Raw genomic sequence first — 72,089 nt, 5'->3', positions numbered from 1 at the left:
CACCTGAAAGTCTTCATATCAGCTAAAACCACCAATCTGTTTCACTGGATTCAGAATAAAACCAAATTCTGTTCAACCCAACAATGTTAGTATTTGAATATTGTTACTTGAAGACTGATTCCTGGTTACAATTATACTGTTAAGAAAGTATTGTCTTATACTTTGCCTAAAATGAGAATGCATCATAATCAGTGGCGGCTGGTGAATTTTGTTTTAGGTGGGGCTGAAAGTTTGTAAACCAAACCCCTGTAGGGCGTCATCCTCCCCCAGAAGATTTCTTTGTGATTTTCACATACAAATATTGTTGTGGAGAGTTATAAAGGACTGTATGGTTCTATAAAAGTAGTCTCATTCGCCCCCGGGGTGTCGGTCAGGACACAATGGACAGGACAGTTCGTTTGGCATAGGGCAGTTTACTTGTTTAGTAGGCAGGTTGACAGGTATAGCAGGTTACATTGGATTGGCTGAATGGTACAACACTGGCGAGTATTGGTGGTTCTGCAGTAAACAGATTAGAACATCATAACCAATTAGTATAGAATACCATAGCCTACGTAGTAATAGTACATATGACCTTAATGCAATAATATATCATGGATACACAATATAGCATATATCGGTAATAATTGGCATTTAGTACACATTAGCTTCACCAGTAAATAACAGTAAGCCCTGCCATACACGCTACATGATAGCATCAAACCAAACACTCAAATAACATCATCCCAACATTTAACTGAACTTAAATGTCTTAACTAGACCACAAGGTGTCACTGCACGCTACAGAAGGCACATACACGTGGTGCTTGTGACCTGCCGTGCAGGATAAGGTGCTTGTTTACATGTACAAAGGCATAAGTGTCCGCAAATGCTCTCTTTAAAGAGATAAAGAACTGGTACATGAAATACATTGTCTAGACGCTGTAAACAAGGCACGCTGCGCGCCAAACAACTTCGACGTAAGTAATAGATTACTTTCAACTAGCGTCGGAAACAAACAAATGTAGAGAAGTCAAACAGGCAATTAAACGTGTACATTAGAATGCTTAACTATATAATGAACTTACATTCGTCAGTGACGCACCGCAGTGCTGTACAATATTACACGTTTTATATATACTGTATATATACAAGCAGCAAATGTAAATGACGTGCATTCACCGCTCTGTGCTCTGTTGTGGGTAGAATGAATGGGCGCGCCCACAATGCCTTGCGCTCTTAAGGTGGACGGCTCATAATAGTCTCTTAAGGTGGACATAGTTTGGGAACCTTTCTAACAGCCGCCCCCGAATGTACGGTGTACATTCGCTCCATAGAAAGGTGACAAGGTTATTAGTGTCTCACGAAGGGGCGATGGTGGCAGTAGAGCTGTTCTCTTCCTCGTCGGGTGGAAGGGCTGGCAGGACAACCAGCCTGGCAACTGGTCTGGTGTATTCACGGTCTCTGATCCTTACGTCCACTGAACGGATGTGGCCGTCATTACTAGGGTGGACCTTAGTGACATGACCGATGGGCCACAAGGCCCGTGGAAGCTGGGGATCCACCAACATCACTACTGAGCCTTCTGCGAGGTCAGCTGGCGTAGAGTGCCATTTCTGACGAGTCTGGAGGCTTGGCAGATAATTTCTCAAGAAACTGGACCAGAAGCGATCTGCCAGCACCTGTGAATGCCTCCATCGCCGGCGGCTCAGTAACTCAGTCTCTGGGTATACGATCTGGGGCAAGGACCCGTCTGGCCGCCCCATCAACAAACTATTGGGGGTCACAGGATCGAGATCTGTGATGCTAGAGGAGACGTACCCCAATGGCTTTGAGTTAAGAATCCCCTCTACCTCCAGTAGCACGGTCCGCAGCACTTCTTCTGAGACTGACTGAGTTCCCACTGTGGTGTACAAGGCGGTCTTTACGGAGCAGATTTCCCTTTCCCATGCTCCTCTAAAATGAGGTGCTGCAGGGGGGTTGAAGTGGAAGTCAATTTTCTGCTTGGCGAGTTGCTGCTGCAGGTCTGGTGACAGGGCAGAGAATGCCTCCCTCATTTCTCGTTCTCCTCCTTTGAAGTTGGTCCCACAGTCGCAGAGCAGCTCGGCTGGTGTTCCTCGACGAGCGATAAATCGCCTGAGAGCCATCAAGAAGGAGTCTGCATCAATGGTGGTCAGAAGGTCTAAGTGCACACCCCTGGTGGTGAGACACTTGAAAATTATACCCCACCTCTTCTCAGTACGCCTTCCTACTTTGACTTGAAACGGCCCGAAACAGTCCATCCCCGTCGAGAAGAAGGCGGGCTTGAAGAACCGCAGGCGGGCGGGCGGTAGATCTGCCATCTTTGGAACAGAAGGTCTGGCTTTCCAACGTCGACAGTCTGTGCAGGTGTGTTGGTAATGGCGAATCGCTTCACGGCCGCGCAGGATCCAGAATGAGCGCCGCATCTCAGCAAACACCCTCTCTGGCCCGGGATGGTGCAAGCGACTGTCGAAATCTTGGATGAGGAGTTTGGTAGAGGGGTGCCCAGGGTCTAACACAATAGGGTGCAGCGTTGTCTGCTCGATGTCTACGGCACGTCGTAGTCTGCCACCGACACGGATTAGTCCTTCCTCTTCATTCATCTCCGGTGACAGGGTGAGCAGTCTGCTGACGGATGGTACGGGCTTTCCTGCTTTCAAGAGCCGCAACTGCTCTGGGAAGCTCTCGCACTGCGCCTGTTTTAATATGAGGGTCTCAGCATTGCGATAGTCTTCGGCAGTGTAACTACCTGCCGCCCCATGTAACTCCTGCACTGTAGCTACTAGCAGCTCCTTCCAGGTATCATACTGTTTCACCTCTGCGTCTGGCGTACTAGGTGCTGTTAAGGTGATGCCGCAGAAAGTAGACTGTCGTAGCTCGGAGGCATCGCCTTCCTGTTCGACGTTGGGCTTGACAGGCCACTCAGCTGGAGGCTGAAGGAGGAATGGGGGGCCCTGGCTCCACCTGTTCGGCATGGTCAGGTCCTGTAGAGTCTTGCCCCTGGTGATGTCGTCAGCTGGGTTCCTCGCTGAATCTATGTATCGCCAGGTGGCGGGACTCGTGAGGTCCTGTATTTCGGCCACTCTGGTACCAACAAAAATCTTGAAGCGACAGGACTCTGACTGCAGCCATGCCAGCACTGTTGTAGAGTCTGTCCACAGGATAGTCTGATCGATCTTCAGCGTGAGCTCTTTCTCTAGGAGTTTAGCCAGTTGAGCTCCTGTGACCGCTCCACACAGCTCCAGTCTGGGTATGGAGAGTAGTCGCTTGGGAGCAACTCTGGACCTGGCGAGTAGGAAGGACAGATGGACTTGGCCTCGGCAGTCCATCGTTCTCAGATACGCCACCGAGCCATAAGCCTGTTCCGATGCATCACAGAACACATGGACTTGACGGGTGACGCTTGACTCATCCGCTTCGACTGGTATATACGCTCGTGGCAAGGTGACTTGAGATAGGAATTGTAGTTCTTTCTCCCAGTCCTTCCACGCTTGTAAGAGGTCTTGGGGCAGGAGAGGATCATCCCAGTCTCTGTTTTTCTCCCAGAGGCGTCTGACCAGCATCTTGGCTCGAGTGGTGTATGGTAAGATAAACCCTAAGGGGTCATACTGACTGGCCAAAACCCTGTAGATGTTCCGCATTGTTGGGACTCCGTACTCTATGGGTCTATGCTTGTAGCCCATGGTGTCGGTTTGACAGTGCCAGCTGAGTCCCAGAGTGGATTCAGGAGAGTCTGTTCGATCTTGTGCGAGCCAGAGCTCGAGGGTGTCGGACCTGGCTTCTTTGGGTAGGTGTCCCACGACGTTTGGCACGTTGCTAGCCCACTGGCGTAGGTCAAACCCACCAGCTGCAAGGAGTCCCCGAAGTCTGTCCACCAACTCTCTGGCATCCTCAGGTTTGGGCAGACTCTGTAGGAGATTGTCAACATAGAAGGACCTCTCTATAGAGAGGCTCACATCATCTCCCGGCTGGCTATGGTTGGCTACATGGAGCTGTAGAGCAAACGTGGCGCAGCATGGACTACAGGTTGTGCCAAATGGTAGAACTTGCCACTCGAACACTGCTGGGGTTTCATCTCTGGTCAAGTCGCGCCACACGAACCGCAAGAGAGGACGGTCTTCAGGAAGGAGACGGACTTGATGGAACATCCCTTTAATGTCTGCGCTTAAGGCGACTGCATGTTCCCGGAAGCGTAATAGAACTCCCAGGAGTGATGCTCCAAGGGTGGGTCCTGGCAGTAGGGAATCGTTCAGACTCTGGCCCCTGTACTGATAGGAGCAATTGAAGACGATTCTGTTCTTGTTGTTGTGACTCACCATGTGGTGAGGAATGTACCACTCTTCTCCGTCTTGGTTGACTTCTTCGGGGGTTAACTTAGTGACAGAGCCTGCATCCACCAGCTTCTGGATCTCTGCGCTGTAAGCCTTGGCACGTTCTGAGTCTTTAGCTAGCCGCCGTTCTGTGCTCCGCAGACTCGGCATGACTGCTTCTTTGGGGGCATGAAGGAGAGGCATGTCTCGCCTGCGCAGCAGTGGGGTGGCATAGCGTAAGACTCCTGCTACCTCCACGCGGGTGGTCTTATCTTCTAGCAGGGCTACTGCTGCTCGGTCTTGTCTTGACCTGGTTACAATCTTCTCACTTTTATATGGAAGAGTGTCGAGCTGCCAAAGCCTTTCGACGTGCTTGAATAGTTCTGAAGCTGGAGGGTGAACTGATGTCACTAGGCACTGCTGTGAGTGTAGGGGGTGCTGTGAGAATCTTGCTGGGCCCTGAAGAGTCCAGCCTAGCCTGGTCCGGACTGCAGCAGGCCCACCTGACAGGCCCAGTCGGATTGGCTCGATAGAGGTGATCAGGTGTGGGTGGTCGGAGCCGATGAGTACTAGGGGTCTGGCACTGTGGAAGGGCTTAATTGGTAAACCGACCATGTGGGTGTACCTCTTCTGGAGTCGGTCCATCGGGTATGACTGTTCGCCTAGGCCGAGGCGACCTGAAGTGAAGGCTCTGGAGACTATGAAGCTGGTCTTTGGCTCAGCAGCAGGAGAGATGTGGAAGGATACCGCAGAGCCACGGAGGGTCTGGACCTCCTGTCTGACGGTTCTCAGGGGCAGGTCCTCAGGTGTGCCTTGTAGGCCAAGTTCTCGTGCAGCTGCTGGCAGGAGCATGGTCCTTTCGGACCCATCATCCAAGATGGCATAGGTGGTTATAGTGCGATTCCCGTGACGAAGAAGCACTCTGACGACCTTCAGTAAGACCCTATTGTGGACTGGAGGACGGTCGACGTACAGAACCTCAGTGGCGGAGCTCACCAGGCAGCTCTCCTCCTTGCTTGTCGGTCTTGGTGGTTGATCATTTACGTCGTGAAGGACCTGCAGATGTTTCCCTTGGCATAGGCCACAGGGCTTCTTTAAGTCACACTGAGCGGCTTGGTGAGGCCGTGCACAGCGCCAGCACCTTTTGTTGGCCTTTATCCACTCAGTGAGAGTTTCTTTGTTTAGCTTTGTGACTTCTGTACACTGACTGAGGAAGTGTTCATCGCTCTCGCAGAAAGGGCAATAGGGCTTAGCTCTCCCCTTCTTTCCCTCTGAGGCTCGAGTAGGTCCATCATTTTCTTCCGAGTCCTTTGATCCATGGAGGACGGTGACAGGTCGCCGTCCCTGGCGACCCTCGTACCGGGACACTTGGTTTTCCTTTGCTCTTATGAGTGTCTGTCCATCGAAATCCTGACACCAGGATTCATGCTGGAGCCACTGGGCTAGATCGCACAGGGTGGGAACAGTTCCGGGGTTCTTAAAGGTGGTTCGACGGAAGTCTGCCCGTTGCTCTGCGGGTAGTTTGCTTAACAGTCTCACCACGTGAGATCCACAGCGAAGCTCCGCTTCACCGTCAGTGCCCAAAGACTTAAGTAGTCCGACCAAGGACTGAACATGGAGGGCAAACCGCCCAAAGGCTGCGGTGTCTCCACGGCGAACATCAGGTGAGTCTAGCACACTGGCTATCTTCCTGAGGGCTATCTGGTGGGGCTGGCCGAATTTTTCATTGAGGGCTGACATGGTGTCAGTGTAGGGAGTGGGGGAGTTGAGATAGGAATCTGCTATCAATTTTGCCTCTTCAAGCCTCAGATGGTCTACCAAAATCTGGTACTTGAACATTTCAGTCCCTTCTGTAGGCAGGAGGTTCTCCAGAGCTATTTTCAAACGGGCAAACTCACATGGGTCGTAGTGACTGAAGTTTGGTATGGTCGGGCGTGGGCCTCTGTAGGTCTGTTCAGCAGCTGCAGCTGCTGATTCATAGCGTGGTGGCGGAGGGGTTTGCTGGTCCTGTCTCTGCATCCACGGGGCTGCTTGTGTGGCCACTGGCATGTACCCAGGCTGGCTAGACGTATAAGTGGTTGCATAGGATGGAGTTACACGAGGGAGATACTATACTTGTGCATAGTGTGGCTGGTACTGATTCAGCAGCTGCTGTGATGCATATTCTGCAACGTGGGGCATAGACCTGGTGGGAGGAGCCTGAGCCGGGGGTTGGTGCTGCCGCATTGTTGATGTAGTGGTGTGGTACGCAGGTCTCCGGGGTGGGCGCTCAACAGCACGCTGGGAGTGGTGTGGCAACTGTTGCAGTGGATAGCGTGCCATGTAGGTAGGTTCCTCTGGAGAGCATGTAGGACTGGTGTAGGTGTGAGCCATGTAGGGGGGACAAGGCTCGCTGCTTAGCTGTCGGGTTTGAAGGTACTGTGGTTTATTGCCAACCTTCGCTGGTGATACCTTGCGGTGGCTAGCTGACAAGGTCTGGCTCCTTATCAGCTGTAGCTCGACCATCATCTGATCTAGTCGGTCCAGGACTGGTTGACCTGACGGACGTTCCGGAGCCGCTGTGTTTGGCCATGGTGGAGGGGGTTCAGGCCAATCCTCCTTATCCTCGGTATATACAGACTGAGGTTTGAGTTGACTGGCGGGTCGTGGGGTACCTTGCTGAAGGTTGATTACTGTGTTAGTCAGTCTTCTAATTTCGTTATGAACTTGACCTAATGCAGCCACATCCGCTTGCACGGTCAGCTGTGACTGCTGTAGCATGGCGCTTTCTCTCAGTATTTGACTGACTTCATCCCTTAGAGCGAGTTCCTGAGGTGAATGATGGGGGGGGTTTGGTTTTAGGGTCATCTCCTCCCTGGTCTCTCTCTCTGCATGCTGTAGGTGGGCTAGCTGGGTGTCTGACCTGTACCTCTGCCACTCTGGTTCGTACGGGTCCTCTTCATGACAAGCAGCATCCCGCCTAAGCTGATGGGAGTAGGGAGCGGGGGTAGAGTATGGGGGGGTTGCATTGGCTGTACTTTCCTTCTCATGGGATAACCATTCTTCTTCCTGCCCATGCCTGTGTCTTTGCCTGATGTTGCTGAGCTGGTAATCATCAAAGCGGATTGGTGGGCGTGTCTGACGCCTAGGCCGTGCTCCTAATCCTTCGAAGTCCATACTGTCCAGGGGTAAATGAAGCTATCCGGCTCGAAGGACCACAATGTTGTGGAGAGTTATAAAGGACTGTATGGTTCTATAAAAGTAGTCTCATTCGCCCCCGGGGTGTCGGTCAGGACACAATGGACAGGACAGTTCGTTTGGCATAGGGCAGTTTACTTGTTTAGTAGGCAGATTGACAGGTATAGCAGGTTACATTGGATTGGCTGAATGGTACAACACTGGCGAGTATTGGTGGTTCTGCAGTAAACAGATTAGAACATCATAACCAATTAGTATAGAATACCATAGCCTACGTAGTAATAGTACATATGACCTTAATGCAATAATATATCATGGATACACAATATAGCATATATCGGTAATAATTGGCATTTAGTACACATTAGCTTCACCAGTAAATAACAGTAAGCCCTGCCATACACGCTACATGATAGCATCAAACCAAACACTCAAATAACATCATCCCAACATTTAACTGAACTTAAATGTCTTAACTAGACCACAAGGTGTCACTGCACGCTACAGAAGGCACATACACGTGGTGCTTGTGACCTGCCGTGCAGGATAAGGTGCTTGTTTACATGTACAAAGGCATAAGTGTCCGCAAATGCTCTCTTTAAAGAGATAAAGAACTGGTACATGAAATACATTGTCTAGACGCTGTAAACAAGGCACGCTGCGCGCCAAACAACTTCGACGTAAGTAATAGATTACTTTCAACTAGCGTCGGAAACAAACAAATGTAGAGAAGTCAAACAGGCAATTAAACGTGTACATTAGAATGCTTAACTATATAATGAACTTACATTCGTCAGTGACGCACCGCAGTGCTGTACAATATTACACGTTTTATATATACTGTATATATACAAGCAGCAAATGTAAATGACGTGCATTCACCGCTCTGTGCTCTGTTGTGGGTAGAATGAATGGGCGCGCCCACAATGCCTTGCGCTCTTAAGGTGGACGGCTCATAATAGTCTCTTAAGGTGGACATAGTTTGGGAACCTTTCTAACAAATATTGAAGATCTTTGATCCTTCTCAACTCTGTGGTAATATTATTTTCATAAAATACAACCAATAGTACGTTAATGATAAATCTCACTTGTGAAAAGTAATCCCCCGATTCCTATTTTCAACAGTCCGCTCATTTGAGCAGGAAAACGCTGAACCCCACCATCTTTGTTTTCTACCTGTCATCTGTCAGTTTCAGCTGCTCGCCGGCTCCTCATCAGCACTTCAAGATGGCGGCCAAATTGCTCACGTCACAGCAACCAATGCTGCGTCTACTTATAAGATGTCTATGGTTATAACGTCATTGCAAACACGGCAATCTGTTGCGTCCACTGCAGTTTGCTACCTTATTCATACTTTTTGTCAAGTGATTTTTTTTTAAGCAGGGTTTCGATGAGGTGGCGACTTGTCCAGGGTGTACCCCGCCTTACGCCCGATTGTAGCTGAGATAGGCTCCAGCGCCCCCCGCGACCCCAAAAGGGAATAAGCGGTAGAAAATGGATGGATGGATGGATTCATGAGGTACCTATACATAACGTTACGTTAGTCAATGTATCACACACAGTAACGTAACGTTAGTCAATGTATCACACACAGTAACATTACGTTAGTCAATGTATCACACACAGTAACGTAACGTTAGACGGCAGTCAGCAGCACCGCGTATTTTAGCCACCTACAAAAAGACAAACATAGTCAAATAAAGGTCAGTTAAAATGTATACTATATTAAGAATATGTGTACATATTGCATAGGGTCCTGACATCTAAAAAGTACAACTCTGTTCATTTTTATGTTCATATATTTGTTATGTTTTTCATGTGTACGCACACATAAACACACATACAGTATGAGATGAGATCAATGAGATAAGGTAAGAACAGGATAGAAACTGCTGTGGAACTAGTTACAATGCAATATGCCATGGAAATACAATGTTAACACTTTTGTGCAAATAAGTACAGTTGCACTTGTTTTTTTTTCAAATATGTTTATTCTGTAAAGGAATGAGTTACATGTTTAAAATGACTGGTTAATAGTGCTATTTTGAAGTGCAATGTCAGCACTATCTTTTCCCCTGCAATTTCAAATGCACTTGTTTTAATAAATAAATACAGCGTTTTAAAAGCATACACAATCTGTGTAAATATATTAGTCTGTGGTTAAATGACTTGAAAGGACTCGAAACTCAAAATGCAGGACTTGGGACTTGACTTGAGACTTTCCAGTCTTGACTTTGGACTTGACTCGGACTTGCCCTGTCTTGACTCGGGACTTGACTCGAGATTTGAGGGTAAAGACTTGAGACTTACTTGTGACTTGCAAAGCAATGACTTGGTCCCACCTCTGCTAAATGGTAACCCCCCAATTAGGGATGTCCCGATCCAGGTTTTTGCATTTCCGATCTGATACCGATACTGACCGATACCGATACTGGCCTATCCGAGCATGTATTAAAGTTTAAAGTTATTTAGCCTACTTAGTTGTCAGAATCATGTTGAAAAGGGTTTTAGTACTCTTGATAACAACTAGCCAGCTGAATTAGGGGAGTTTGAATAATACACAATGGTTGGTAACAAGAAACTGACCTGTTTATTCAAGGATAAACACAAAATAGACCAAATTATACATGACAAACAGAAATGGCATCATTGAACTAGGGCTGGGCGATATGGCCTTTTTTTAATATTGCGATATTTTAAGGCCATATTGCGATACACAATATATATCTCCATATTTTGCCTTAGTCTTGAATGAACACTTGATGCATATAATCACAGCAGTATGATGATTCTATGTGTTTTGATTGATTGATTGAGACTTTTATTAGTAGGTTGCACAGTGAAGTACATATTCCGTACAATTGACCACTAAATGGTAACACCCCAATAAGTTTATCAACTTGTTTAAGTCGGGGTCCACTTAAATTGATTCATGATACAGATATATACTATCAGATATATACTATCATCATAATACAGTCATCACACAAGATAATCACATTGAATTATTTACATTATTTATAATCCAGGGTGTGGAGGGGGTGCGCCTGATGTAAGTGTCAAAAAGACAGCCAAAAGAGTTTGATATGAGAATAAATCTAAAGTTAAAATATAGGGTAGAAATGCACCCATTTGCAGGAAATGTAGTCTTGATTTTCAACATTTTCTTTCAAGGCTTGCATGTCTACATTAAAACATTCTTCTTCATACTGCATTAATATATGCTACTTTTAAACTTTCATGCAGAGAAGGAAATCACAACTAAAAAAATCACTAATTTTTTCATATGGTGTTGATGTGGAAATTTTTTGCCTCTGCATTTTGATGGTGTGGGCGTGTGGCACCGAATGGAGATAAGCGTCTCGACAGACGTCACAATATTTGAACAATGATTACGAAAACTGTTGTCTCTGTCGTGTCCGTGTGTCGAAAATTGTTATGCGCTTATTTTTTTATTTGATTTTGTGCGTGGCATAGATTTGCTATGCGCAGAGGACGCTTAAACAGTGCGCAATTGCACAAGCGAGCACCTTAGAGGGAGCGTTGCTCGCACGGCTGCGCTAGCATCGCAGCTAACGTTAGCCACGCTGCTACCTCTCTGCTGGGAGAGGACGTATACGTATGTGACGTATGACGTGACAGTATGTGACGTATAACGTGACTAGGGCTGAAACGACGCGTCGACGTAGTCGACGTCATCGGTTACGTAAATACGTCGAGGACGTTTTTGTTCGTCGACGCGTCGCATATTTACGTCACACTACCGTCATGGCGGAGCGCAAAGCAGACGATGCGAGCGGTGCGAGCGAGGGGAAAAAAGCATGCCAAAAGTCGTCAAAAGTGTGGGAGTATTTCAATAAACGGCCTAAGAAGAAACGCTACTTTTACTCCGCTACTTTTATCTACATTCAGCTCGCTACTCGCTACTAATTTTTATCGATCTGTTAATGCACGCTTTGTTTGTTTTGGTCTCTCAGACAGACCTTCAAAGTGCCTGCCTTACTGGTGACGTTTCACTTCGTTCCACCAATCAGATGCAGTCACTGGTGACGTTGGACCAATCAAACAGAGCCAGGGGTCACATGACCTGACTGGCTCCGAGCTAACTTCGGGTGTTACCATTTAGTGGTCAATTGTACGGAATATGCACTGTACTGTGCAATCTACTAATAAAAGTTCCAATCAATCAATCAAAAGTGTGAAGGAAAAAAGACCCTTTTTTTATTTCAATCGTAAAGACTGACTGCACAGTTCCTGTCTTCACAATAAAAGTCCCGCTCCATCGCGCCTGCGCTTTCAAAATAAGAGTCTCCGAAAGCCAGCGCAAACAAGCTAGCAAGCTACGGAGTTTGCCGCCAATGTATTTCTTGTAAAGGGTATAAAAACGAATATGGAAGGTGGACAAATAAGATGCCAAATAACAACCACTTTCATGTGGTATTAGACAGAAAGGAGGAACTTTTTTTCTCCTCCATTTGAAAACGTGGATGTTACCAGCACTGCTTCCTGATTACAATCAATGCAAGTCATCAGAATCAGGTAATACACCAACTTATATTCTTGTCTTCATGAAAGAAAGGAATCTATATGTTAAACATGCATGTATAATTATTAAAACACCTTTAACATGTAAACAAAAACGGCAAAATAAATAAATATAAATTATATACTGTATATATCAATGTATGTATATATATATATATATATATATATATATATATATATATATATATATATATATATATATATATATATATATATGTGTGTGTGTGTGTGTGTGTGTGTGTGTGTGTATATATATATATACACATATATATATATATATATATATATATATATATATATATATATATATATATATATATATATATATATATATATATATATGATATGTGTGTGTATGTTACTCAGTACTTGAGTAGTTTTTTCACAACATACTTTTTACTTTTACTCAAGTAAATATTTGGGTGACTACTCCTTACTTTTACTTGAGTAATAAATCTCTAAAGTAACAGTACTCTTACTTGAGTACAATTTCTGGCTACTCTACCCACCTCTGCTAATAATGTTGTTGTATGCACACTGTGTCGAGCGGAAATGGCCTATCATAGCAGCACAACGGCAGCGTTCTTGCCATCACCATCAACTAGTCAATCGTCCGCGTGAGTATACGTTGTCATCATTACACAAAAACATGAATGTGTCATTTGTATCTGCGTTGTAAATTCATAAATTAAAGCACCGTTTCGCTCTGAGAGGAGCGTTTGGCGTGCCTGTTCAGTGTTTACAAAGACGCGCTCCTCTTTAACGCTAACGTTAATTAGTTGTGCAAATACCTTTTACAACATTAACAATTACGTATACTATGTACAAACGAACAATTAACTTTCACTTTAATCATACTATCATTGTTGTGTTATTAAGAAAAATAAGCAAAAGTTTTACTTTTGTTGAAATGTTTACACTGTTGTTACAGAATATTTCGTTTTGCACTTTTTTGTATTGGATGTTTATCTTTATTTTTGCACATTTTAGCAAATAAGCAATACTTTTACTTTTGTTGAAATGTTTACACTGTTGTTACAGAATATTTCCGTTTTGCACTTTTTTGAATTGGATGTTTATCTTTATTTTTGCACATTTTAAAGCAAAATAAGCAATACTTTTACTTTTGAAATGCTTATACTATTGCAGAATATTAAGATTTGCACTGGATGTTTTCTTTTATATTTGCACATTAAAAGCAAATAAGCTACTTTTAATTTTGTTAAATGTTTACATTGTTACAGAATATTTTGTCATGTTGTTGTCAATGTTGACTGAGTGGCCATACTTTTTTTTTTGTAAATAAAAGCCATGCCTTTTGAAAAAACTGGCCTACATTTATTTTTTCATCTTCATTTTAAATTAAAAAAATAATCGGTAAAAGGAAAAATAATCTATAGATTAATCGAAAAAAATTATCTATAGATTAACCGATTAATCGAAAAAATAATCTATAGATTAATCGATAGAAAAATAATCGTTAGCTGCAGCCTTAGACGTGACAGTATGTGACGTATGACGTGACAGTATGTGACGTATGACGTGACAGTATGTGACGTATGACGTGACAGTATGTGACGTATGACGTGACAGATGTGACGTGTGTAAGAAGGTGCACTTGCTGTCTGTGAGAGGGAGACACAGAAAAGAGTGAGAAGAGCCTGTCGTGTAATGCCAGCAGCTAAAAGCAACTGCGTGAGAATTGTGGATGTGTTGAAGGTGTGCTGGAAAATGCGGAACGGAAAGTAGGGAGCAGCAGAAAAGTGGAATGTATTATTTAAATCGGTGCGTAGGAAAACACGGACCGGAGTTTTTTAAAAACTGGATCTGGATCGGCATTTTCCCATGCCTTGCCGATACGCAATTTTTGGCAAATATCGGCATCCGATCCAAATATCGGATCGGGACATCCCTACCCCCAATACGTTTTTCAACTTGTTTAAGTCGGGGTCCACGTTAATCAATTCATGGTACAAATTAGGGCTGTGAATCTTTGAATGTCCCACGATTCGATTCAAAATCGATTTTTTTTTTTTCAATTCAACACGATTCTCGATTCTTAAAACGATTTTTTCCCGATTCAAAAGGATTCTCTATTCATTCAATACATATATTTCAGCAGGATCTACCCCAGTCTGCTGACATGCAAGCAGAGTAGTAGATTTTTGTAAAAAGCTTTTATAATTGTAAAGGACAATGTTTTATCAACTGATTGCAATAATATACATTTGTTTTAACTATTAAATGAACCAAAAATATATTGGACACAGTGTGTTGTCAAGCTTATGAGATGCGATGCAAGTGTAAGCCACTGTGACACTATTGTTCTTTTTTTAAATTTTTTTTTATAAATGTCTAATGATAATGTCAATGAGGGATTTTTAATCACTGCTATGTTGAAATTGTAACTAATATTGATACTGTTGTTGATAATATTCATTTTTGTTTCACTACTTTTGGTTTGTTCTGTGTGGTGTTTGTGTCTCCTCTCAATTGCTCTGTTTATTGCAGTGTTGCTGGGTCGAGTTTGGTTTTGGAATTGGATTGCATTGTTATGGTATTGCTGTGTATTGTTTTGTTGGATTGATTAATTAAAAAAAAAAAATTTGATAAAAAATTAAATAAATAAATTTAAAAAAAATGAGAATCGATTCTGAATCGCACAATGTGAGAATTGCGTAAGGCTGCAGCTAACGATTATTTTTCTATCGATTAATCTATAGATTATTTTTTCGATTAATCGGTTAATCTATAGATTATTTTTTCCGATTAATCTATAGATTATTTGTCCATTTACCAATTTTTTTTTTTTTATTTAAAATGAAGATGAAAAAATAAATGTAGGCCAGTTTTTTCAAAAGGCATGGCTTTTATTTACAAAAAAAAAGAAAGTATGGCCACTCAGTCAACATTGACAACAACATGACAAAATATTCTGTAACAATGTAAATATTTAAAACTTTTAACATTTAACAAAATTAAAAGTAGCTTATTTGCTTTTTAATGTGCAAATATAAAAGTAAACATCCAGTGCAAATCTTAATATTCTGCAATAGTATAAGCATTTCAAAAGTAAAAGTATTGCTTGTTTTGCTTTAAAATGTGCAAAAATAAAGATAAACATCCAATACAAAAAAGTGCAAAACGGAAATATTCTGTAACAGTGTAAACATTTCAACAAAAGTAAAAGTATTGCTTATTTTGCTTTAAAATGTGCAAAAATAAAGATAAACATCCAATACAAAAAAGTGCAAAACGGAAATATTCTGTAACAGTGTAAACATTTCAACAAAAGTAAAAGTATTGCTTATTTGCTAAAATGTGCAAAAATAAAGATAAACATCCAATACAAAAAAGTGCAAAACGGAAATATTCTGTAACAGTGTAAACATTTCAACAAAACTAAAAGTATTGCTTATTTTGCTTAATAACACAACAATGATAGTATGATTAAAGTGAAAGTTAATTGTTCGTTTGTACATAGTAAATTAACATTAGCGTTTGTGACACGTCTCGTGCTGTGGGGTTCTTTCAGGACCGACAGACTGAACGCCAGACGGCTTTGCCAGGTTTATAATCTTTTAATTTTACAAAGTCTTTTCTCTTCCAACTCTTTTCTCTTTCTTTCCTCGCTTTTCAGCTCCTCTTCCTCGCTCGCTCGCTCGTCGTCCTCTGTCTCTGGCTCTCCTCCTCTCTCGCTCCACGTCAGCTTCACTCTGGCTCCTTCCAGTCTCTCTTCCCTCTCTCTCTGCTGCTCCCCTTTTCTTCAGCGAGAGGAGATTGGATGATCGATCCGCGCACCTGGGCACGATTGTGGCGTCGCTCCCGGCGCGCCCCGCCTCGCCGCTCGCTCGCCGGCCCCGCCTCTCCACAGCGTTAAAGAGGAGCGCGTCTTTGTAAACACTGAACAGGCACGCCAAACGCGCCTCTCAGAGCGAAACGGTGCTTTAGTTTATGAATTTACAACGCAGATACAAATGACACATTCATGTTTTTGTGTAATGATGACAACGTATACTCACGCGGACGATTGACTAGTTGATGGTGATGGCAAGAACGCTGTCGGGTGTTTTCTTTTCAAATGTTCCTTCATAGCCGTTGTGCTGCTATGATAGGCCATTTCCGCTCGACACAGTGTGCAAACAACAACATTTTTAGGCCGTTTATTGAAATACTCCCACACTTTTGACGACTTTTGGCGTGCTTTTTTCCCCTCGCTCGCACCCTTCGCATCGTCTGCTTTGCGGTCCGCCATGACGGTAGTGTGATGTAAATATGCGACGCGTCGACGCACAAAAACGGCGTCGACGTATTTACGTAACCGATGACGTCGACTACGTCGACGCGTCGTTTCAGCCTTAGAATTGCGATTCGAATTCGAATCGATTTTTTCCCACACTCCTAGTACAAATATATACTATCATCATAATACAGTCATCACACAAGTTAATCATCAGAGTATATACATTGAATTATTTACATTATTTACAATCCGGGGGGTGGGATGTGGAGGGGGTGGGGGGGGGGGGTGATATCAGCACTTCAGTCATCAACAATTGCATCATCAGAGAAATGGATATTGAAACAGTGTAGGACTGACTTGGTAGGATATGTACAGCGAGCAGTGGACATAGAGAGCTCAGAAAGCATAAGAACAAGTATATACATTTGATTATTTACATTTAGTTATTTACAATCCGGGGAGGTGGGAGGGTGTTAGTCTAGGGTTGTAGTTGACTGGAGGTGTTCTTTTAGTGCAATTTTGAAGGAGGATAGAGATGCCCTTTCTTTTACACCTGTTGGGAGTGCATTCCACATTGATGTGGCATAGAAGGAGAATGAGTTAAGACCTTTGTTAGATGGGAATCTGGGTTTAACGTGGTTAGTGGAGCTCCCCCTGGTGTTGTGGTTATGGCGGTCATTTACGTTAAGGAAGTAGTTTGACATGTACTTCGGTATCAGGGAGGTGTAGCGGATTTTATAGACTAGGCTCAGTGCAAGTTGTTTTACTCTGTCCTCCACCCTGAGCCAGCCCACTTTGGAGAAGTGGGTAGGAGTGAGGTGGGATCTGGGGTGGAGGTCTAGAAGTAATCTGACTAGCTTGTTCTGGGATGTTTGGAGTCTAGATTTGAGGGTTTTGGAGGTGCTAGGGTACCAGGAGGTGCATGCGTAATCGAAAAAGGGTTGAACGAGAGTTCCCACTAGAATCTTCATGATAATACTGGAGTGCATTTTATGTTTGTTGCAATACTGTGTACTTGTACATGTTTGGTGTTTGATTTGTGGCAGTCATTACAGACGTGAGCAGAAGGAAGTTGTGTCCTTGTATCTGTATAACTCAAACATCTCCCTTCTCAGGGCGATTACATTTATGTATACCGTATTTTTCGGACTATAAGTCGCAGTTTTTTAGTATATACCCCGGAGCGACTTATGTGTGAAATGATTAACACATTAGCGTAAAATATCAAATAATATTATTTATCTCATTCACGTAAGAGACTAGACGTATAAGATTTCATGGGATTTAACGATTAGGAGTGACAGATTGTTTGGTAAACTTATAGCATGTTCTATATGTTATAGTTATTTGAATGACTCTTACTGTAATATGTTACGTTAACATACCAGTTGGTTATTTATGCCTCATATAACGTACACTTATTCAGCCTGTTGTTCACTATTCTTTATTTATTTGAAATTGCCTTTCAAATGTCTATTCTTGCTGTTGGCTTTTATCAAATACATTTCCCCAAAAAATGCGACTTATACTCTAGTGCGACTTATATATGTTTTTTTCCTTCTTTATTATGCATATTCGGTTGGTGCGACTTATAATCCAAGAAATACGGTGTATATATATATATATATATATATATATATATATATATATATATATATATATATATATATATTAGGGGTGTAACGGTACACAAAAATTTCGGTTCAGTATGTACCTCGGTTTAGAGGTCACGGTTCGGTTCATTTTTGGTACAGTAAGAAAACAACAAAATATAAATTTTTGGGTTATTTATTTACCAAATTTGCAAAATTTTCCACCAAAAATATTTTACTTAGTGGAATATTTGATGTGAAGTAATGGGAACCTTGGATAGGTCAATAAATCATAATAACATTGATTTTGATTCAATATTATGTTTTGAGCAATGACAGTTTGAAAGAAAAAAAAACAGCTTTGTTTTATTAGTATTGCAACTTTTTCTCAATTACATTTAACCTTTAAGCTTTTTTATTTCACTTTTGTTATGTTTTTGTTTATTTTAATAGTATTTTTAGAATGTGCCGTGGGCCTTTAAAATATTAGCTGTGGGCCGCAAATGGCCTCCGGGGCACACTTTTGACACCCCTGCTATAGATAATAAAAAATTAAATGTGATAAATCTATGGATAAAAAGCAGAGGCTGGCGACGCATGCGCGTTTATCATAACTCTCTCTCTCTCTCTGTCTCTGCCCCTCCCTCACCAATGCTGCTGCTCGCACAATTTGTTTTGTTTTTAACCCCTTCTTAACCCTGAACGTACATTGAAAATACACGCAACCCTAACTCAAAATGCCGGACATTTGAGGCATTTAAGGAACTCCGCCCTGACAGCTCCGCAAAAGAGGACATGTCCGGTGAAAAGAGGACGTATGGTCAGTCTATCCTAGCCCGTTAGCTGCTAGCATGCTGTGTGTTGTGCCTCGGGTGTGCATTGTTTACACAACGTGCGTTACGCTACTTAATATGTCCGTGTGGAAACTCCTTCGGTACACCTCCGAACCGAACCGACACCCCCACACCAAAACGGTTCAATACAAATACACGTACCGTTACACCCCTAATATATATATATATATATATATATATATATATATATATATATATATATATATATATATATATATATATATATATATATATATATATATAATCATATAATTTGCTGTTATAAGCGGCCAGCCATAACTGTGATGTGGCCCTCAATGAAAACTAGTTTGACATCCCTGATCTATAAAGTAAATAGTTGATATATTATCATGTTATTTATCAAAATGACAACATATTTCTCAAAATGCAAACATAAATACATAGCATGATATTTGTGTAAGAAAAAACAAAAAAACGTTTTTACACCTTTTTCTATTGCCTATCTTTCTATTGTATTGTATTTATCTTTTAAAACAGGTGATAATAATAATTCTCTAAAGCTAATGCTAAATGTAAGTATTAGCAGTATTAATATTTTTTTTTAGGGGAGATATCTCCAATAAATAAAAAAATAAATAAATTCTGTCTTACTTCAAATGAGGAGAAAATGAGGCTGAACAAAAAGCAATACATCCTCCAGCCACTAGGGGGCGCTGCAACAACACCCATTAAATAAAACAGGGCCTGCTGACTTTAACTCAACTTTCATTGTTTTGTCCTTGGAAAATTAATTTAAAAAAATCCCCTCAAAGCCACTTAAGTCTCCTTCCTGTCATCTCAGCCCACTTTGTCCACATTCATCTTTCATCTCCATCCTTCCCTCAGGGCTCCGCTAAATAAGACAACAGAGTGGAATGTTCCGGGTCTTCAGAGCAACATGATTAACCTGCTTTTAGGAGGGCCTGGGGATGAAACTATTTTAAATGATACTTCATATTTATTCCTTGAAATGTACTCCCAACGAGGCAGTGCTATTTTGGATTATTATTATTATTATTATTATTATTACAGATATCACTGAAAATGGCTTCATGCTAAGCTAACACAACAGCGACAATGAATAACTTTCACTTTTAGCTGAAGACACATTGTCACATTTTTAAGCGGCGATAACACTTAAAAGTGTTCACTTATCAGGGATGTCAAAGTGGTTTTCATTGAGGGCCGCTTGTAAAAGTGAATAATGTAGGAATTTAATTTCATTATTAATCATATAAGATGTTTTAAGTGGACTGTCCATTTTACAATAAAAACTTTACATTTACAAAATTTTACTGTAAAATATACCGTTTTTTGGTTGTTGTTTTTTTTTTTTTACAACATTTTACGTTAAATGGAAAAAACAGTACCATTGTTTTTTTTGGGGCAGTTTCCGAAAAAAGCTGGCAGCTTAGTTGCCAGAATTTTTGTGTTAAATTAACATTTTTACAACATGATATTGTTCATGGAAAAACAGTACAAGTTATTTTTTTACATTTACAAAATTTTGCTGTAAAATATAGTGTTTTTAAAAAAAAATTACATTACAACACTAAAATATAGTGTTTTTAAAAAAAATTTACAACATTTTACGGTAAATGGAAAAACTGTACCACTTTTTTGGGGGGGGGTTTTAGGAAAAAAGCTGGAAGCTTAGTTGCCAGAATTTTAGTGTTAAATTAACATTTTTACAACATTATATTGTTAATGGAAAAACAGAACAAGTTATTTTTTTACATTTACAACATTTTACTGTCAAATATAGTGTTTTTAATTTTTTACAACATTTTACAGTAAATGGAGAAACAGTGCCACTGTTTTTTTGGGGGGGTTGGGGGGTTACGGAAAAAGTTGGCAGCTTAGTTGCCAGAATTTTATTGTGAAATTACCATTTTTACCACATGATATTGTTCATGGAAAAACAGTACAAGTTCTTTTTATATTCTGTCAACTTAGCTGCCAGTTTTTCTACCGTAAAAACAAATGTACCGTCTTTCTATTTACAGTAATACACCGTTAAAAACAAGATTTTACAGTAAAAATTTTACAATTACAACATTTTACTGAAAAATATCGTGTTTTTAAATTTTTTTACAACATTTTACGGTAAATGGAAAGACAGCACCACTGTTATGTTTTTTTTGGGGGAGGGGGTTCAATTTACAGTAATGTGCTGTAAAGAACAACGTGAAATGTATTGTCATTTTTATTAATTTGATGGGTAGTTTGCTGTAAAATCATAAGTCAAGCAGATATTTAAGTATTTATTTTTATTTAGACAAAAAATGTTAGGAAAGTATGATAATATACTGTAATATTTGTTGCAATTTTGGATACTATTAAAGTTTAAAAGGCGTGCAATTTCAAAATTGTTGTCAAAATGATAAAAATCAATGACATTTAGTGAGAAAATATGAAGTATTTTATTGACACATATCATTTCCAGGTGTTTGCGGGCCAGATGAAATGATGTGGCAGGCCAGATTTGGCCCCTGGGCCTTGACTTTGACACCTGTGCCTCACATGGTCCTAACTCTACCTTTACAACCTTGAAATGCTAGCTTGGAGACAAGTTGATTATAAGTTTTGGAGAATTTTATTTGTTGGTGAAATTAACATTTTGCATTAAATAATTATATTTCCTTTTTTATATTCTGTTGATGTTAAATGAAGCATGTACTGTATGTGACTTCTTTCAATCCATGAAAAAACAACTTTTATGTTAGAAACAATGACTGTGGTAACAGAGATGTGAGGTTCGTGAACGAACCGATTCTTATGAACGGCTCTTTTACGAGTTATTGGTTCGACTTAAAAAGCTAAGTATCGTTCTATTTGTGTGCTTTTAAATTGTTCTGCAGCTTTCTTTATTACTTTCTCAACATATTTAGTAGTACTATTTAACTTGCAAATCACCCGATCTCTGTCTCTCCACCCCTCCCGCAGCTAGCTAGCAGCTAGCTGCTAAGCTAACGAAGCTAGCGCGGAGAAAGGCGTCGCCGGGCGCCGGTCAGAAGGAGTCTACTCCTGCACACCGTGACCAGGACTTCTCGGAAGACAGCAGGAACTTCACTCGGTGACAGAAAACACCGTGAGTATGGCTTCCTGCGCGTCTTGCACCTTACTCACGGAGAGGCTGGCTCTGCTAGAGGGCCGTGTCCGCCAGTTAGAGCAGAGTAATCTCGTAACTTTAGATGTTGCGGACACATCTGCTAGCGTTAGCTGTAGCGAGCTAACTAGCCCAGCCTGTATCAGTCCTAAGCGGCCTACAAGCTACGGTGTACCGGTTGAGACGCATAATAGATTTAGCTCTTTAGCTAGTCCTACACCCCAGTCTACCGGGCACCACACCTTAGTGATAGGGGACTCCATCACCCGAAACATAAAGCTTAGCAAACCAGCCACAATTAAGTGCATCCCGGGGGCCCGAGCACCTGACATTGAGGCTAATCTTAGGGAGCTAACTCGCAACAGGCCTATTAAACACGTACGACAGGCTAATCGCACCACTAGTTATGCGAATATAGTTGTACACGTTGGCTCCAATGACACTAGAATGAGACAGTCAGAGATTACAAAGAGAAACATAGCCAGGACTTGTGATCTCGCTAGAAAGATGTCCAGGCATCGAGTAATTGTCTCTGGCCCCCTGCCTGCGAGAGGCAATGATGAGAGATATAGCAGATTAGTCTCGCTTAACAAGTGGCTGGCTAGCTTCTGTAGACAACAGGGACTAACGTTTATTGATAATTGGCCCTCTTTCTGGGGCAAACCAGGCTTGCTGATGAGGGACGGCCTTCACCCTAACCAGGAAGGCGCCATCATCCTGTCTAAGAATATAGACTACTGTTTAAGTCACATTTGACTAACTACACTAGAGAAAGCCCGGTCACAGGCAATTACAGAGCCTGCTAGTCCGGGTGAGGAGTCAGTTAAGCTAGAACTAGCCAGCACCAGGCTGGATAATTCCTGTACGCATAGCAATTTTCTTAGCATAACACACAACTCACATAATGTGTTTTCTGTTGTGAATGTGTCCGGGGTAGATATGCATTCTACTGAGGTGGCAAATCATGATGCGTTCAGTCGATCGCAGCATCAAGTAAACAATCTGAAAATTCCCGTCGTATCAATTCCTAGATATGGTCGAAACTATTTAAAGTGCACTACGTATAGTAAACGCAACATTATTAATATTTCTACTACGGATAATTTAAACAAAAACTCGTCAAAACAGCCCAATACTTATAATATGGGCTTTTTAAACATAAGATCATTGTCTCCCAAAACGTTATTAGTTAATGAGGTCATTAGAGACAACAATCTTAACGTCATTGGTCTTAGCGAAACCTGGCTCAAACCGGACGAATTTTTTGCGCTAAATGAGGCATCTCCTCCTAACTATACGAATGCGCATATTGCCCGTCCCCTTTAAAAGGGGTGGGGGGGTCGCACTAATATACAATGAAAACTTTAACCTTACCCCTAACCTAAATAATAAATACAAATCGTTTGAGGTGCTTACTATGAGGTCTGTCGCACCGCTGCCTCTCGATATGGCTGTTATCTACCGCCCCCCAGGGCCCTACTCGGACTTTATTAATGAATTCTCAGAGTTCGTTGCTGATCTAGTGACGCACGCAGACAATATAATCATAATGGGGGACTTTAATATCCATATGAATAACCCATCGGACCCTCAGTGCGTGGCGCTCCAGACTATAATTGATAGCTGTGGTCTTACACAAATAATAAATGAACCTACGCATCGCAACGGCAATATGATAGATCTAGTGCTGGTCAGGGGTGTCACCACCTCCAAAGTTATGGTACTCCCGTATACTAAAGTAATGTCCGATCATTACCTTATAAAATTCGAAGTTCTGACTCATTGTCAACAAACTAATAATAATAATAACTGCTATAGCAGCCGCAACATTAATGCCGCCACAATGATGACTCTTGCTGACCTACTGCCTTCGGTAATGGCACCATTCCCAAATTATGTCGGCTCTATTGATAACCTCACTAACAACTTTGACAATGCCCTGCGCAAAACCATTGATAGTATAGCACCGCTAAAACAAAAAAGGGCCCCTAAAAGGCGCACCCCATGGTTTACAGAGGAAACCAGAGCTCATAAATTATCATGTAGAAAGTTGGAACGCAAATGGCGCGCGACCAAGCTTGAGGTTTTCCATCAAGCATGGAGTGATAGTTTAATATCGTATAAACGCATGCTTACCTTAGCTAAAGCTAAATATTACTCAAATCTCATCCGCCTCAACAAAAACGACCCTAAATTTTTGTTTAGTACAGTAGCATCGCTAACCCAACAAGGGACTCCTCCCAATAGCTCCACCCACTCGGCAGATGACTTTATGAATTTCTTTAATAAGAAAATTTAACTCATTAGAAAGGAGATTAAAGATAACGCATCCCAGCTACAACTGGGTTCTATGAACACAGATACAACTGTATCTACGACGGATACTGCAATACAAAATAGTCTCTCTCTTTTTGATGAAATAACATTAGAGGAACTATTACAGCGTGTAAGTGGGATAAAACAAACAACATGTTTACTTGACCCACTTCCTGGGAAACTTATCAAGGAGCTTTTTGTATTATTAGGTCCATCAGTGCTAAATATTATAAACTTATCACTTTCCTCTGGCACTGTTCCCCTAGCATTCAAGAAAGTGGTTATTCATCCTCTGCTCAAAAGACCTAACCTTGATCCTGACCTCATGGTAAACTACCGACCGGTGTCCCACCTTCCCTTTATTTCGAAAATCCTCGAAAAAATTGTCGCACAGCAGCTAAATGAACACTTAGTGTCTAACAATCTCTGTGAACCTTTTCAATCCGGTTTCAGGGCAAATCACTCTACGGAGACAGCCCTCGCAAAAATGACTAATGATCTACTGCTAACGATGGATTCTGATGCGTCATCTATGTTGCTGCTTCTTGATCTTAGCGCTGCTTTCGATACCGTCGATCATAATATTTTATTAGAGCGTATCAAAACACGTATTGGTATGTCAGACTTAGCTTTGTCGTGGTTTAACTCGTATCTTACTGACAGGATGCAATGCGTCTCCCATAATAATGTGACCTCGGACTATGTTAAGGTAACGTGCGGAGTTCCTCAGGGTTCGGTTCTTGGCCCTGCACTCTTTAGCATTTACATGCTGCCGCTAGGCGACATCATACGCAAATACGGTGTTAGCTTTCACTGTTATGCTGATGACACCCAACTCTACATGCCCCTAAAGCTGACCAACACGCCGGATTGTAGTCAGCTGGAGGCGTGTCTTAATGAAATTAAACAATGGATGTCCGCTAACTTCTTGCAACTCAACCCCAAGAAAACGTAAATGCTGATTATCGGTCCTGCTAAACACCGACATTTATTTAATAATACCACCTTAACATTTGACAACCAAACAATTACACAAGGCGAATCAGTAAAGAATCTGGGTATTATCTTCGACCCAACTCTCTCGTTTGAATCACACATTAAGAGTGTTACTAAAACGGCCTTCTTTCATCTCCGTAATATCGCTAAAATTCGTTCTATTTGATCCACTAGCGACGCTGAGATCATTATTCATGCGTTCGTTACGTCTCGTCTCGACTACTGTAACGTATTATTTTCGGGTCTCCCTATGTCTAGCATTAAAAAATTACAGTTGGTACAAAATGCGGCTGCTAGACTTTTGACAAGAACAAGAAAGTTTGATCATATTACGCCTATACTGGCTCACCAGCACTGGCTTCCTGTGCACTTAAGATGTGACTTTAAGGTTTTACTACTTACGTATAAAATACTACACGGTCTAGCTCCGTCCTATCTTGTCGATTGCATTGTACCATATGTCCCGGCAAGAAATCTGCGTTCAAAGAACTCCGGCTTATTAGTGATTCCCAGAGCCCAAAAAAAGTCTGCGGGCTATAGAGCGTTTTCTATTCGGGCTCCAGTACTATGGAATGCCCTCCCGGTAACAATTAGAGATGCTACCTCAGTAGAAGCATTTAAGTCCCATCTTAAAACTCATTTGTATACTCTAGCCTTTAAATAGCCCCCCTGTTAGACCAGTTGATCTGCCGTTTCTTTTCTTTTCTCCTCTGCTCCCCTTTTCCTTGAGGGGGGGGGGGCACAGGTCCGGTGGCCATGGATGAAGTGCTGGCTGTCCAGAGTCGGGACCCGGGGTGGACCGCTCGCCTGTGCATCGGCTGGGAACATCTCTGCGCTGCTGACCCGTCTCCGCTCGGGATGGTGTCCTGCTGGCCCCACTATGGACTGGACTCTTACTATTATGTTGGATCCACTATGGACTGGACTCTCACAATATTATGTCAGACCCACTCGACATCCATTGCTTTCGGTCTCCCCTAGAGGGGGGGGGGTTACCCACATATGCGGTCCTCTCCAAGGTTTCTCATAGTCATTCACATCGACGTCCCACTGGGGTGAGTTTTTCCTTGCCCGTATGTGGGCTTTGTACCGAGGATGTCGTTGTGGCTTGTGCAGCCCTTTGAGACACTTGTGATTTAGGGCTATATAAATAAAGATTGATTGATTGATTGATTGATTGATTGACTCGTTTTTTTATGCACGTGCAAATACGAAGCGTCACAATGGATTAGAAAATGAGTATGACTCTAAGAAGAACAGCAGCGTTTATATTGACTTTTTTAAAATCATTTTTACTTTGAAATATTTAAATTTATTCATTTGTATCCACTTTCCTTGTTCATTGTTGTGATATGTAAAGTAGTTTGAGTTAAGGTAGTACTGTACAATTTTTTATTCAAATTATTTATACTTTTTATATACATATATATATATATATATATATATATATATACTCATTATTTGCATATTTTTTCTGTATTGTCAAAAAAAAATTTAAAGCAAGTGCTTAATGACAACACCTTGAGGAAAGGAAAACAAAAATAAAATGATAGCCAATATTTCAGAATATACCTGTATATAAGATGCGTATTTTAAATGATTCCGTTCCACGTTATATCTCATAACGGTTCCTTGATTAAAAACAAAACAAAAAAACAGTTAAACAAAAAATTAACTACACACAAAAAATGCTGGGTTATTTTGGTAACCCAATTCATGGGTTGCTAGTTAAGTTTTAGAGTTATTTTTATGAAGAGCAACACATTTTTGGGGGTTATAAGGGTATTATTTTAACTCAATTTCTGGGTTTTCAAAATTTATGAACCATTTTTGGGTTGTTTTTCAATGAGTAACCCATTTTTGGGTAAGAGGCTTTTATTTATTTTTTTAAAGTCACCTTTTTCTTGAAGGGGAATTTATTCTGGATTAGTCTCTTTAACATTATTTACAATCGCACATTTTATGTACATGAAATGCGTGATTGTTTCCTTGATTAAAAACAAAACCAAAAAACATTTAAACAAAAAAATAACTACACACTGAACAATACTGGGTTATTTTGGTAACCCAATTTATGGGTTGTAAGTTCAATTTTTGAGTTATTTTTATGAAGAGCAACCCATTTTGGGGGTCATAAGGGTATTATTTTAACTACATTTCTGGGTTTAAAAAATTATGAACCATTTTTGGGTTGTTTTTCAATGATTAACCCATTTTTGGGTAAGAGGCTATTTTTTAATTAATTAAAAAGTTACTTTTCTCTTGAAGGGGATTTTATTCTGGATTAATATCATTAACATTATTTACAATCGCACATTTTATGTACATGAAATGCGTGATTGTTTCCTTGATTAAAAACAAAACAAAAAAACAGTTAAACAAAAAAAGAACTACATAGTAAAAATGCTGGGTTATTTTGGTAACCCAATTTATGGGTTAGTAGTTAAATTTTGGAGTTATTTTTATGAAGAGCAACCCATTTTGGGAGTATTAGGGTATTACTTTAACTCAACTTCTGGGTTTTCAAAAAATATGAACCCTTTTTGGGTTGTTTTTCAATGAGTAACCCATTTTTGGGTTAGAGTCTATTTTTTTCTCATTAAAAAGCAATTTTTTTCTTGAAGGGGATTTTATTCTGGATTAATCTCATTAACATTATTTACAATCACAAATCTTATGTACATGAAATGCGTGATTGTTTCCTTGATGAAAAACAAACAAACAGTAAAACAAAAATATATGTGCTTTTTCTGTTTAACAATTTTTTTGAAACAGTTGCTAGTTATTTTTTAGTATTTAACACTAACATTGGAATAACCCAACATTGAGTTATAATAACTCAACTTTTTGGTTAAATAATTCAACCCAAAATTTGGGTTGAAAAAACTAACCCAAAATGTTGAGTTAAAATAACCCAAATAAAGGGTTCATCCTTTTTCTAATAAATTAAACCAAATAGTTGTGTTATGAATAAACCAACATGGAGTTAGCATGACTCAACTTTTGGGTTAAATAATTCAACCCAATAGTTTAGTTGGGAATAACCCAACATTGAGTTATCATAACTCAACTTTTTGGTTCAATAATTGAACCCAAAAAAGTTGTGTTGAAAAAACTAACCCAAAATGTTGAGTTAAAATAAACCAAATAAGGGGTTTGTTCTTTTCTAATAAATTAAACCCAATAGTTTGGTTGGGAATAAACCAACATGGAGTTAGCATAAAACAATTTTTGGGTTAAATAATTCAACTCAATAATTTGGTTGGGATTAAACCAACATTGAGTTAGTATAACTCAACTTTTGGGTTCAATAATTCAACCCAATAGTTGGGTTGAAAAAACTAACCCAAAATGTTGAATTAAAATAACCCAAATAAGGGGTTCATCCTTTTCTAATAAATTAAAACCAATAGTTGGGTTATGAATAAACCAACATTGAGTTAGCATTACTCAGCTTTTTGGTTAAATAATTCAACCCAGAAGTTGGGTTGAAAAAACTAACCCAAAATGTTGAGTTAAAATAACCCAAATAAGGGGTTCGTCCTTTTCAAATAAATAAATTAATTAAAACCAATAGTTGGGTTATGAATAAACCAACATTGAGTTAGCATTACTCAACTTTTTGGTTCATTAATTCAACCCAAAAGTTGGGTTGAAAAAACTAACCCAAAATGTTGAATTAAAATAACCCAAATAAGGGGTTTGTTCTTTTCTAATAAATTAAAACCAATAGTTGGGTTATGAATAAACCAACATTGAGTTAGCATTACTCAACTTTTTGGTTAAATAATTCAACCCAAAAGTTGGGTTGAAAAAAACTAACCCAAAATGTTGAGTTAAAATAACCCAAATATGGAGTTCGTCCTTTTCTAATAAATTTAAACTAATAGTTGGGTTATGAATAAACTAACATGGAGTTAGCATAAATCAACTTTTGGGTTCATTAATTCAACCCAAAAGTTGGGTTGAAAAAACTAACCCAAAATGTTGAGTTAAAATAACCCAAATAAGGGGTTTGTCCTTTTCTAGTAAATTAAAACCAATAGTTGGGTTATGAATAAACCAACATTGAGTTAGCATTACTCAACTTTTTGGTTCATTAATTCAACCCAAAAGTTGGGTTGAAAAAACTAACCCAAAATGTTGAATTAAAATAACCCAAATAAGGGGTTCGTCCTTTTCTAATAAATTAAAACCAATAGTTGTGTTATGAATAAACCAACATTGAGTTAGCATTACTCAACTTTTTGGTTAAATAATTCAACCCAAAAGTTGGGTTGAAAAAACTAACCCAAAATGTTGAGTTAAAATAACCCAAATAAGGGGTTCGTCATTTTCTAATAAATTTTAACTAATAGTTGTGTTATGAATAAACCAACATTGAGTTAGCATTACTCAACTTTTTGGTTAAATAATTCAACCCAAAAGTTGGGTTGAAAAAACTAACCCAAAATGTTGAGTTAAAATAACCCAAATAAGGGGTTCGTCCTTTTCTAGTAAATTAAAACCAATAGTTGGGTTATGAATAAACCAACATTGAGTTAGCATTACTCAACTTTTTGGTTCATTAATTCAACCCAAAAGTTGGGTTGAAAAAACTAACCCAAAATGTTGAATTAAAATAACCCAAATAAGGGGTTCGTCCTTTTCTAATAAATTAAAACCAATAGTTGTGTTATGAATAAACCAACATTGAGTTAGCATTACTCAACTTTTTGGTTAAATAATTCAACCCAAAAGTTGGGTTGAAAAAACTAACCCAAAATGTTGAGTTAAAATAACCCAAATAAGGGGTTCGTCATTTTCTAATAAATTTAAACTAATAGTTGTGTTATGAATAAACCAACATCGAGTTAGCATTACTCAACTTTTTGGTTAAATAATTCAACCCAAAAGTTGGGTTGAAAAAACTAACCCAAAATGTTGAGTTAAAATAACCCAAATAAGGGGTTCGTCATTTTCTAATAAATTTAAACTAATAGTTGTGTTATGAATAAACCAACATTGAGTTAGCATTACTCAACTTTTTGGTTAAATAGTTCAACCCAAAAGTTGGGTTGAAAAAAACTAACACAAAATGTTGAGTTAAAATAACCCAAATATGGGGTTCGTCCTTTTCTAATAAATTTAAACTAATAGTTGGGTTATGAATAAGCTAACATGGAGTTAGCATAAATCAACTTTTGGGTTCATTAATTCAACCCAAAAGTTGGGTTGAAAAAACTAACCCAAAATGTTGAGTTAAAATAACCCCAAAAAGGGGTTCGTCCTTTTCTGGACCAGCAGTTGGGTTAAACTTTGGTTATTTTTTAACCCAACATTTTTTAGTGTTAGTTTTTTTTCCTTTAGCACCACAAATCCCATCTCGAATGAAGCATCGATTGTTAACATTTCTCATCAAATCACACAATTATTTTCTCACCGTGATAGATTCTTTTCGAGGACAAGGCTGCAACATGCCTTCCTCCTGTAGGGAAAGTGCAAACTCAACACAAAGAGTAGCAGTAAAAACTGTTTTTAATGGTGCTTTATCATCCAAAATCTACTGATAAAAGTCATCAAAAGTGCATTTCTCTCTTCTGTACTTTTTACATTAACGGTTTTTGTCTTCTTGGTTCAGGATATCTTTTGTGGCATTTGGAAACACCAGTGCAGTGTATCACATAAGTCATGTATTTGACACCTTCTCAAGGGACTGTACCACACAATGAAACTACTTTAGAGTAGTCAGTGTGCAGGTTGCTAGATGTATTATGCACTGAAAATGAGTCAATATATTTGATAAAACACAGCCATTGTTGTGTAAAGAGCTGGCTGCCAGGGGCGGAGCACCACATTCTGGGCTTCATCCTCCTAAAGGGCCCCCCATCCCACCCTAATGTCGTGGCCCCATACACACACTTGATATGTTTATGTGCACTAAAAAAAAAACGAATTTAGTTGAAACCAGCTTTTTAAAAGACATGGGAAAATGTTAACTAGGTTTTTGACTAGATAGGATTAACATACCGAGATCCTATCTTGATAAACCCTCTAAATTAGTTGGACTCATTTAAAACACAGGTGTCAACTCAATGCCAGATCAATACATGATTTAATGTGGCCCGTCATGTCATTTAAGGTGATTCGTCATGTCATTCAATTTGACCTGCCACGTCATTCAGTATGGTCTATCACATCATTTAAAGTGGCCTGTCGCATCATTTATTGTGGACCGTCACGTCATATAATGTCGTCCACCACATCATTTAATGTGGCCCGCCTTTACATGCAATGGGTTTTCCACATCGTTTAACGTGGTCTGCAACATCCTAAAATGTGGTTCGCCACATCATTTAACGTGACCCGTCATGTCATTCAATGTGGTCCGCAAAGTTATTTTAAGTGGCCCACCAAATCAGTTAAATTGGCCCATCATGTCATTCAATGTGGTCTTCCACGTCATTTAACATGGTCCGCCACATCATTTAATGTGGTCCACCACGTCCTAAAATGTGGTTCACTACGTCATTTAATGTGGCCCGCAAAGTTATTTTAAGTGGCCCTCCAAATCATTTAAAAATGGCCTGTCATGTCATTCAATGTGTTCTTCCACATCATTTAATGTGGTCCGCCACATCCTTAAATGTGGTTCGCCATGTCATTCACCGTGGTCCGCAAAATTATTTTAACTGGCCCACCAAATCATTTAAAGTGGCCCGTCATGTCATTCAATGTGGTCTTCCATGCCATTTAATGTGGTCCGCCACGACCTAAAATGTGGTTCGACATGTCATTCAACGTGGTCCGCAAAATTATTTTAATTGGCCCACCAAATCATTTAAATTGGACCACCAAATAATTTAAAGTGGCCCGTCATGTCATTCAATGTGGTCTTCCATGTCAATTAAAGTGGTCCGCCCCATCCTAAAATGTGGTTCGCCATGTCATTCAATGTGGTCCGCAAAGTTATTTTACGTGGCCCACCAAATCATTTAAAGTGGCCCACCAAATCATTCAAAGTTGCCCGTCATGTCATTCAATGCGGTCTTCCATGTCATTTAATGTGGTCCGCCACATCCTAAAATGTGGTTCGCCATGTCATTCAACGTGGTCCGCAAAATTATTTAAAGTGGCCCACCAAATTATTTAAAGTGGCCCACCAAATCATTTAAAGTGACCCACCAAATCATTTAAAGTGGCCCGTCATGTCATTCAATATGGTCTTTCATGTCATTTAATGTGGTCTGCCCCATCCTAAAATGTGGTTCGACGTGTCATTCAACGTGGTCCGCAAAATTATTTTAAGTGGCCCACCAAATCATTTAAAATGGCCCACCAATTCATTTAAATTGGCCGTCATGTCATTCAATGTGGTCTTCCATGTCATTTAAGGTGGTCCGCCCCATCCTAAAATGTGGTTCGCCATGTCATTCAATGTCGTCCGCAAAGTTATTTTAAGTGGCCCGCCAAATCATTTAAGACGGCCCATCATGTCATTCAATGTGGTCTTCCACGTCATTTAATGTGGTCCGCCACATCATTTAATGTGGCCCGTCATGTCATTCAGCGTGGTTCGCAAAGTTATTTTAAGTGGCCCACCAAATAATTTAAAGTGGCCCGTCATGTCATTCAATGTGGTCTTCCACGTCATTATCCATGGTCCGCCACGACCTAAAATGTGGTTCGCTATGTCATTAAATGTGGTCCGCAAAATTATTTTAAGTGCCCGTCATGTCATTCAATGTGGTCTTCCATGTCATTTAATGTGGTCCGCCATGACCTAAAATGTGGTTCGACATGTCATTCAACGTGGTCCGCAAAATTATTTTAATTGGCCCACCAAATCATTTAAATTGGACCACCAAATAATTTAAAGTGGCCCGTCATGTCATTCAATGTGGTCTTCCATGTCAATTAAAGTGGTCCGCCCCATCCTAAAATGTGGTTCGCCATGTCATTCAATGTGGTCCGCAAAGTTATTTTACGTGGCCCACCAAATCATTTAAAGTGGCCCACCAAATCATTCAAAGTTGCCCGTCATGTCATTCAATGCGGTCTTCCATGTCATTTAATGTGGTCCGCCACATCCTAAAATGTGGTTCGCTATGTCATTCAACGTGGTCCGCAAAATTATTTTAGGTGGCCCACCAAATTATTTAAAGTGGCCCACCAAATCATTTAAAGTGACCCACCAAATCATTTAAAGTGGCCCGTCATGTCATTCAATGTGGTCTTTCATGTCATTTAATGTGGTCTGCCCCATCCTAAAATGTGGTTCGACGTGTCATTCAACGTGGTCCGCAAAATTATTTTAAGTGGCCCACCAAATCATTTAAAATGGCCCACCAAATCATTTAAAGTGGCCGTCATGTCATTCAATGTGGTCTTCCATGTCATTTAAGGTGGTCCGCCCCATCCTAAAATGTGGTTCGCCATGTCATTCAATGTCGTCCGCAAAGTTATTTTAAGTGGCCCGCCAAATCATTTAAGACGGCCCATCATGTCATTCAATGTGGTCTTCCACGTCATTTAATGTGGTCCGCCACATCATTTAATGTGGCCCGTCATGTCATTCAGCGTGGTTCGCAAAGTTATTTTAAGTGGCCCACCAAATAATTTAAAGTGGCCCGTCATGTCATTCAATGTGGTCTTCCACGTCATTATCCATGGTCCGCCACGACCTAAAATGTGGTTCGCTATGTCATTAAATGTGGTCCGCAAAATTATTTTAAGTGCCCGTCATGTCATTCAATGTGGTCTTCCATGTCATTTAATGTGGTCCGCCATGACCTAAAATGTGGTTCGACATGTCATTCAACGTGGTCCGCAAAATTATTTTAATTGGCCCACCAAATCATTTAAAGTGGCCCACCAAATAATTTAAAGTGGCCCGTCATGTCATTCAATGTGGTCTTCCATGTCATTGAATGTGGTCCGCCCCATCCTAAAATGTGATTCGCCATGTCATTCAACGTGGTCCGCAAAATTATTTTACGTGGCCCACCAAATCATTTAAAGTGGACCACCAAATCATTTAAAGTGACCCACCAAATCATGTAAAGTGGCCCGTCATGTCATTCAATGTGGTCTTTCATGTCATTTAATGTGGTCTGCCCCATCCTAAAATGTGGTTCGACGTGTCATTCAACGTGGTCCGCAAAATTATTTTAAGTGGCCCACCAAATCATTTAAAATGACCCACCAAATCATTTAAAGTGGCTGTCATGTCATTCAGCGTGGTCCGCAAAGTTATTTTAAGTGGCCCACCAAATAATTTAAAAATGGCCCGTCATGTCATTCAATGTGGTCTTCCACGTCATTATCCATGGTCCGCCACGTCATTTAGTGTGGTCCGCCACATCTTAAAATGTGGTTCGTCATGTCATTCAACGTGGTCCGCAAAGTTATTTTAAGTGGCCCACCAAATAATTTAAAAATGGCCCGTCATGTCATTCAATGTGGTCTTCCACGTCATTATCCATGGTCCGCCACGTCATTTAGTGTGGTCCGCCACATCTTAAAATGTGGTTCGTCATGTCATTCAACGTGGTCCGCAAAGTTATTTTAAGTGGCCCACCAAATCATTTAATTGTGCCCGCCATGTCATTCAACATGATCTGCCACATCATTTAATGTGGTCCATTATCTCATTCAATTTGGTCAAGGTGGCCCAGCACGTCATTTATTGTTGTTCGTCCTGTCATTAAATGTGGCCTGCGACATCATTTAAGTGGCCTGCGACATCATTTAATGTGGCCTGCGACATCATTTATTGTGGCCTGCCACATCATTTAATGTGGTCCGCCACGTCATTTAAAGTGATCCGTCACATCATTAAATGTGGCCTACCACATCATTTAAAGTGGTTCATTACATCATTTAAGGTGGCCCATTATCTAATTCATTTTGGTCAAGGTGGTCCTCCACATCTTTTAAAGTGATCTGTCACATCATTTAAAATGGCCTGCCACATCATTTACTGTGATCTGCCACATCATTTAAAGTGATCCGTCACATCATTAAAAGTGGTTCATTACATCATTTAAGGTGGCCCATTATCTAATTCAATTTGGTCAAGGTGGTCCACCACGTCATTTAAAGTGATCTGTCACATCATTTAAAATGGCCTGCCACATCATTTACTGTGATCTGCCACGTCATTCAAAGTGATCCATCACATCATTTAACGTGCCCTATCATGTCATTCAATATGACCTGCCACATCATTTAAGTGGCCCGTCACATCATTTAAGTGGCCCGTCGCGTCATTTATTGTAGACCGTCGTCATATAATGTCATCTGTACATCATTTAAGTGGCCTGCCATATCATTCACTGCAGTCCGCTACATAATTTTATCTGGTCCGTCACGTCATTGAAAATGGCCCGCAATGTCATTTAATGTGGTCAGCCACATCATTTAAAGTGGCCCATCATATCAATCAGTATGACCCGCCACGTCATTCAGCATGGTCCGTCACATCTTTTAATGTGGTCTGTTGTGTCATTTATTATGGTCCGCAACATCATTTAAAGAGGTCCGTCGCGTTATTTAAATTGGCTTGCCACACCTTAAAATGTGGTCCGTCATATCATTCAATGTGGTCTGCAAAGTCATTTTAGGTGGGCCGCCAAATCATTTAAAGTGGCCCGCCATGTCATTCAACGTGGTCTGCCCATTATCTCATTCAATTTGGTTTTGTTTACTCTAATAACACAAAGCTGCCATGCAGGCTGTTTCTTTCGTTAAAAAATAATAAGGAATCAAAATCAATGTCATTATGAATTATTGACCTATTTAAGGCTCCAATTACGCCACATTAAATATTCCACTTTGAGATATTTTTGGGGGGGAAAATGTTGCATATTTTGTGTTGCCATATAAAAAACTAAGCTGTTTTTTTTTTTTTTTAAACAAAAAACATAAACAACAATAAAACTTATAATTGACGGATAGATCTGAAGTTGATTTCAAGATTATTGGGTTAAAAGTAAACAGTAACAAAAAATATATACAGTATATATTTTTTTAACACTTTAATGATTAGGACCCTTTTGGATCCCCAATTATTTTAGTGTGATTTGTTTTTAAGTGTCATTGCTCAAAATATAATAATGAATTACATTGGATAGGTTGATTGGCAACACTAAATTGAGTGTGAATGTTGTCTGTCTATCTGTGTTGGCCCTGTGATGAGGTGGCTACTTGTCCAGGGTGTACCCTGCCTTCCGCCCGAATGCAGCTGAGATAGGCTCCAGCAACCCCCGCGACCCCGAAAGGGACAAGCGGTAGAAACTGGATGGATCAATGGGGTATAATTATATACTCCAAATGTGTTCTATTTTGATATTTATAATGGCTATTTTATAACTGACATTGAAACGGGAGAAGAAAATCAGGTACAGCACGCCCACTTGGACTCATTTTAGAGGACAGTGCATCGCTGCTGTTACGCAAGCTGCACACTGACTACTCTAAAGTAACATTTCCACACCCTTTGTCCCTTGAGAAAATATAACACAATGCTGAAATGTTATTGTTGTGAGCTGCTGTATGGCGGATGATGAACGTCAATTCAAAGAAACCACATAAACATTCGTAGGGTTTCTCCTCCCTGTTATGCTTCCTTTGAAGGTGTGGTCTGCTGTGACGGAGCATGGTGGACCTTTTTAAGGAAGGGGGAAGAGACTTTACGAACCCATCAAGTGAACTAAAGAGGAGTGAGAGCATTTCAATCTGTTTCTACTAAGTACAGTAGTACCTCAACTTGGGAGCTCAATTGGTTGTGTAACAAAGCTCTTAACTCAAAACACTTGTATGTCAAATCATGTGCACTTTCCTCCTTCCCGTGGTCAGAAAAAACAAACATCTTTGGTCAAAATGTTGCATAGATTATGTTTTACAGACCGTCTTAATGCTGCTTTCTTACATGCCTCCACTTCGACAGCGTCTTCTCCCCGTCATCTTTGCTGCACCGGTAGTTCTTAGCGCTTCCATAGCGAGACTACTGACAGATGTACGTTACAAAACGTTGTGTAAATGGTAAATAAAAAGAGAATACAATGATTTGCAAATCCTTTTCAACCTATATTCAATTGAGTAGACTGCAAAGACAAGAAACTTAACGTTCGGACTGAGAAACTTTGTTATTTTCTGCAAACATTAGCTCATTTGGAATTTCATGCCTGCAACATGTTTCAAAAAAGCTGGCACAAGTGGCAAAAAAGACTGATACATTTGAGGAATGCTCATCAAAACACTTATTTGGAACATCCCACAGGTCAACGGGCTAATTGGGAACAGGTGGGTGCCATGATTGGGTATAAAAGCAGCTTCCATGAAATGCTCAGTCATTCACAAACAAAGACTGGGCGATGGTCACCACTTTGTCAACAAATGCCTGAGCAAATTGTTTAAGAACATTTCTCAACCAGCTATTGCAAGGAATTTAGGGATGTCACCATCTACGCTCCGTAATATCATCAAAAGGTTCAGAGAATCTGGAGAAATCACTGCACGTAACATTGAATGCCCGTGGCCTTTGATCCCTCAGGCGGTACTGCATCAAAAAGTGACATCAGTGTGCAAAGGATATCACCACATGGGCTCAGGAACACTTCAGAAAACCACTGTCAGTAACTACAAGTCGTCGCTACATCTGTAAGTACAAGTTAGAACTCTACTCTGCAAAGCGAAAGCCATTTATCAACAACACCCGGAAACGCCGCCGGCTTCGCAAATGTGTCTTCCCAGTTCCCAAACCTTTACTGAGTACTGTAAAAGGAAAGGCCATGTAACATAGTGGTAACAATGCCCCTCTGACAACTTTTTTGCAATGTGTTGCTGCCATTAAATTCTAAGTTAATGATTATTTGCAAAAAAAAAAATTTAGTTTCTCAGTGTGAACATGAAATATCTTGTCTTTGCTGTCTATTCAATTGAATATAAGTTGAAAAGGATTTGTTGTATTCTCTTTTTATTTACCATTTACACAACGTGACAACTTTACTTGTTTTGGGTTTGTATATATATATATATATATATATATATATATATATATATATATATATAGGGCAACACGTTCGGTCTACATCATGCTCTTAAACCGAAGAAATAATCAATAAAAACTACCGTATACAGTGTTTATAATGTAAAGTAATCATAAAATATAGTAATAATGCAAGTAACCATTTAATATGATTTAAACTTAAAAATGTTCCATTACTGTAGAACTGTTGACCTTTGTACTGTTATTATTATTTATGGTAAATGACTTTATTCTAAATAAATAAACAAAAACTTTTAAGTGACTCATTTCTGTAAACAAAAATGTAACTTTTTTTCCCAGTTGGTAAAACGACATTGGATGTTGTCATTTTTTGTCGCACAGAAATTAATCTTACAGGAATAAAGTCAGATTTTTTTTTTTTTTTAATGTTGCTATTTTAAAAAGAAATGACGGTAAAAATGTTTCTTATTACATAGTACTTTAATTTTTGTAATTATTATCTTTTTTTTTTTTTAGAATTTGACCCAAATTTGATCAAAATCAAGTTGTATTTTATCAAGAAAAAGGCAAATTTGCTAGGGAATTGAGTTATTTCTGTTAAAAAAAACGTCATGAAGTAAAACAAATAACAATTTAATTTTTTGATAACATAATTGTTTTGATAAAGTCATAATCCTACAAGAATGCTGTTGCATTTTTTTCCTTAAAAAACTCAATTTCACGATAACAACGTCCTAATTTTTCAGAAAGGATTGTAGTCTTAAAAGGTGCATCAAAAGGTGATATTTTTCGATAATTGTCGTCTTTTAAAGACATTTTTTCTTAAGTAGTTCTAATCGTACGAAAATAAAATGTAACCGCCAAATAATATTTTTTCTTTAAAAGTTCATAAATAGCTAAATAAATTGTAATTTAGGAATGAAAAAAACATTTATTTATCGAGAAAAACATCGGTAGGATGCAAAAACGACATAATTTTTTGCAAAATCTCTTTAATAAAAAAAAAAGTTTTTAAAATACCACTTCATCACGGTTTGACTTTTTCCTGGGAAAATATGACTTTGTTCTGGTCAGATTACTTTTTAATATATTATTATTTTGGAATTCTCTCCTCCAACAAAATCAACATTTTATTCTCCATGACTTTTGTGCTAAAACAAGAAAATGCATTTAATAAAAATACATCTATTTAGTTATTTTTTTATGTATGGCCCTAATACTCCTTGGTACTGACCGACATTTAAATATTCACTTAAAATATAGTTATAGTCATTTAAAAATTTGAAATTGCCTAACCATCACTAATCAATTAATTATTTAAAAAAACAATTCCATCGTGCAGCCTCAGTTACAACTATTCGCTACTTTGTATCACAAATGGCAACCGCGGAGGATGCACGTGCATGTATGAGCCAGTTTGCCCCGCGAATAAGAAGGAACTTATTGACTACAACGTCAGACTAATATGGCGGACTCGCGCAAAGCTCTTCGGGTAAATCTCTACCATATATGGGTATATCTGCGGACGTCACATCCGGTAAGAACGTGTGCAAATTCCAAACAGCTTGTTTGGAGGAAGTATGAAGGAAGGCAAGATTGTTTTATAAGCATCTCCGCCATGCCTCCATGGTGTATGTCACCTTTTTGGGACTTATGCAGATCCCAAATACACAAAAACAAGTACCAATCGTTTAGAAAAGGTCCTTTTGCATAATAGGTCCCCTTTAATGCGTTACAATTAGCTCTTATCTCAGAACACTCTCAAGTTGAGGTACCACTGTATCTGCAATGAAAGCACACTATATTTACAAAGTGCAAGTTTGGTTTCCTCAGAGATCGGGCTGTTATAGTTCTTGTCACTGGAGATAAATCCATAGTCGTTGTTACCTAGAAGAGAATTTACAATTCCTGAAACCAGCACAGTTTTTTTGGCTGAAGCCAAGACATGAGTTTGAGAGAAAGCAGCAAAAAATGTTGCATCCTTCCTGAACTTTCCGTTCCAGATGAGTTCAAAGGACTCGGATATTGAGAGGAAACAAAAAGGAGGTCTTGACTGGTGACTGGCTTCAGACTCCAGACTCTCGACTGATGTATAAAGGTAGACCGGGCTGCAGTTTGTCAAGACTGATCTGATTGTCGGTGTCCAGCACGCAGAGCATCTCAACCATCTGCTCCTTTACAAATGTCTCCTTGAGGCCCAAGTGAAATTCTCCGCGCAACTTTGCCTCTTCTAGGCTTCTCGACTCCCTGTTCTCCTCCTCTTCCTCGTCATCATCCCCACAGCAAAGAGCTACCTCGTTTTCGTAGCAGAAGGCGCTCGGGGAGTGGAGGCCCAGGATTTGGCGGGCCGCCCTCGGAGCAAACGGTGACGGCGACCTGGAGAAACTTGATGCTGAAGACGAGGGCGGACCGCCGCTACCAGCCTTCTGGCTGAGCTCCCTGGCACTGCAGTGAGGCGTGGATGGCACTTCGTACGTCTTGTGGAAGCGGGAGTAGTCCACATGGTAGCGGTTCCCCTTCTCAAAGACCACCGGCTCAAAGCGTTGACCCCACAAGATCTCCTTGGCTAAGTAGGAGCTACGAGCCTGAGTGGTCATTGCCGTGGCCTCCACCATTCCCTCCAGGATGACCACAATCTCAAAGTCTTCCTTCTGTAGATCTGTGCTACTCAGATCGTACAGAGGACTGCTCTTGTTGATCTCGTGGACCACCACCAGCGGTGACACTAGAAATAGTCGGTCCAGACCATCGTCATAACCAATGTCTATGTCTGTTTGCTCCAAAGGGAGGTACTCGCCCTCAGCAGTCACTTTGGGCTTAATGAGCTGGGCACGGACATGCGCCTCGACGATGTGGCTCTTGCGCATGTTCCCCAGGCGCCACATCAGGCACAGCTTCCCGTCTCGTAACGCGATGACGGCATGATGCGAGAAGAGCAAGGTCTGAGCCCGCTTCTTGGGCCGCACCATCTTGGCCATGATGGTACCTATCATGAAGGAGTCAATAATGCAGCCCACGATGGACTGCACAACCACGGTCACCACAGCCACTGGGCACTCTTCCGTGACACACCGAAAACCGTATCCAATGGTAGTTTGGGTCTCTATAGAGAAGAGGAACGCTCCGATGAAGCCCTGGATGTGCAGTATACATGGCCGCCATTTGTCCTGGTCGTCTTCCGCCTTGCTTGGAGAGTCGCCTTCTTGTACGGTGGCATGGAGGTCAAAGTCTCCATGAGCTAGCGCCACTCCCCAGAAGACCACACCGAAAAACAACCAGGACAGAAGGAAAGTGGTGGTGAAGATGAGCAGCAGGTAGCGCCAGCGTATGTCCACACAGGTGGTGAAAATGTCAGCCAGGTATCTGCGTTGTTTATCCTCCATGTTGTCAAAGACCACGTTACACTGGCCGTTCTTCTTCACAAACCGACTGCGGAGGCGACCCGTGCCCAAGTCGAAGCCGACATGTCGACAGGACGGCGAAGCGCGGCTGCTGTTGGGGACCATGGAGTCGTCCGTCGGTCTCAGAGACAAAGCCCCCCGTCCTTCTTGTTCCCCGGGGTATTTTACCGCTCCTTCATCCTCAGCATGCATGCAGGATCCCGTCAGGGTCTGCTGAGTCAGAGGACTGTGGCCATTATGGAGGCCCAGGGCTGAGATCTTCAGGGCATCCTCGTCTGTGGAAACAATGCTGTATCTGAAAAACAGAAGATTATCTCCGTGTCAACACTGAGTGGTTTTTGGTCTTTTAGTTTCAACAGCTAACAAGTTTTCTACCACTCAAACACACACTGGGGCTGAAAATACAAGAAAATACAAATGCAGTTACTGAAAACCGTACTCTGTAATAAAATAAATATATCGTCGTGCGAACCAGCCTACTCTGCAATGGTTATGCAAAACATAAAGGTCTCGGATATACGCCAAGTATATTTAAATAAATTACTCTAGGGGCCACATTTCTAGGAAGCTAAGGACCGAGGGGCTGGACTTCTCCCGTCCGTCCGTCCATCCATCCATCCATCCATCCATCCATCTTCTTCCGCTTATCCGAGGCACAGAAGCCCAGACTTCCCTCTCCCCAGCCACTTGGTCCAGCTCCTACCGGGGGATCCCGAGGCGTTCCCAGGCCAGCCGGGAGACATAGTCTTTCCAACGTGTCCTGGGTCTTCCCCGTGGCCTCCTACCGGTCCGACGTGCCCGAAACACCTCCCTCGGGAAGCGTTCGGGTGGCATCCTGACCAGATGCCCGAACCACCTCATCTGGCTCCTCTCCATGTGGAGGAGCAGCGGCTTTAGTTTCAGTTCCTCCCGGATGACAGAGCTTCTCACCCTATTTCTCAGGGAGAGACCCGCCACCCGGCGGAGGAAACTCATTTCGGCCGCTTGTACCCGTGATCTTGTCCTTTCGGTCATAATCCAAAGCTCATGACCATAGGTGAGGATGGGAACGTAGATCGACCGGTAAATTGAGAGCTTTGCCCTCCGGCTCAGCTCCTTCTTCACCACAACGGATCGATACAGCGTCCGCATTACTGAAGACGCCGCACCGATCCGCCTGTCGACCTCACGATCCACTCTTCCCTCACTCGTGAACAAGACTCCCAGGTACTTGAACTCCTCCACTTGGGGCAAGATCTCTTTTCTCTCTTCTCCCGTCAACAAATATATTCTTATTTTGAGACTCAGCAAGGACATTAGTTTTTGGTCTATATTTGATCAGTTGAACATTACTGTAACGTTTTATTTGTAGGTCTCCCCATTGCTAGCATTAAAAGATTACAGTTGGTACAAAATGCTGCTGCTCGACTTTTCACAGGGACAAGAACATTTGATCATATTACGCCAATACTGTATATACCTTTTACATACCTACATATATATACCTATACTGGCCCACCTGCACTGGTTCCCATTGGGGTACACTTAAGATGCGACTTCAAGGTTTTACTACTTACGTACAAAATACTTAACGGTTTAGCAACATCTTATCCAGCTCAGTGGCCTTGTGGTTACAGTGTCCGCCCTGAGACTGGGAGGTTGTGAGTTCTAACCCCGGCCGAGTCATACCAAAGACTATAAAAATGGGACCCGTTGCCTCCCTGCTTTTGTAGACACCGTGAGTGATTCAGGTCTGTGACCGCTTATAGTGCTTATAGTGTATACCTATATGACCCAAGGCCAACAACCTTCGCAAGTCATGGTGCAAAAAATAAATACAACCAACACAAAAATGCCAAATGACATATAGTCACACAGAACACAATATTACACAATTTGTGGCTATAGTAAAAACGTCCATGCACCATAAAAAGTTTCAGAATTACACCTATTTAAAATCATTACTAAACATAATGGGGAAAAATGCATCCCTCTCGCATATATATATATATATATATATGTATATATATACACACTATATTGCCAAAAGTATTTGGCCTCCTGCCTGGACTCACATATGACTTGAAGTGCCATCCCATTCCTAACCCATAGGGTTCAAAATGATGTGGGTCCACCTTTTGCAGCTATTACAGCTTCAACTCTTCTGGGAAGGCTGTCCACACTGAGTGTCTTTATAGGAATTATCAACCATTCTTGCAAAAGCGCATTGGTGAGGTCACACACTGATGTTGGTGGAGAAGGCCTGGCTCTCAGTCTCGGTCCTAATTCATCCCAAAGGTGTTCTATCGGGTCCAGGTCAGGACTCTGTGCAGGCCAGTCAAGTTCATCCACACCAGACTCTGTCATCCACGTCTTTATGAACCTTGCTTTCTTGCACTGGTGCACAGTCATGTCGGGTTGGGAGCATGGAATATGTTGGAATGTTGGATTAACTCTTAAAGAGTTGATATCAAATCTGTTTCAGATAACAGTTGGTGTCACTCCATATGTAGTTTTAAAATAACACTAATTTGTAGTCAATATATAAATCTGTGTGTGTATATATATATATGTATATATGTATATATATATATATATATATATATATATACATGTATGTATGTATACATACATACATACATACATACATACATACATACATACATACATATATATATATATATATATATATATGTATATATATATATATATATATATAGTACAGGCCAAAAGTTTGACTATTTACATTGTAGATTGTCACTGAAGGCATCAAAACTATGACACCCGTGAAGTGAAAACCATTTCAGGTGACTACCTCTTGAAGCTCATGGAGAGAATGCCAAGAGTGTGCAAAAGGTGGCTATTTTGAAGAAACTAGAATATAAAACCTTTTTTTTTTAGTTATTTCACCTTTTTTTTGTTCAAGTACGTAACTCCACATGTGTTCATTCATAGTTTTGATGTGACAATCTACAATGTAAATAGTCATGAAAATAAAGAACACACATTGAATGAGAAGGTGTGTCCAAACGTTTAGCCTGTACATCTATATATACATATATATACACGTATATACAGTATATACATAAATATATATATTATGTACATCTATATATATATATATATATACACAAATATATATATATATATATATATATATATATATATATATATATATATATGTGTGCATCTATATATACATATATATAGATGTATATATATATATATATATATATATATATATATATATATATATATATATATATATATACATATATATATATATATATATATACATATATATATATATATATATATATATATATATATACAGTATACATATAAAAATAAATCAGTCTGTTTACTGAAGTTGACATTCCCTATCCTACCTGTTGACTCGCACCGCCCCCATGGCAATGGTGATCATCAGTCTTTGTCTGCTGGTGCAGTAATGTAGGCTGGGACGGGCGGTGCCAACCATGAAAGTACTGTTGATGGACGGGGATGCAATGTGAGCTCAGGTCTGCCTCGCATTTGTCAACGATAGTGTCTTCTCAGCACGCATTTTCTGAAAACAAACAACAACAAAAAACGTACTATTTTAATATGCAAGTAGTCACACTTTATACACAATATCAAGTACTATACAGTACTTCGTGTCAAACAAACATAACAAGGAGCTGTTGGATTAACTTTCTATTTGTTAACAAAGCCATGAAAACAACAACAAAAGCTGAACTGCCCTGTCCTCACAAACGATCAGAAATCACAAAAATCCCACATTAACATTTTTCTACAATAATAAACATCTTAAAAATGACTATCCGCTTACAAAGAGAAAGGAGCAGACAGAGGTGGGAGATAAATGGTGTGTGTGTGTGTGTGTGTGTGTACTGTTGGAAGTGTCGCCGCTGAACGAAAGGTAGTCCTCGCCTGCCTGTGAAATAAGTCCACTCTTCGAAAATTCCGTTCTCATCACTTCTAAAAAACTTGCTGTGGTACGAAGCCTGCTTCAATACGAGCGAGCACAGGAAATGAATGAACAAAGTCGTCCATAGCGTTTCTACTCCGACGGATTCTTCATCCATCACTCCAAGCAACGTTAGTAAGTTTTACAATATAACTAAAACAATTCTTACTTACTAAAGCGTCCCATATGTGATGTTTCTAGGAGTGTTTTCATGCATATTTGTACCTGCTATCGTGATGTAATGACGCTAGCGTAGTTAGCATTAACTAATATGCTAACATGTTTACGGGTGTCTGTTGAAATGCTAAAATGATAAATAAATAATAAACAACATACCCCAATTTAAACTTATGTAAACACATTACTGTCTGAAGAACTAATATACCGTAAATTCCGGGCTATAAGCTGCTACTTTTTTCCTACGCTATGATCCCTGTGGCTTATTAGACGGTGCAGATATGGATTTTAGATTATAGAATACAAACGAGAGATCTTTAATCGTGATTAATCAAAATAAATCCACATTCAGCATTTGACAGCACTAGTCCTAACCCTAAACCGCCTATCCATAACGTAACTACATTGAATGTGTGGTCAGTGTAAAGGGCAACTGGAAAACTTTGTTTATTTTTATGACAAACACACAAAATATGCAACATTTCCCCCAAAAAATACATCAAAGTGTAATATTTGATGTTAAGTAATTAGACACTTGAATAGGTCAATAAAAACTTGGATTTTGATTAATTATTATATTTTGAGCAAATACCGTTTTTAAGAAAAAAATCCCACTTAAGTTCTTGGGGATTCAAAAAGTGTTAAAAAATGTTGGGTTTTTTTTTTACTTTCAACCCATAAACCTCTCACATCTAGATCAACTTAAGATACATCCGCTGATTAAAAGTATTTTTTATGTTTTTTCTTTGGTTTGTTTGTTTGTCTGATGTCCTTCTTGTCATAGAAAATGTATGGCAAACACACAAAATATACAACATTTTCCCCAAAAAATATGTCAAAGTGTAATATTTGATGTGAAGTAATTAGATACTTAAATAGGTAAAAAAAAAAAAAATCCCCAAAACTTAGATTTTGATCCATTATTATATTTTGAGCAAAGACAGTTTTTAAGCAAAAATACAACTAAAGTTATTGGGGATTCAAAAAGTGTTAAACAATGTTTTCACTTTTAACCCATAAACCTCTCACATCTAGATCAACTTAAGATATATCTGTTGGTTATAAATATTTTTTTATGTTTTGAGTTTTTGTTTTGTTTCTCTGATGTCCTTTTTGTCCTATAAAACTTGGTTTTTTTTATGACAAACACACAAAATATGCAACATTTTCCCTGAAAAATATGTCAAAGTGTAATATGTGAAGTCATTAGAGACTTGAATAGGTCAATAATTCACCAAAACTTGGATTTGGATTCATTGTTATTATAAATTACATTGTAAATACTACATTATAAATGTAGTATGAATGAAAGAATAGTTTGAATTTCCAGGAAAAACGGAATTTGGTTTAGAACTTGGGAAAGTGTAAGTGGAATGTTGTTATTTACGGGAGGAGTAGACGGCACAGACAACAAGGGGGCGTAGTTTAGCTCTATGATTTATATATATATATATATATATATATATATATATATATATATATATATATATATATATATATATATATATATATACAGTATATATATATATATATATATATATATATATATATAATAAGAAACAAAAATATAAATTAAACAAGGGAATGGAGTGTGACAACAATCCAAGAGTGTGTGTGTGTGAGACTGTGTGTGGAGATTAGCTGTTGTGTGTTACCGGGAGTGTGGAGCGAGAGGCGGAAGTCCCGGAGGGGAAAGGCAGGCTCGAATGTCCGTGAGACAAGCAGGAAGTCGGGGGCTATAGCGGGCCGTAGGAGGTCCGTGTCCAAGCGGGAGGTCGAGATCCAAGAAGCAGTCCGGGAAGCAGAGGAACAAGGAATGACGAGACACACAGCTTGAACAAAGGTTGTACAGGAACAGATGATTACGTTCTGGCCCGGAACAAAGGTATGCACTGGCTTGAGAAGCCCAGGAAGCTCATCACTGACAGCTGCGTTGAGTGCTGATTGATAGCAGCTGCTTGCTGCCGCCGGAGTGACGCGTGCAGGAGATGAGCGGCCGTGGGCGTGTCCCGAGGTGTGCTCCTCGGGGCTTATTGATGAGTGCGCATTGGCATTCGCCAGGGGCGTCACATATGTGTTGAAGGTGGAATGGTTTGAATTGGTTGAAAATTGCGCAAATTGTGGAAGTTTATAACATTGATAATTCCTTTTGAATGGGAAACATGTCCCTGAAAAGTGGGAATTCTTGGAAATCCGGGTTTTTTTTATACATTGTTGAAGAAGAGCACACAATTTTGAACAGGCTAAATATTTTGGTGTTGGAACGGTTTGAATCGAATAAAAAATGTGGGAATTGTGGAACTTTGAAAAATGTCCCATTCTTTTCAATGGGAATTAAATGGAAATTTGGTAAAAAAGAGTATTTTTTGGAAAATGTTGAAAGACTTGAATGTTCTGAATGAGTTGAAATGGTTGGTGTTGGAATTTTTCAAATCGTTCGAACAATCATGAAGTAGTAACATTTGTAACTGAGAAATGGTATTGAGGAATTTCGGGAAAACCGGGAATTTTTCCAGTTATCCTGATTAAAAAGAATGTTTTGCCGGTGTAACGGTTGTAACACATGACAGTGGCATAAAAGATGACAGGTTGTTCACCAAAATAAAAGCACATTTTCAGGCCTGTCAGCCTCCAGTAAATTAGAGTGTGAGCCATCCGCTTTAATGGGGGAAGGTTGATGGCGCTCGCCTCACACCGACGGCCGTCCAGCCAAAACCAAACATTGGATGTCAAAACTTTTTAGCCAGGGTCAAAGTAGACAAGTGTGTGAACAAAATGAGACGTTAAGCACTGAGCTACATGAAAGAATGGCTGAGCTACAAGAGGAGGTAATCTTGTCTTTTTGGCTGGAAATATCTGCCATTCTAGTAGTCCAATTTTTATTTTTTTTATTTGTGATTAACGTAGCCATGGTAACACGAAGTGTACCCCACTTGAAGTTCCTCTCTTGCCCTGAACAAGACCTTTCCGATGGTATGACATATGTGGGGGTTTGTTGGTTGGTTCGTCGCTTATTATCCTCAAGAGTTTAGGATAAAAAAAAAAAAAGTTTAATAAACTGTGAAGTATGAGCAACTAGAACATTTTGATGGGCCCGCTATCTGTGCCCTGGACATCTGGCCGGGGGTTGCCGGAAGCCGCCGTATTTATTAGATGGTGCCGAGTGTCTGAATCCCTGAGTTTTAGGTGTCACTGTACAAACTGAGCCACAGAGCTAGCCTAAAACAGTAGCATGTTTACACAAAAATGATAACAAGATAGCATGATAACAGTCAGCATGTATCGAATTAATTCGCTACAGTCCAGCTGAGTATCCAATCACAGGACGCGTAAATGTCACCTTCAAACTTTTTCTGTCAAAACGTTGGGATTATTTCTGTCAAAAAGTCGGGATTTTTTCTAAGTGTCAAAAAGTCGGGATTTTTTCTAAGTGTCAAAAAGTGTTGTTTTTTTCTAAGTGTCAAAAAGTCGGGATTTTTTCTGAGTGTCAAAAAAATCGGGATTTTTTTCTCAGTGTCAAAAAATCGGGATTTTTTTCCAAGTGTCAAAAAATCGGGATTTTTTTTGTGTGTTAAAAAATCGGGATTTTTTTGTGTCAAAAAGTCTGGATTTTTTTGTGTCAAAAAGTCTGGATTTTTTCTAAGTGTCAAAAAGTCTGGATTTTTTTGTGTCAAAAAGTCTGGATTTTTTCTAAGTGTCAAAAAGTCTGGATTTTTTCTGTGTCAAAAAGTCTGGATATTTTCTAAGTGTCAAAGAGTCTGGATTTTTTCTAAGTGTCAAAAAGTCTGGATTTTTTTCGAAGTGTCAAAAAATCTGGATTTTTTCGAAGTGTCAAAAAGTCGGGATTTTTTCGAAGTGTCAAAAAGTCGGGTTTTTTCTAAGTGTCAAAAAGTCGAGATTTTTTTTGTGTCAAAAAATCGGGATTTTTTTGTGTCAAAAAGTCTGGATTTTTTCTAAGTGTCAAAAAGGCTGGATTTTTTCTAAGTGTCAAAAAGTCTGTCTTTTTTGTGTCAAAAAGTCTGGATTATTTGTGTCAAAAAGTCTGGATTTCTGTGTCAAAAAGTCGGGATTTTTTGTGTCAAAAAGACTGGATTTTTTGTGTCAAAAAGTCTGGATTTTTGTGTCAAAAAATCTGGATTTTTTGTAAGTGTCAAAAAGTCTGGATTTTTTGTAAGTGTCAAAAAGTCGGCATTTCTTGTGTCAAAAAGTAAGGATTTTTTGTAAGTGTCAAAAAGTCGGGATTTTTTCTAAGTGTCAAAAAATCGGGATTTTTTTTGGTGTCAAAAAGTCATGATTTTTTGTAAGTGTCAAAAAATCGGGATTTTTTTCTAAATGTCAAAAAAAAAAAAAAAAATTCTAAGTGTCCAAAAATTGGGATTTTTTTGTGTCTAAAAATTGGGATTTGTGTCAAAAAGTCTTGATTTTTTCAAAGTGTCAAAAAGACTGGATTTTTTCTAAGTGTCAAAAAAACCTGGATTTTTTTCGAAGTGTCAAAAAATCTGGATTTTTTCGAAGTGGCAAAAAGTCGGGATTTTTTCTAAGTGTCAAAAAGTCGGTTTTTTTCTAAGTGTCAAAAAGTCGAGATTTTTTTGTGTCAAAAAATCGGGATTTTTTGTGTCAAAAAGTCTGGATTTTTTGTGTCAAAAAATCTGGATTATTTGTGTCAAAAAGTCTGGATTTTTGTGTCAAAAAATCGGGATTATTTGTGTCAAAAAGTCTGGATTTTTGTGACAAAGAATCGGGATTTTTGTGTCAAAAAGTCTGGATTTTTTGTGTCAAAAAGTCAGGATTTTTGTGTCAAAAAGTCAGGATTTTTTGTAAGTGTCAAAAAGTCGGCATTTCTTGTGTCAAAAAGTCAGGATTTTTTGTAAATGTCAAAAAGTCAGGATTTTTTCTAAGTGTCAAAAAATCGGGATTTTTTTGTGTCAAAAAGTCTGGATTTTTCTAAGTGTCAAAAAATCTGGATTTTTTCTAAATGTCAAAAAAAAAAAAATCTAAGTGTCCAAAAATTGGGATTTTTTTGTGTCCAAAAATTGGGATTTTGTGTCAAAAAGTCTGGATTTTTTCTAAGTGTCAAAAAGTCTGGATTTTTTCTAAGTGTCAAAAAGTCTGGATTTTTTTCTAAGTGTCAAAAAGTCGGGATTTTTTCTAAGTGTCAAAAAGTCGGGATTTTTTTCTAAGTGTCAAAAAATCTGGATTTTTTTCTAAGTGTCAAAAAGTCGTAATTTTTTTCTAAGTGTCAAAAAGTCGGGATTCTTTCTAAGTGTCAAAAAGTCCGAATTTTTTCTAAGTGTCAAAAAGTTTTATTTTTTCTAAGTGTCAAAAAGTCGGGATTTTTGTGTCAAAAAGTCTGGATTATTTTGTTAAAAAATCTGGATTTTTGTGTCAAAAAGTCTGGATTTTTTGTGTCAAAAAGTCTGGATTTTTTGTGTCAAAAAGTCTGGATTTTTTGTGTCAAAAAGTCTGGATTTTTTGTGTCAAAAAATGGGATTTTTTCTAAGTCTCAAAAAGTCGGGATTTTTTGTGTCAAAAAGTCAGGATTTTTTCTAAGTGTCAAAAAGTCGGGATGTTTTTCTAAATGTCAAAAAAAAATTAAAAAAATTCTAAGTGTCCAAAAATGTGGATTTTTTGTGTCAGAAAGTCTGGATTTTTTTCAAAGTGTCAAAAAGTCTGGATTTTTTCCAAGTGTCAAAAAATCTGGATTTTTTTTTTTAAGTGTCAGAAAGTCGGGATTTTTTCTAAGTGTCAATAAAATCGGGATTATTTTTTACGTTTCAAAAAATCGGGAGTTTTTATAAGTGTCAAAAAATCTGGATTTTTTGTATGTTGCAGCAGAACTATAATAAATAAATAGATAAATTTTGGTTCGTCGCTTATTATCCGCCAGAGTTTAGGATAGAAAAACTATATGTTCAATAAACTGAAGTACGAGCAACAATAATATGGGCTGCTTGCATTGCATTGCAGCAGACTCATAATAAATAAATAGATTGAAAACCATATTAGCTTCGCACTTTGGACAGCCACGGTTTATGCAGTAAAAGGTTGCATTGTCAATGATCATGTTGCTAGGAAGTGGTTGCGGTTTGGAGCTCTTTGCTTGATGCTTTCCAAGGAAGGACAAAGCCAAAGAAAACATTTCAACAAAGCGGGAGGTAAGTGGACCAGGTTCTGGCCTGGGGCGGCTCGACGCCAACTTGCGGGGACAGAGGTCCGAACAAGACTTGAATCCGCTGCCAGAGGAACAATCGATCCGCCACTTGGCCCCCTGACAAGGTTGCAGGGCTTATTATGTCAGAACCAGCAGAACCCAAAAGTGGCGCTTGCGTAACCGTCAGCGGGTCAATGATCCTAAAGGGCTTTGGCAGCGCTCTCAGTCCAGTCAGCAAGGCACTAATGGACGGTCTTGGGAATATTTCCCACAACTGCCTTTTTAAAAGCCTTCGCTCGATATGACGCAGGTCGGCAATAAAGCGTCACGTGTGGCGGTCTTGATGGGATTTGCTGTCATGTAACGGGTGCGACGCTCCCGGACTCCCGGCCCCGCGGACAGATGTCGGCGCCGATTGGCCGGATCACCGGCGATTTTCCGGGCGGATTAATCCCGAGGAGGCAGGCTGACGTCAGCGTGAAAACGCACGCATCTTGGAGGGAGTGGTCTTCCTCACGGACGTCTCGGGGCGGGCCGGTCCTGCATCCTGCTGGCGGTCACAGAGTGTCATTGCGGGGAATCGACCGCCGTCTTTTATGTAACGCCGTATCCCGACATGACCACGTGGACTGAAGAACTTTTGTCCAACTAGTATTGTTGTGTTTTTTAACACTGAGAATGTACTAACTCATGCTCACTTATCATCTTTTTAACTCTACTCCCCTTTGCAGTAATACAACACCCGAAAGCAGTCAAGTTGTCACGTTGTGTAAATGGTAAATAAAAATAATGATTTGCAAATCCTTTTCAACTTATATTCAATTGAATAGACTGCAAAAACAAGATATTTAACGTTCCAACTGTTATTTTTTGCAAATATTAGCTCATTTGGAATTTGATGCCTGCAACGTGTTTAAAAAAAGCTGGCACAAGTGGCAAAAAAGACTGAAAAACTTGAGGAATGCTCATCAAAGACTTATTTGGAACATCCTGCGGGTGAACAGGCTAATTGGGAACAGGTGGGTGCCATGATTGGGTTTAAAAGTAGATTCCATGAAATGCTCAGTCATTCACAAACAAAGACGGGGCGAGGGTCACCACTTTGTCAACAAATGCCTGAGCAAATTGTTTAAGAACAACATTTCTCAAGCAGCTATTGCAAGGAATTTAGGGATTTCACCATCTACGCTCCGTAATATTATCAAAAGGTTCAGAGAATCTGGAGAAATCACTGCACGTAAGCCATGATATTACGGACCTTCAATCCCTCAAGCGGTAAAGCATCAAAAAGCGACATAAGCGTGTAAAGGATATCACCACATGGGCTCAGGAACACTTCAGAAAACCGCTGTCAGTAACTACAGTTGGTTGCTGCATCTGTAAGTGCAAGTTAAAACTCTACTATGCAAAGCCAAAGCCATTTATCAACAACACCCAGAAACGCCGCCGGCTTCACTGGTCCCGAGCTCATCTAAAATGGACTGATGCAAAGTGGAAAAGTTTTCTGTGGTCTGACAAATCCACATTTCAAATTGTTTTTGGAAACGGTGGTCTTTCGGACCAAAGAGGAAAGGACCATCCGGATTGTTCTAGGCGCAAAGTGTAAAAGGCAGCATGTGTGATGGTATGGGGGTGAATTAGTGGCCAAGACATGGGTAACTTACACATCTGTGAAGGCGCCATTAATGCTGAAAGGTACATACAGGTTTTGGAGCAACATATGTTGCCATCCAAGCAACGTTATCATGGACGCCCCTGCTTATTTCAGCAAGACGATGCCAAGCCACGTGTTACAACAGCGTGGCTTCATAGTAAAAGAGTGCAGGTACTGTTGAACAACTTAAGCTGTACATCAAGCAAGAATGGGAAAGAATTCCACTTCAAAAATGTGTCTCCTCAGTTCCCAAACCTTTACTGAGTGTTGTTAAAAGGAAAGGCCATGTAACACACTGGTAAAAATGCCCCTCTGACAACTTTTTTGCAATGTGTTGCTGCCATTAAATTCTAAGTTCATGAATATTTGCAAAACATAACAAAGTTTGTCAGTGTGAACATGAAATATCTTGTCTTTGCAGTCTATTCAATTGAATATAAGTTGAAAAGGATTTGTTGTATTCTCTTTTTATTTACCATTTACACAACGTGACAACTTCACTGCTTTTGGGGTTTGTACTTGTTTAAGTACTTGTTTATACTTTTGGTAGTGGTGTGCGGTACTGAAATACTGATACCACCCAAACCGATTCCTTATGCTTTTAGCATACGGCTAAAGCAGGCTACGTGGATTTTAAATTATCTTTATTTTTCTCAAGCTGCCGAGTCTCCTCTGAAGTCTTCCGGGCTAGATTAGGGGAATTCATAATGATCGAGATGTCGTTGGTAATTCTGTCAATTGATACATTTTAAAAATCGTATTAATCACACTTTTGAATTTGGATTAATCACGATTAATCGCAAGTATTACTAGTAGCATTAACCCGCTTGCCTGATTTCAATTAACTTAAACAATCTAATTAAATAATCAAAAACAATATTTTGTTTGTTTGCAAATACAATGTTATTGTTAGGATTGATAGAAGGTAAATGAGCAAAATAAATTGTGTGATTATACCTGATTAATGCAATGTTTTCTGTGATTAATCACATGAGTTAACTTGTTATTTTTTACAGTCCCAGTTACATTACACTCATTTTCTTTGTCACCTATTACACCATACTAAGTCAGGCTCTTTGTCTCTAAAAGTATCTAACTTTACTTTTAACATATTGCTATAGCAGGCTACGTGGATTTGAAATTATCTTTATTTTTTCAAGCTGCCGAACCTCCTCAGATGTTGTCCGGGCTAGATTAGGTGAATTCATTATGATCGAGATGTCATTAGTAATGCTGTCAATTAATAACATTTTTAAATCGGATTAATCACACTTTTGAATTTGGATTAATCACGATTAATCGCAAGTATTACATGTAGCATTAACTCGCTTAAACAATCTAATTAAATAATTTAAAAAAACAATACTTTGTCACAGTTATTGTTAGTATAGCTAGAAGGTAAAGGAGCAAAATAAACTGTGTGATTATTCTGTGTATAGACCTGATTAATGCAATGTTTTCTGTGATTAATCGCATGAGTTAACTCATTATTATTTTTTACAGTATTAGTTACATTACACATTTTCTTTGTCACCTATTACACCATACTAAGTCAGGCTCGGTGTCTCTAAAAGTAGCTAACTTTACTTTTAGCATATGGCTAAAGCAGGCTACGTGTATTTGAAATTATCTTTATTCTTCTCAAGCTGCCGAGCCTCCTCTGAAGTCTTCCGGGCTAGATCAGGTGAATTCATAATGACTGAGATGTTAATAATAACTGGGATTTATATAGCGCTTTTCTAAGTACCCAAAGTCGCTTTACATGTAGAACCCATCAATCATTCACACCTGGTGGTGGTAAGCTACTTTCATAGCCACAGCTGCCCTGGGGTAGACTGACGGAAGCGTGGCTGCAATTTGCGCCAATGGCCCCTCCGATCACCACCTATCATTTAATTCACCGGTGTGAGTGGCACCGGGGGCAAAGGGTGAAGTGTCCCGCCCAAGGACACAACGGCAGCGATTTTTGGATGGTAAGAGGCGGGGAGCGAACCTGCAACCCTCAGGTTTCTGGCACGGTTGCTCTACCCACTACGCCATGCCGCCCGTTGTTGGTAAATCTGTCTATTAATACATTTTTTAAATCGGATTAATCACGCTTTTGAATTTGGATTAATCACGATTAATCGCAAGTATTACTAGTAGCATTAACTCACTTAAACAATATAATTAAAAAAAACATTACTTTGTCACAGTTATTGTTAGTATAGCCAGAAGGTAAAGGAGAAAAATAAACTGTGATTATTCTGCGTAGATACCTGATTAATGCAATGTTTTCTGTGATTAATCACATGAGTTAACTCGTTTTTTGTTTTTTTTACAGTTTTAGTTACATTACACTCGTTTTCTTTGTCACTTATTACACCATACTAAATTAGGCCCTGTGTCTGTAAAAGTATCTAACTTTACTTTTAGCATATGGCTAAAGCAGGCAACATGGATTTGAAATTATCTTTATTTTTCTCAAGCTGCCAAGCCTCCTCTGAAGTCTTCCGGGCTAGATCAGGTGAATTCATAATGACTGAGATGTTTTTAGTAATTCTGTCTATTAATACATTTTTTAAATCAGATTAATCACACTTTTTAATTTGGATTAATCACGATTAATCGCAAGTATTACTGGTAGCATTAACTCGCTTAAACAATCTAATTAAATAATTTTAAAAAACAATACTTTGTCACAATTATTGTTAGGATAGCTAAAAGGTAAAGGAGCAAACTAAACTGTGATTATTCTGCGTAGATACCTGATTAATGCAATATTTTCTGTGATTAATCGCATGAGTTAACTCGTTATTTTTTACAGTCCCAGTTACATTACACTCATTTTCTTTGTCACCTATTACACCTTTACTAAATTAGGCCCTGTGTCTGTAAAAGTATCTAACTTTACTTTTAGCATATGGCTAAAGCAGGCTACATGGATCTTTATTCTTCTCAAGCTGCTGAGCCTCCTCTGAAGTCTTCCGGGCTAGATAAGGTGAATTCATAATGACTGAGATGTTGGTAATTCGGTCTATTAATACATTTTTTAAATCGGATTAATCACACTTTTAAATTTGGACTAATCACGATTAATCGCAAGTATTACGAGTAGCATTAACTCGATTGCATGGTTTCAATTAACTTAAACAATCTAATTAAATAATTTAAAAACAATGCTTTGTCACAAATACAATGTTATTGTTAGGATAGAAAGAAGGTAAATGAGCAAAATAAACTGTGTGATTATACCTGATTAATGCAATGTTTCTGGACTAATCACGATTAATCGCAAGTATTACTAGTAGCATTAACTCTTAAACAATCTAATTAAATGATTTAAATAAACAATACTTTGTCACAGTTATTGTTAGTATAGCAAGAAGGTAAAGGAGCAAAATTAACTGTGATTATTCTGCGTAGATACCTGATTAATGTAATGTTTTCTGTGATTAATCGCATGAGTTAACTCGGTTTTTTTGCAGTCCCAGTTACAATACACTCATTTTCTTTGTCACTAAGCTAACGTGGTAGTTTTGTTCATAGCCCTTTAGCATCTTTAATGCAGAAAACGCATCAAAGCATCTTTGGATTGTAGCGAATGAGTCCCTCGCTAATAAAAGTTTGGACTCCCCTGCTTCGTGTTGCAGAACTTTAGAAAATGTTGGCTCAAAGTGAAGGAGTTCTGTGCGGTTTATTCATATTTTTAATGTTTCTGTTCAGTTGGAGTCGTTGCTGAAGTATCAGCGTGAATTTGGCCGCAGACTTCAGCCCCTGGGGGAGGCTAGCCATAATTAGCGGTTGTACGTCTCCATAGCAACGCTTTTCTTCCCTCCTGGTGTTGCCAGCGTGTTTGTGCACTTTTTTTTTTATGACTCGCCGATTCCCACCCGGCACCTGCTCGCTAAAATCATTTGACTTTTTGGGTTTTTGGAGCGCAACGAGACGTGTGTGTTTGTGTGCGTGTTGACATTGAAGCTTGCTGCAATGTTGTCGTGTTGTTTTGATTTTAAAAATGTATGGTTGAGCTATTACCCCCTTGTAGGTATGTGTATATATTTTTTTAAATATAATTTTATTAATGTATATTTATGTAGTTTATATCTTAAGCGCAAAAATTGTGAATAAAGTGGTGAACCTGTATTTTCATTCGAATTTAAATTTTATTGACGGTTGAGTTAAGAAACATTTAAAAAAAAAAAACTTTAAAATTTAGCTAGAATGAGTTTATTTTCATAATATTTATTTTATTAATGTGTATTTATGTATTTTAAATCTAAAGTGCCAAAATTATGACTAAAGTGTTGGACCTGTATTTTTATTCAAATTTAAATTTGAAGAAACATTTAAAAAAATCACTTTTAAATTTAGTTAGAATGAGTTTATTTTTCTAATATTTATTTTATTTTATTAATGTATATTTATGTAGTTTATATCTTAAGCGCAAAAATTATGACTAAAGTGGTGAACCTGTATTTTCATTCGAATTTCAATTTTATTGACAGTTGAGTTAAGAAACATACTTTTTTTTTAAATTTAGCTAGAATTAGTTTATTTTTATAATATTTATTTTATTAATGTGTATTTATGTATTTTAAATCTAAAGCGCCAAAATTATGACTAAAGTGGTGGACCTGTATTTTTATTCAAATTTAAATTTGAAGAAACATTTAAAAAAATCACTTTTAAATGTAGTTAGAATGAGTTTATTTTTATAATATTTATTTTATTTTATTAATGTATATTTATGTAGTTTATATCTTAAGCGCAAAAATTATGACTAAAGTGGTGAACCTGTATTTTCATTCGAATTTCAATTTTATTGACAGTTGAGTTAAGAAACATTAAAAAAAGTTTTAATTTAGCTAGAATGAGTTTATTTTTATAAAATGTATTTTATTAATGTGTGTTTATGTATTTTAAATCTACAGCGCCAAAATTTTGACTAAAGTGGTGAACCTGTATTTTTATTCATATTTCAATTTTAAGAAACATTAAAAAAAATCACTTTTAAATTTAGTTAGAATTAGTTTATTTTTATAATATTTATTTTATTTTATTCATGTATATTTATGTAGTTTATATCTTAAGCGCAAAAATTATGACTAAAGTGGTGAACCTGTATTTTCATTCGTATTTCAATTTTATTGACAGTTGAGTTAAGAAACATGAAAAAAAATCACTTTTAAATTTAGCTAGAATGAGTTTATTTTTATAATATTTATTTTATTAATGCGTATTTATGTATTTTAAATCTAGAGCGCCAAAATTATGACTAAAGTGGTGAACCTGTATTTTTTTTATTCATATTTCAATTCTATTGACAGTTTAGTTAAGAAACATAAAAAAAATCACTTCTAAATGTAGTTAGAATGAGTTTATTTGTGTAATATGTTTTAATATGTATTTTATATCTTAAGCACACAAATTATGACTAAAGTGGTGATTCTGTATTTTTATTTGCATTTTATTTTACTGACAGTTTAGTTAAAAAACATTAAAAAGAAACATTAAAAAATCAATTTTAAATTTAGTTAGAATGAATTTATTTTTGTAGTATTCATTTTTATTTCATTAATGTACATTTATATCTTAAGCGCAAAATTTATGACTAAAGTGGTCAAGCTGTATTTTAATTTGCATTTAAATTGTATTGACAGTTAAGTTAAGAAACATAAAAAAACACTTTTAAATTTAGTTAGAATTAGATTATTGTTAAAATATTTATTTTATTTTATTTTATTAATGTATATTTATGTATTTTATATCTTGAGCGCAAACATTTGGACTAAAGTGGTGAACCTGTATTTTAATTTGCATTTTAATTTTATTGACAGTTTAGTTAAAAAAAAAAAAAACTTTAAAAAAATCACTTTAAAATGTAGTTAGAATGAGTTTATTTTTATAATATTTATTTTATTTTTTTGATGTATATTTATGTATTTTGTATCTTAAGGGCAAAAATTATGACTAGAGTGGTGAACCTGTGTTTTCATTCGTATCTAAATTTTATTGACAGTTTAGTTAAGAAACGTAAAAAAAAAAAAATCACTTTTAAATGTAGTTCAAATTAGTTTATTTTTATAATATGTATTTTATTTTATTAATGTATATTTATTTATTTTATATCTTAAGCGCAAAAATTATGACTAAAGTGGTCAAGCTGTGTTTTTGTTAGCATTTTAATTTTATTGACAGTTGAGTTAAGAAACATTTTTAAAAAATCACTTTTAAATTTAGTTAAAATTAGTTGATTTTTATAATATTTATTTTATTCATGTATTTTATATCTTCAGCGCAAAAATATGACTAAAATTGTCAAGCTGTATTTTCATTTGCACAGTTTTTTGTTTTTTTAAGAAACATTATTTGTTATTAAATTAGTTATATTTAATTTAATTTATCACAACATAATAGTATTGTGTTCAGTATTTATGAGTCCCTTATTTTGCAGTATATTAGACTAATGTTTATTTTTGATTTTTGTAATCAGCCTGACCTACGCCTTGATAATACTCTTTGTGATTAAAACACATCAATTGTCCAGGTGGTAAACTGTAAGTAAGGTGGATATAAATAATAAATATGACTAAAATGAAGACGTAATCCCGCAGTAGGCAAAGATGGAGGAAGCCCTGGTCAAAGAGCAGATTAGTCCTCCTCCTAATCTCCCGGGGCCAAAGCACAATATGAAAGGTGGTGGCTGGCGTGACCCGGCCTCAACCCGTCAGCGTAATCACAAAGTGCGATGACGCCAGCGCAGAAGGAGCAGGCGTGCTCGTGGAGGAACGTGAGCTCCTGACAGGAACATTCCTCCAGTGGACGCGACAAGAGGAAGGGGATTAAGATGAGGGGATTATGACATCAGCACACATCTAATGGTATTTACTTCAGACAAAGAGAATGAACGTGTGAAAAAACATCATGCGCTCAAAAATAGTTTGGATTATTTGTCTCTTCTAAAAGTTCCCAATGAGTACATACAACTAAACCAATCTACACATTCAATATTTATACACATAAAGTTTATGATTTCTATGTAGTAATTCAACACATTAAGTACAAAAAACAAGTTTTAAATTATTTTCATGAATAAATAAAATAGGTATATAAAAGGGTGAAACTTTTTTTGTATTTATTCATTGTTTTATTCTAAATAATTTCTTTTTTATTTTATATATTTATTTATTTAATTTTTTTTATTCATTAATTTTTTTATTCTAAACCATTACTTTTTTTTATTTGAATGCATTTTTAAACAGTGAATTTTTTTTACAGAGTTTTAATACACTGTATATTTTTTACACTGAATTTTTTAGACTGATTTTTTTGCACTGAATTTTAAAACTGAATTTTTAAACACATTTTTTTACAGTGCTTTTGTTTTTTACACTGAATATGTTTTACCTCGAATTTTTTTTACATTTAATTTTTAAACACTGAATGTTTTACAATGCGTTTTTTTACCCAACATTTTTTTAACACTGAATTTTTTTGCACTGAATTTTTAAACACTGAATTTTTAACAATGCATTTTTTTACACTGATTTTTTTTCCACACTAAAAATGTTTGCACTGAATTTGTTTGCACTGAATTTTTTTTCACTGAATTTTTAAACACTGAATGTTTTACAATGCGTTTTTTTACCCAACATTTTTTTAACACTGAATTTTTTTGCACTGAATTTTTAAACACTGAATTTTTAACAGTGCATTTTTTTACACTGATTTTTTTTCACACTGAAATTTTTTGCACTGAATTTGTTTACACTGAATTTTTAAACACTGAATGTTTTACAATGCGTTTTTTTACCCAATATTTTTTTAACACTGAATTTTTTTGCACTGAATTTTTAACAATGCATTTTTTACACTGATTTTTTTTCACACTGAAATTTTTTGCACTGAATTTTTTTACACTGAATTTTTAACAACGCATTTTTTAACGCAGATTTTTTTCACACTGAATTTTTTTACATTTAATTTTTTGCACTGAATTTTTTTACACTGAATTTTTGTACACTGATTTTTTTTACACTGACTTTTTTTACCTAGAATTTTAAAACTGAATTTTTAAACACTGAATGTTTTACAATGAATTTTTTTACAATTTTTTTTACACTGAATTTTAAAACTGAATTTTTAAACACTGAATTTTTAACAATGCATTTCTTACACTGATTTTTTTTCCACACAAAAATTTTTTGCATTGAATTTTTTTACACTGAATTTTAAAACTGAATTTTTAAACACTGAATGTTTTACAATGCATTTTTTAAACAACATTTTTTTACACTGAATTTTTAAACACTGAATTTTTAACAATGCTTTTGTTACACAGATTTCTTTTCACACTGAAATTTTTTACACTGAATTTGTGTACACTGACTTTTTTACACTGAATTTTAAAACTGATTTTTTAAACACTGAGTGTTTTACAATGCATTTTTTTACACAATATTTTTTTACACTGAATTTTTTTACCCTGAATTTCTAAACACACGCATTTTGCTAACAATTTTTTTTTTCAATGAAAATTGTCAGCATAACTCCATTCACAAAATTCAAACGCAAACAATTCAGTTCCATGAATTGAGTGTAAAAAAAAAACCAAAACAAACACAAACTAACTTCCGTATTGACTTATCTCACTTTGCATATAACGACTTTATATCACACATTATTTTTATATTCAAAGTGGAATTGCTGACATGAATGAACTTTTTGCACAATATCCTAATTTTGTGGAGTTTCACCTTTACTTTTATCTTGTTTTTTTATTTGTGTTTTACATACCGTACACTTTGTGAAACATACAATTGCATATACATAAAGTGCGCTGGATTAGAAACTTTTACAGCGTTTGCACGACTAAAATAAACCTATAAATAAATAACTAAAAATGATTTAGTTTGGGCTCATTTGGGCGTATGACGACAAGTGGTGATGAACTTCTCCCTGAAAGTTTCCACCCTGGCCGCGGTCGATGGCACAAGTTATGATGGGCCAGTTTGCCGACTCAGCAGCAGGAGTGACGCGTGTGGGCCGGATTGAGGCCACGGGAGCTGTCCGGTGCTGAAAATCGATGTGACGCCCGCAGGAACAATCGACAGGCGGGATTGGGGGTGGTGGGGGGGTTGGGGTGGGCTGCAGTCTCCTGCCCAAACCCCAGGAGTGATTTTAATTGTTTTTATTTATTTTTGGCCATTTAGACATTTTCCTCGCTGTGTTTACTCTCGCCACTTTTTTGACGGTCGACTTCCTCAGCCTCAAGAACGTTTTGCACAAATATTGATCTGCTTATTTCTGCAACAAGTCCGTCAGCTTCTCTTGAACGTTTTTTGTTTTTTTTTCAAAATAAGTGAGCTAAATTAGGAAGATTCCTGCCATCATGATAAAGACATTCCTTCCATCCATACCGTATCTACTTGATTATTAGGACGTTGCTCACCTTTGAGGTAAAAAAGTGTCCCTCTCCTTGGTGTCCCTGCTGAGCGATTCATTCGAAGACAGAAGTTTCTTCTTAAGGTCCTCGTTTTGTTCCTCTCTAATATTTCATGACCTCGCTCCAACTTGGAAAATGTCTTCCACTCGCAGCTTCGTCGCATTGTTCCATAGCGATGAAGAGTGCTGCCCGCTGCTGCCTCGCTTGTGCATCCCCCTCCATCTCTGTCAGTGTGTGTGTGTGTGTGTGTGTGTGTGTGTGTGTGTGTGTGTGTGTGTGTGTGTGTGTGTGTGTGTGTGTGTGTGTGTGTGTGTGTGCGTGTGTGTGTGTGTGCAGGAGAGAGAGAGTGATGCCTGATTATCTTCCTATTCACATGCCATTGTTTTCTCTCCGTGTGTATTTTTTGGCGTCGACCTACTATCCAAACAGCTAAATTATAACAGAAGTCTCTCAGCATTGTTGGGAATTTCCCATCAACTTTGGGAAGAAGTGCATAGATCCAGCGTGGATATGGAATGAAATGACAGCCAAAAGATTGTTTCACTCACGACCCAACGATTCGCAAGTAACCTTTTTACCACATTTCCTGCAAGTAAAAAAAACGATTATAGAGACTCATTTTTGTATAAAAGTATAAAATCAAGTTTTTGCAAGTAAAAAGGCGATTTGTAAGTATTTTTAAAAAAATCTGCAAGTAAAAAAAACAATTTTCAAGTATAAAAACAAGTTTTTGCAAGTAAAAAAACGATTTGCAAGTACTAAAAACATTTGCTGCAAGTAAAAAAAACAATTTGCAAGTATAAAAACAAGTTTTTGCAAGTAAAAAAGCTATTTGTAAGTATTAAAAACATTTTTCTGCAGGTAAAAAACAAACTTGCAATCATAAAAACCATTTCCTGAAAATAAAAAGACGATTTGCAAGTATAAAAACAAATTTTTGCAAATTTTCAAGTATTAAAAACATTTTCTGCAAGTAAAAAAAAAATATTTGCAATTTAAAAACAGTTTTCTGCAAGCAAAAATATGATTTGCAATTGTAAAAAAAAATTCTCTCTGTGTGTGTTTTAGACGTCGACAAACAATTAAATTATAACAGAAATCTCTCAGAATTGTTGGGAATTTCCCATCAACTTTGGGAAGAAGTGCAAAGATCCAGCGTGGACATGGAATGAAATGACAGCCAAAAGATTGTTTCACTCACGCCCAACGATTCGAAAGTAAAATTTTTACATTTCCTGCAAGTAAAAAAACGATTCGAAAGTATAGAGACTCATTTTTGTATAAAAGTATAAAAAAAAGTTTTTGCAAGTAAAAAGGCGATTTGTAAGTATTTAAAAAAAAATCTGCAAGTAAAAAAAAATATTTTCAAGTATAAAAACAAGTTTTTGCAACTAAAAAAACGATTTTCAAGTATTAAAAACATTTGCTGCAAGTAAAAAAAAACTATTTTCAAGTATAAAAACAAGTTTTTGCAAGTAAAAAAAACGATTTGCAAGTATTAAAAACATTTGCTGCAAGTAAAAAAAACTATTTTCAAGTATAAAAACAAGTTTTTGCAAGTAAAAAAAACGATTTGCAAGTATTAAAAACATTTGCTGCAAGTAAAAAAAACAATTTGCAAGTATAAAAACAAGTTTTTGCAAGTAAAAAAGCTATTTGTAAGTATTAAAAACATTTTTCTGCAGGTAAAAAACCGACTTGCAACTATAAAAACAATTTCTTGAAAACAAAAAGACAATTTGCAAGTATAAAAACTAATTTTTGCAAATTTTCAAGTATTAAAAACATTTTCTGCAAGTAAAAAAAAAAATTTGCAAGTATAAAAACAGTTTTCTGCAAGCAAAAATACGATTTGCAAGTATTAAAAAAATTCTCTCCGTGTGTGTTTTAGACGTCGACAAACAATTATATTATAACAGAAATCTCTCAGAATTGTTGGGAATTTCCCATCAACTTTGGGAAAAAGTGCGTAGATCCAGCGTGGACATGGAATGAAATGACAGCCAAAAGATTGTTTCACACACGACCCAACGATTCGCAAGTAAAATCGGAATTTACTCCATTTTTACCACATTTTTTGCAAGTAAAAAAACTATTCGAAAGTATAGAAACTCATTTATGCAAGTAAAAAAAAACAATTTTCTGCAGGTAAAAAAACGATTTGCAAGTATACAAACAAGTTTTTGCAAGTAAAAAAGCGATTTGTAAGTATAAAAAAAAAAATTTGCAAGCAAAAATAGGATTTGCAGGTATAAAAACAATTTCCTGCAGGTAAAAAAACAATTTGCAAGTATAAAAACTCATTTTTGCAAGTAAAAAAAACAATTTTCAAGTATTAAAAAAACTTTTTATGCAAGTAAAAAAAAACATTTGTAAGTATAAAAACAATTTTCTGCAAGTAAAAAAAAAAAGTATTTACATATATATATATATATATATATATATATATATATATACATATATATATATACATATATATATATATATATACTTTTTTTTTGTTACTACATTGTTACATGTAGTCACCTTTCGGCCCCTGACCAAATTTTTTTCAAGCCCAGTGGCCCCCAAGTCAAAAAGTTTGGACACCCTTGGTATAATTAGTATATCATTTGTCTATAAAATTGTTATAAGTACACCTCTGCATACCATGGTATCCTTATTAACATTAAGGAAAACAACAACAACAAAAACAAATATAGAATCTGGTAGCTCAGTCACTAGAATTTTACTGTAAAATTTACGGTGTTTTTTACACCAAATTACTGCATATTGAAAAACTTTTATGTTAAAACTCTGGTGACTCGGCTTTCATTTGTTTACTGTAAACAATTTTACAGTGCATTACTATAAATTGAAAACGAGTACCACTGGTATTTTCACCACATACTGGAATCCTGCTACTTTTAACTGTGAAATGTACCTTCCCTTTTTTGACCGTGCATTACTGGTAATGAAAAAATGGTACCACGGATGACTTTACAGCAAATTTCTGGCGACAAAGCTGCTAGTTTTGTTTTTTTTAACCGTAAAATCTATGCCCATTTTTTTACTGGATGGAAGGATCTTTGTCATTGCACAAGGTCAACAAAATTACATTTTCAGCTCAAACCCTTGCAAGATTAGAGACACGTTGTACAGGGTAACAGAACAGGAACGCTGATGGGCCGCCCCTGATTTTTACCGCGCAATTCTGCCGACTGACCTTGTTGCTGGATTGATTGATTGATTGAAACTTTTATTAGTAGATTGCACAGTACAGTACATATTCCGTACAATTGACCACTAAATGGTAACACCCCAATAAGTTTTTCAACTTGTTTAAGTCGGGGTCCACTGTCAGGTTCAAACACTGATAACATCTATTAAACAAGACAAGAAGCAAAGAATTAAACAGAGACAGAATTAAATTTGGCTCAATGAGGAGAAACGCGTAGACACTGTACCCTTGTACAGTGTCGTCCCATGCTCCAGTGTCGTCCCAAGCTCCTGACGAAAGATTGTAAGCCTCCTCTTTTATTTGGACTTTCCCTGATTACATGGCAACAGCTGTTTCTAAGGGAGGGGGGTCGTAAACAGCCATCGCCTTTGGTTACAGAACAGTTCAGAGAAAATGTCGTAAACAGTTCACAGAAAAGGTCGTAAAACAGTTCAACGAAGAGGTCCCTGGAGAGGAGTCAGGTCCTGCTTCTTTGCTTTGTAGATCTCGGGTCAAGACAATATCTTTCTGTTGATTACAATACATGAAAGAAACAGAACACCTTCATGTTGCTTCCCATCCTACACAGTGGAGTTTTACAAGCCTTCTGCTTGGTAGGATTAAAGACAGCTTTTGTCCTCTCGCCAGGAACTCATTGAAACACAAAGTTTTGTGATAATTTAGATACAATTATTCTGACATCCACGTTAATCAATTCATGGTAACGATACTGTATAACGCAGTAGAGAGGAACCCAAGGATGCAGACGGACGGCGAGTAAAAGAGTTCTTTTACTTAGGTCATGTACTCACAAACAAACAAAAGGCGACGGTGCAAAAAGGAGAAAACAAAATGTACAATATAGGAAAAACAAAAACTACTATGTACAAAAATAAGGTAAACTTAGGTCACAGTTGCAAGACATGCTAACTACAAAAACAACACCAAGGTGGATGGCACCGGGAATGGCCAAAATAGCAGGTAGCAAAAAAACTGAAAAATGGAAGATTGTTAGGCGTGGAGAGTCAAAGGTTGGAAACGCCGAGCGCCATCCAGCCGCCAAGGTGCTGCTTAAGTAGCACCAGGGTGAATTGGAAGCAGCTGTGCACGTCTCACACGGGAACTACCAAGGTGGCAGCAGGCGGTGAGTAGGCTCCTACTTTTTTAACAGTAAAATCTTCCCTGTTTTTACAGTGCATTACTGGAAATGGTAACTTTGTACCTCTGATGATTTTACAGTAATTTCTGTCAACTGAGCTGCCAGTTGTTGTTTTTTACCACAAAATCCACTGACTTTTTGACAGCGCAGCCTTGCAGACGGTGATTGTGCAGCTTGAAAGCGCTCTGTATGATTATGTGTTGTTTTTGGTAGTGTCGGAGGCAGATATTTACATATATCCGTATTTAAGTGTTACTTCTTTATTTTCATAATCATATTACAAAACAGCTAGTGTTTTTCTTCCAATTGTGGTCTTTTGGTTGTCTGCAAATACTGTGTGCTAACCTTGACTATGGAATGTAAGGAGGAGAGATACTCCTTCTTTTATCTCTTCTTGTGTCCAGGTGCGGAGGACAATGGGCATGTGTTTGGGCTGGAAAGAGAAGACAGCGAGGGTGGGAGGGAGAGAGACTTTATAGAATAGAAGGTTTCCATATTTTAGATCAGACCATCTTAGCTGCGCGATTGAATGTTCTATGCTGGACTGGTCTCATTATATTTACAAAGCTTTGCAAATATATTACAAAATACCTATTCTGTCTCTGGTGGTTCTTCTACTCAGCTTTAAGTGTCGTAAAGAGCTTGGGAGCGACCAGAAACTTGAATTCCCTGGGAGGAACAACTGGTCCAAACGCAACAGTAGCCACCCTAGGGCGGGTCAAACCAAATTAAACAACGGGCCAAATTTGGCCCGCGGCCCCCACTTTGGGCATCCCTGGCATGGAGGCTGATGTTCAGTAGCCGTGCGGTCTCATGGCTGTGACAAGTCGCCATGCCGACCAGAGCCAAGGGCAGTGATTAAGTTATCTGAGAGTCATTATGTGATGCTTAGTCACTCGTTATGTAACGCTTATTTGTGGTGGTAATTACACCAGTCTCAATGTTTGGGAAGCTAAACAGGAACCTTAGTTTTCAGTGCTGCCCTATATTTGTATTTTGTTTGTTTGCTTGTTTGAATACGGTTTGTGTAGGAGGACAAACACGACACAAACCTTCCTAATTGTTATAAAACCCACTGTTTAATATGTTCATGCTTCACCGATGAGAGTATTTGGCAAGCGCCGTTTTGTCCTACTAATTTCGGCGGTCCTTGAACTCACCGTCGTCGTGTGGACTGTTCCGCAACAGTTTGTTTACATGTACAACTTTCTCAGACGCTGCCACAGAAAGACGCGTTTCAGGCCACTCCTTCTTTGTCTCACTTTGTCCACCAAACGTTTTACACTGTGCGTGAATGCACAAAGGTGAGCTTTGTTGATGTTATTGACTTGTGTGGAGTGCATGACTGCAAGCTAATCCATGCTAACACGCTCTTTAGGCTAGCTGTGTGTACATATTGCATCATCATGCCTCGTTTGTAGCTATATTTGAGCTCATTTAATTTCCTTTACTTATGTCCTCTGTGTGTTTCATTTATATTTGCATGTCTCCATCCATCCATCCATTTTCTACCGCTTATTCCCTTTTTGGGGTCGCGGGGGGCGCTGGAGCCTATCTCACACATCTATACCTTTAACTTGGACACACACATCTATACCTTTAACTTGGACACACACATCTATACCTTTGGTCATTCTAAGACAGTCATTTCCAGGAGTTATCTCACCCTCTGAGAAGTTTTACTAATGTTTTCCAACGTTGTAAAAATGTGTAGAATAAATATTACATTTCAACGTTTCTGTCAACGAAGATTTACGTCATCTTGCGGCACATAGTCATTTTGATAGTAGGCTAATATAGCTAATATAGACACTTACATCATGTGTTGCTTTCATTATAACACTTACATAAGACTTTTAAAGTCATTTTGATAGTAGGCTAATATAGACACTTACGTCATGTGTTGTCTTCATTATAACACTTATATAAGACTTTTAAAGTAATTTTGATAGTAGGCTAATATAGACACTTACATCATGTGTTGTCTTCATTATAACACTTATATAAGACTTTTAAAGTCATTTTGATAGTAGGCTAATATAGCTAATATAGACACTTACATCATGTGCTTCCTTCATTATAACACTTATATAAGACGTTTAAAGTAATTTTGATAGTAGGCTAATATAGACACTTACATCATGTGTTGTCTTCATTATAACACTTATATAAGACTTTTAAAGTCATTTTGATAGTAGGCTAATATAGCTAATATAGACACTTACATCATGTGTTGCTTTCATTATAACACTTACATAAGACTTTTAAAGTCATTTTGATAGTAGGCTAATATAGACACTTACGTCATGTGTTGTCTTCATTATAACACTTATATAAGACTTTTAAAGTCATTTTGATAGTAGGCTAATATAGACACTTACATCATGTGTTGTCTTCATTATAACACTTATATAAGACTTTTAAAGTCATTTTGATAGTAGGCTAATATAGCTAATATAGACACTTACATCATGTGCTTCCTTCATTATAACACTTATATAAGACGTTTAAAGTCATTTTGATAGTAGGCTAATATAGACACTTACATCATGTGTTGTCTTCATTATAACACTTATATAAGACTTTTAAAGTCATTTTGATAGTAGGCTAATATAGCTAATATAGACACTTACATCATGTGTTGCCTTCATTATAACACTTATATAAGACTTTTAAAGTAATTTTGATAGTAGGCTAATATAGACACTTACATCATGTGTTGTCCTCATTATAACACTTATATAAGACTTTTAAAGTCATTTTGATAGTAGGTTAATATAGACACTTACATCATGTGTTGTCTTCATTATAACACTTATATAAGACTTTTAAAGTCATTTTGATAGTAGGCTAATATAGCTAATATAGACACTTACATCATGTGTTGTCTTCATTATAACACTTATATAAGACTTTTAATTTTATATGGCTCCAGACAGATTTGTTTTTTGTATTTTTGGTCCAATATGGCTCTTTCAACTTTATGGGTTGCCAAACCCTGGTGTGGGACATGGACTTTCCAGTAAAAGATCCTAAGAAAGTGTCCAAAACCATCATAAAAATAATAGTATGTACTGTAGAGAGGGGGGGAAAGCCATTTATCAGTCATATCCATCAGCGATACACAATTTAACTCTATTTTGATTTCCAACTTCTTCCAGCCTTTTTACAAATCAGACAAAACTCTTTAGTTTCCATGGCAACCATATCTTTGCCATTCCAGGGCGTATAAATACACACGCTCTCTCCCGCCGCGCTGGTTATTTTTGAAACCGCTTTTCTTTTTAGTGTGATCCGACAACAGGTGGGTGTTGCGATGCGTGCGGGGGGGCGGACAGAGTGTCTTGGTGCCAAGACTTGTGGGTTGAGGGTCAAGGGGTCCACCCGAGTGGGCTCACAAAAGGAATGAGATTAACTTGCAGTCCAAGGAACATCGTGTCCAAGTAACAAGTTGGAATGAGAAAAAAAAGTTGTCAAACAGTGCAAGACTTGCGACGCACTATTAGGGTGGCAGCATGGCGGGGGGGAAGTGGGCGTGGCCAATGCAAATTATGGGACCCTGAAGCAAGATTCTCAGTGGAATTCTGGACTGACTGACAGATAGAAGGGTGCTTGTTGTAATGATCACCATGAGGTACTACAAATAGAATTAATTGATGTATATATTGATGCATTTTGACATTTATTTTCCTAAATAACCGTTTATTACCTGCAATTTTTTAAAACAGTGCATTTGTTTCTACTCGCGAGGAGCTGTTTGCGCTCTCCGTGGAAGTACGGAAAAAGCGGCGGGGATGTCGTGCCGGCACAAAGATGAAGGATGAAAGTTTACCTGAGCTACTGTGTGGAACAATTTCCCTTGTGGATCTATAAAGTTCGTCTAAGTCTAAGTCTAAGTTGTAATGGAAAAAAAACAGTCGAATTTATTCCCGTTACATTTATTAAATTAATGGAAATTTAATTAAAAAATAAAATAAAATACATTAAAAAAATATAATAGAAATGTGTGCAAACCTGGAACATTAGTGCTATCAAATACATTTTAGAAATGTCTGCATTACTTTATTTAAAATAAATAAATCATTGATTAATGACGTTTACTAATCAAAATTTGTAATTACCCAATTGCGATCCATGTAAAAAAACGATTATTTTGCCCACCTTTGGGAAGCAATCAGACTATTCCGGACAAGGCGTGAAGGTAGGAACATATTTATTAATCTACTACAAAATAACAGGCAGCAACTCTCTTAACTGTGGCATGAAATAAACAAGACTTACATAGAAGGTTGCGTGACAATAGCGTGAAGCAAACAACTAGCATAAACTATAGCATAGCAAGAAACAAACAACTAACATGAACTATGGCATGGAACAACTATGAAACTGTGGCATGAAACAACTAACATGAACTATGGCATAAAACAACTAACATGAACTATGGCATGGAACAACTATGAAACTGTGGCATGAAACAACTATCATGAACTATGGCATGGAACAACTATGAAACTGTGGCATGAAACAATTAGCATAACTATGGCATGGAACAACTATGAAACTGTGGCATGGAACAACTAACATGAACTATGGCATGGAACAACTATGAAACTGTGGCATGAAACAACTAACATGAACTATGGCATGGAACAACTATGAAACTGTGGCATGAAACAACTAACATAACTATGGCATGGAACAAATATGAAACTGTGGCATGAAACAACTAACATAACTATGGCATGGAACAACTATGAAACTGTGGCATGAAACAACTAACATAACTGTGGCATGGAACAACTATGAAACTGTGGCATGAAACAACTAACATAACTATGG

General features: G+C 38.1%; 1 protein-coding gene across 2 annotated transcripts; it reads right to left on the bottom strand.

Annotated features, from left to right (window-relative positions):
- Nucleotides 1-38,308: 38,308 nt before the first annotated feature.
- LOC133617177 (ATP-sensitive inward rectifier potassium channel 12-like) lies at nucleotides 38,309-63,105 on the bottom strand. 2 transcript variants are annotated; one of them, XM_061976981.1, is made up of 3 exons: nucleotides 62,899-63,105; nucleotides 44,903-45,081; nucleotides 38,309-41,829 (listed from the first exon to the last, which is right to left on the bottom strand). In XM_061976981.1, the coding sequence occupies exons 2-3, from the start codon at nucleotides 44,992-44,994 to the stop codon at nucleotides 40,200-40,202; spliced, it is 1,722 nt and encodes a 573-aa protein (XP_061832965.1). In that variant the 5' UTR covers nucleotides 44,995-45,081; nucleotides 62,899-63,105; the 3' UTR covers nucleotides 38,309-40,199. The 2 variants fall into 2 exon arrangements, with proteins under 2 accessions (XP_061832965.1, XP_061832966.1); XM_061976982.1 differs by lacking the exon at nucleotides 62,899-63,105 and adding an exon at nucleotides 47,316-47,493.
- Nucleotides 63,106-72,089: the final 8,984 nt, after the last annotated feature.

Source organism: Nerophis lumbriciformis, linkage group LG16, assembly GCF_033978685.3.
Source record: "Nerophis lumbriciformis linkage group LG16, RoL_Nlum_v2.1, whole genome shotgun sequence".
Taxonomy (NCBI): Eukaryota; Metazoa; Chordata; class Actinopteri; order Syngnathiformes; family Syngnathidae; genus Nerophis; species Nerophis lumbriciformis.
The sequence above is the reverse complement of the archived record's forward strand: the minus strand, read 5'-3'. Positions and strand labels throughout refer to the sequence as shown.

What these genes read in the sequence shown, in the direction of transcription:
- LOC133617177 (XM_061976981.1), bottom strand. Translation starts at nt 44,994, where the DNA reads ATGGTTGGCACCGCCCGTCCCAGCCTACATTACTGCACCAGCAGACAA. An exon ending in GGGGCGGTGCGAGTCAACAG is followed by an intron (nt 41,830 to 44,902) that starts GTAGGATAGGGA and finishes TCTGTTTTTCAG; the next exon opens with ATACAGCATTGTTTCCACAG.